The sequence below is a fragment of the Pelodiscus sinensis genome, chromosome 29 (genome assembly GCF_052426305.1).
Source record: "Pelodiscus sinensis isolate ZL-2025 chromosome 29, ASM5242630v1, whole genome shotgun sequence".
NCBI lineage: Eukaryota > Metazoa > Chordata > Testudines > Trionychidae > Pelodiscus > Pelodiscus sinensis.
Genome location: NC_143080.1, coordinates 5,369,784 through 5,440,337, shown reverse-complemented (window position 1 = coordinate 5,440,337; position 70,554 = coordinate 5,369,784). Strand labels below are relative to the sequence as shown.

Here is a 70,554-nt window from a genome sequence, read left to right as displayed (position 1 = left end):
GGGTACCTAGGAAACCAACCCACAAATAAACCAAAACCCGAAATAAATTTGTCTTACTCTGTGCAAAAGTTATACACAGAGAAAGCTTATAAGGATGTCCGCCTCCTTGATCAAAGAAAGAGAGATACGCACAGTGGTTGCCCCTCCCCCATCCCCCCGGCTTCTGAGATCGTAATTATTTACACTGGGCTTGATAATAAACAAAAGTGTTTTTATTAAGAACAAAAAGTTGAATTTAAATGGTTGCATGTGAAAACAGATCAAAGTTACTAAATTAAAATGAATAAAAAACTCTTAGCTAGTTCTAATCTACTAAGAAACTTGTTACATGCAAGTTTTTACCCAAAATAGCTATTCTTATCTCAGGTAACGAGCAAGTCAGACTTGATTTTTGCTCTGCCTGGGTCTACAGCTTCTTCAAAGTTCTTTGTATCCCCTTAGAGTGGGCCAGGAAGTTTCAAAAGCCAGCTGAAGACAAAGGCTGATTGCTTCTGGGGTTCCTTTGTTTGACACCTCCCCAAACCCATGAAAAAAGCCAGGTTCAAGATGGATTCCAGGAGCAGGTGGCATGGTCACATGTCTTTCTAGGAACAACCACAGTTTGGGCTTACAGGACAAACACGACCACTCACAACTCATTGGTTTGAGTACTGAGTCGTTAAGAGCTAGAGCATCAGTAATGGCCTTTATTAGCACATTCAGAACAATACACAGATCTACATTTCAAATGTCTAACTTCACATACAAGACTGATACATGCACGAAAATAGGACATAGAGATACAGCAGATTGTAACTGTAAAATTCATATGTTACGTGACCAGTTTTGCATAAAGCATCTTTGAGTTGTGCATATTCATAAGCCAATTCTCATAAAGCATGGGGGGTGACAAAGCCTATACTGAGGAGACTTTAAGTTGCAGTTGCAGCCACTTATTTTCATGGCTTGTATTCCAGCTCCTTCTCTCGGAAGGATTCCCGCGATCCAGCCTCACAATCTTCCCGGAGCCACCGCTGTTCATGGGATCAGAAGGGCTGTTCTGTACGTCACAATTTACGATGCTTCTAGGGCATGGGTTCCCAAACTGGGGGGGGGGTGAAGAAATTCCAGGGCGGGCACGAGGCAACCCAGCCACATACACCCCTATCAATCCCACTCCAAGTTTTGCTGCTATTTTTTTTGTCGGGGGAGGGCGTGAGGGTTTCTTAAAAATCAAAAAGGGGGCGTGATGCCAAAAAGTTTGGGAACCACTGTTCTAGGGGGAAGGGGAGCTTTTGCTGCCAACTGCGCCCTCCCACCTGCATGGCACTTGGCTCTGACAAGCCCTCTCGCTTGCGTGGAAGAAGTGCTCTTTCTCTGTGGCTTTCTGGGGAGGTGAAAATGAACAAAAACAACCACTACCGTTCCTCTCTACTCCACCTATGCTGGGGGCCACCTGGAAGGCCCTCTGCCCACATTTCACACCCTTCCACCCAGCCAAGCCCATCAAAAACAAACTATATTTCTGGGAAGTCTGTTTTCTAGACACGTTCCCCCCCCCCGCCCACCCCAAACCCCAGCGTGTTACTCTTTTGTTCTCCAAGTGCCGGCTCCACCCTAACAGCAGGCAAGCCTAGAATAACAATGTACGCGAGATGGGGTGAGGGAGGAGGGCAGCTTCCCTTGGCAGCATGCATGTTACACGGAGCAGCTTCAACCTCCTGTGGCCCACCTCCCGGCCAATCTGGGGGTGAGGCAGGGACCACACATGGAGGGCCTGAGGGGTCACATGCCCCCTGATGCTGTGGGTGGGAGGGGCGAGCCAGCAGCTGGCAGGGGAACGCTGGGGGGGGGGGGAGTTTGGTGCCTGCAGCAAGGGCCCCCACCACCACCACCACACTCCGGGAGCAGCAGAGGGAAACGGAGGAGGGGGGCCAGAACCCACACTCCGCAGTAGGAAGCGGAGCGACGCAGCAGCCATGGGAGCAAAGCAGCAAAGGCTGCCTTGCACCGCATCCCCGCCCCAGCCAGCAGGGGGGCCACATCCTTGCTGCTGGCGCCAGCCCCGCTAATCTCCCAGGCCGCCTCAGTTGGGGGAAGAGGAGGGGCATAGCAAGGGTGGGGGCGGAGCCAGGGTGGGTGGGCGTGGTCCAGGCCCATCCCTAAGCTTGGAGAGAGTGTCACATGACCGATGGCCCTCTGGGTTCTCCCCCACAGGGGAAAAGATGATGGCTTTAGACACTAACCGCATGCTGACTCAGCATGGCCTCACGATTCCATAGTACGCCCCCGCCCCCCCCCCCCCCCCCCCGCCCGTCTATCTGTTGTCTCTTGTGTTACACTCAGAAGGCTGCGTCTAGACTGGCAAGTTTTTCCGCAAAAGCAGCTGCTTTTGCGGCAAAACTTGCCAGCTGTCTACACTGGCTGCTTGAATTTGTGCAAGAACACTGACGATCTCATGTAAGATTGTCAGTGTTCTTGCGGAAATACTGTGCTGCTCCCATTCGGGCAAAAGCCCTCTTGCTTTTGCGCAAGAGGGCCGGTGTAGACAACGCGCTATTGTTTTGCGCAAAAAAGCCCCTGATTGTGAAAATGGCAATCGAGGCTTTCTTGCGCAAAACCGCGTCTAGATTGGCACGGACGCTTTTCCACAAAAAGTGCTTTTGCAGAAAAGCGTCCGTGCCAATCTAGACGCTTTTTTTCTGCAAATGCTTTTAACGGAAAAACTTTTCCGTTAAAAGCATTTGCGGAAAATCATGCCTGTCTAGACGTAGCCAGAGTGTGAGCTCTTTTGCTCCGTGTTCGTACAGCACCTGGCATGCCAAGGGCCAGGCCTGAGAACGGAGCGCCTAGAGACACAAAATTAACAAACGTCCCACCTGACAGTTAAGCTATGGCTTCACATGGGCATCACTCACCGAACCATGACCCAAGTGAGTGGGAAGAAAGACGGTTTCTACTTTGACTGTCTCTCCATTGTGTGATTCAATCTAACCTCATGACAACGAGGCTGTGGGAAGTTGTGAGCACGGGGGAGGAGGCAGACAGATCAAGTCTTGCTCCCCCTGGGTTCAGATATCTTACCACAATCTTCTTCGTCAGAACTGTAGGAGAGCAAAGAGCAGCTCACACCTGGCAGAGAGACAGAACGCCAAACCCTAAAGACAAAGTAGGACTAGTCTTTGGTTCCAATCGACCAGTCCCTCTACTCAGGCAGCCCAAGAGTCCATGTTTTCCTCCCCATAGCAAAAGAACTGGGGTTTGGCTGGGCAAGCGAATGGGAATGGAGAAGACAAAAGAACTTCCACACGGACAATAAACATGGTTGGAAGGGCACAATGGTTGCGCTCAAAACTTTCTGTTCATGGCAGGACTCAGTCTCTCTGGGAGACCTCACTTTTACAAAAGGAAACAGAACAATTTGGCTGCCAACTGGGAGGCACAACCCACTGGGGAAATCCTGGGATATTCACAAGCACCTGCTAGGCCACGCAGAGAGCGCACTACTGTGACACACTGACAAACTCCACAGCTTGTGTCACACTCTGAGGCTGTAGGAGAGGATAGCTCAAGGCGAGACTTACTACCACTTTGCCCAGTAGCTGACAGCTCAGAGTTAAAAGTTGGTGCATTCACACTTGTGTGCCTTGAGTTATCTACAGAGGGTAGGGGCAGTGGATGGTTAAGAGAAAACAGCTGCTTCCCTGTTAAAGTTAGTGACTTTAAATACAAACCACATTCCTTTGCAAACTATTCCTTTATTTAACTTTAAAAAGCTCCCTCCCCAGTGAAGGCAAATGGAACGATTCACTGACAGCATGCCAAACACCAAGGCTGTGTCTAGACTGCATCCCTTTTACGGAAAAGGGATGCAAATTAGACACATCGCAATTGCAAATGAAGCGGGGATTTAAACCCCCCCCCCCCCCCCGCTTCATTTGCATAAACATGGCTGCTGCTTTTTTCCGGCTCGGAGTTTTGCCTGAAAAAAGCGCCAGTCTAGACGTGGATGTTTCAGAAAATAAAGCCTTTTCCGAAAGATCCCTTATTCCTCTTAAAAAAGAATTTAAAAAAGGATTTAAAAAAATTTAAAAAAAGGAATAAGGGATCTTTCGGAAAAGGCTTTATTTTCCAAAAGATCCCCATCTAGACTGGCGCTTTTTTCTGGCAAAGCCCCGAGCCGGAAAAAAGTGGCAGCCATGTTTATGCAAATGAAGGGGGGCAGATTTAAATCCCCGCTTCATTTGCAATTGCGATGTGTCTAATTTGCATCCCTTTTACGGAAAAGGGATACAGTCTAGACACAGCCCAAGTTTAACCCCCAGGATTATTTCTGTGGTGCAAACCCAATGAATGAGATAATGCTTTTGTTCTGTGCAATATTCGTTTTTGTTTTAAATGTTGCCACTGTATTGCAAGAATCCAAACTATAGGGATGTTTGCACTGGGTGTGGGGGGGGGGGTTGAGTGAGGGGCAGGTTTCTAGCTAAAAAGAATGAAAGTGTTATTCCTTCTCTCCAAGAGACAAAATCATGCAGGTTCCCCTACTAGCTAGCTCAATAAAAACCTGAAAGCTATTTTCTGGTGCATTCACTTTCTCATACCTAGCGGGGTACCCACAGCTTATCTCCAGAAGCAAGCAGACATAACAAACTTCCGAAATGGGAGGAGCTGCCTCTTCAAAGCTGGCTGATAAGGTATAAATTATATAACCCTGTTTTCATACTCCCTCCCTCCCCGTGAGCGACTTGGCAAGGCTGCAATCACCACTCATGCGGTAAGGGCACGATTAAAACAAAGATAAACCTCCCCCCCCCCCCCCCCGGATGAAAGAAATGAGCAGGAACATTGTTGGTGGCTATCCCATGAACTGTGCTGGATTCAGTGTGGTCTTTCCATGTAGAGTTGCCAGGTGTCCGGATGCGTCTTCTGTCCAGTAAAAAAAAAAGAAAAGGTGCAGCAATCTTTTTGTTTTTTTCCCACCTCCTCCCGTCACGTTTAGGATTTTTTGTGAAGGTATCTGGCAACCCTATTTCCATGCAACAGGGAGCAGGGCAGGGACAGCAAGGTCTGGTTTCTTTCCAGTGCAGAGATGTCAAAATGAAAGAAAACGCTCACGTGCTGTACTAGTCTGCCAGTTCCCCACATGTTCGGCTTCTCTCCTTCCCCCTTCCCCACCCAAAGCCAAGTCCATTGCTCAGGAGCGACCCAGCAATAAGCCAGAACGTGCATGCAGCAGATTTCAGTCCATGTGCGGCAGGTGAGCGGGGACAGATCACAGCACCTCGGTATAGTGCAGCTGTGGGAGCTGAACCCCTGCACTGGAACCTGGCACGGGACGTAGCTGCTGCCTGCAAGCCCCACGCCCCATGCCTTGCACAGAGGAGCAGCGAGACCGCAGGGCCGGGTGCCGGCTGTTCCACTGAGGCCTACGAGGCCCATACGATAGCGGAGGTTCCATTGCCTCGGAACCACACAGATAACCTAGGAAGAGACAGCGCCTGCCTCCAAGACCTTGCAGTCCGAAGGGGCAAGATCCGGTCAGGGCAAAGAAAGGTCCCGTCTCCCAAGTTACAGACACGGAGCTGAGGCACAAAGGGAAGACGGGCCCAGACTGGGTGGAGCCCGGGGCAGCCTGAGGTGGGCTGCCGGCAGCTGGCGCCCCCGCCTACGCAGCCCTCAATGGCGTGATGTCATCATTGAGCACCCCGTTTAACGCAGCACCCTAGGCAACAGCCTAGTCGGCCTATACACACAGGCCGCCCCTGGGGGGAGCCTTGTGGTCCCTTGTAGCCCTATGGCTCTAGGATTCTCAGACCAGTCTGTGGCAGAGCTGGGAATAGATCTCCGGAGGCCCGGCCCAGTAACTGACCTACAAGAGCATTTGTTAGCATCCTGGTCTGGACTCCTCAGACTCCTGGGATGGCCTCGCTTAGCGCCCCTGCAGGCCCCAGGCCCTGTGTGCAAACCGAGATGGAAGGAACCAGGCTGGGCAGGTGAGGGGAGGGGGCACATCTGCTGTAAAACACTGCAGGACAAAGACAACCAGACTCCACACCCCCAAAGTCTGCCACAAAACAGACACCCCCCCCCCCCCCGGAAGCCACATGCACATGCCCCGGGGAATGACCCGCGCCTGCCAACAGCAGAACGGGGGCTAGGACTGTCCCTACGGAGGAGGCCCTGGCCAAGGGGTGGCTGGGGTAGGGCCCGTGGGAGCAGGCTCTCCATGACCTGGGAAGAGTTTATTTTTTAAAATTAAATTGTCAGCTTAATGGGGGGAGAACAGGTGCAAACTACCCCCCCCCCCCCACTCCTGTCTGGGCCCTATCGCAGGACCTCAGGGTCTGGAAGAGCAACAGCAGCAGCAGCAGTCTTCCCTCCCCCCTTCCAAACCCCCCCCCCCCCCCACTCAGAGCTCCCAGCAGCTCTCTAACCCCAGGGGCTACCTGCTAACCAGCCCTCAAGGATCCAGTGCACTCCGCCCACCCAGAGCCAGCCTTTAAGGAACCACTGCATCCCCCCTCCCGAGTCAGGACCTTCAGTGCTCCAGAGCCAAACCCCCGGACACCACTGCAGCACTCCCCCGGGGAGTCACCGCCACCCCCCGAGCCAGCAGGGAACCACGGAACACCCCCCCTCCTCCGGGAGTCACCCCCAAAAGATTCATCCACTGCAAACTCGCCCTCCCCCGGGGAGTCACCCCCAAGGATCCCTCCACTGCAAACCTCTGCCCAAAAAGTCACCCCCAGGGATCCAGCCACTGCAAGCCCCACCCAAAGAGTCACCCCCAGGGATCCCTCCACTGCAAACCCCCCCTCCCCCAGGGAGTCACCCCCAGGGATCCCTCCACTGTAAACCCCCCCCCCCTCAGGGAGTCAGCCCCAGGGATCCAGCCACTGCAACACTGCAAGGACCCCCCGGATCCATCCCCTTTGTCTCCATCTCGTTCCCGACCCGACCCCACGTAGGCTCAGCAGGACTCTGCCCCGCTCGCGGACGCCCGGCCAGACACACAGCTGGAGGGGGCGGGGCCACAACACAACCGCGTGGCCGGGCAGACGGGAGCTCCCCGCCCCCCCGGAGGGCGGGAGGCTTTAAAGGGGGCGGGGCCGAGCTCGGGGCGGGCTGGCTGGAGCAAGGGGGCGTGTCGGGCTGGTGCTCATGGGCAGGCAAGGGGGGCATGGCCCAGCCCTGTGCGGGGGGGCTTATGGCACCAGCTGGTGCTGCAGTGGGAAGCCCCAAGGTACCGGCAGAGCCTGGAGAAGGGATGGGGCGGGGCAGGGCAGCAGCAGCAGCGGGGGGCTTCGCTGGTGCTTCCCCCTTTTGCCTTGCACGTGAGCCTGGGTTGATGTCTGTAGGCAGCCGGAGGGCCTGCCTAGTACTAGTGATTTATGGAGGGTTGCACTCCCGAAGATGCTGCAGCTGCATAAACAGCAGCCCGGCCAAAGGGGCTTGTTTGAGACAAGCTAGCTAGGGGGCATTGGGGTGGAAGTCAGAGCACCTGCCAACTGCCCAGGGTGAGGGCCGTAACCCCTTCCAAATGGAGGTGGGAGAAATGCAGCCTGTGAGAACTAGAGGATCTCCGCCATGTAGCCCGAGACCACAGTGTCCTATTTGTCATGCCAATCTGCACCTCTGACTACAGGGACCAACCCTGCATTTGCTGGACAAGATGTAACCTTTTTATGTCTGTTTCCTACCAAAAAATATTATAGCCCAGACTATACCTGAATACCGAGAAAAGGGAAACAAAGGATGGTTTTGGCCTGAGGCTTGGGTGCTGGGAGAAATGGTGATTGATTATTTGTATTTAAGGAGCAACTGCAATGTGCTAGGTGCTGTCCATGCATCGCATGTATCCCAAAGATCTTAGAAGCAGGAGGAGTTCCACCTGGCAGGAACCAGGCCCCTAGTCCCAGACATTGCAAATAGCCCTGAATGAAAATCAGAAGATAAATTAACAGCAGGGAGATTTAAGAAGAACCTGAATTAATCAATTACAGATGTGTTCCCAGCCATGCAACTCCCTGCTGCTCAAGAAATCCAGCTTGGCAGAAGTGGTTTGTTAGTGGTTTGCACCTTGAAGCAGCCATAGCATGGGGGAATGTAATGTTAAGCCCTTCATGACACTACCAGCTGCAAAAGGGCAGCAGGTGAGGCAAAATGAAGAGGGGGTCTATCTGGTGGGGGGATGGTATTGCTTCTCCCTTATAAAGAAATGAGGCAGCATCATAGCAAAGAGGGGCAGGGATTTCCCTACACCCCCATGGGGTGTATACCCCCCTGAATTTCCCCAACACTCCCCCAGTTTTGTGAATTATGGTGCCATACAGCCCACCTTCACTCTCACGATGTCACCTCTTATCGGCCCTGACCCCCCCCCCTTTGTAAATTCAAACACACACCCCAATTTCAATTCCTGGGGAGGCTACTGAAGAGGGGGTAGGAATGTGCATATGTGAAGAGAGGGCTGAGTTGGGCCTTGTGAAGCAGATCATTAGCATCTCAAGGAGTAATGAATCCAATTGCCACAATGTGTGTACCTGCTTTCTAAGCTACTTGCCACTAGGGGGCAGCATTAGACCAGACTTCTTATACCTCGCACCTACAACCTTCCTCCTAGTAATGAAATGGCAATACATACAAATGAGGAAACCAACCCAGCATTGCAGTGTATATCTGTGCAGGGGGAGAGCCCAGTGGAGAGATGAGAGAACTGGAGCATACACTGTAGATCAGCTTGAATTAAGCCCTCTCGCACATTTTGTTTGCTTTCCAGTTTTGTTTCCCACAAACTTGGTAGTTCCTTCTCCGGAGTGGTGTGTCATTTTCTTCTGGCTTCAGTGAAACAGCAGGAAACTTTCTTCTTTTCTTAACCTCCCGGGAGCCCAGATCTCACTTTGAACACTGCCTGGAAGCTCGGTTTGATGCTTAAACACCCTCAGCTTCATGCCAGAGATTTTATTAACCCCCTTTTTGTTGCTGCCACAGTTGGGGGGAAAAACTTAAAAAACAACGAATGGTCTGGTAGATGGTATCATGAGCTTTTGTGGGCACAGCCCACTTCTTCAGATGACGGGCGTGTTGGAAGTCCAGAACCAAGACTAAATAAGGGAAGGAGGGAGGGGGAATGAAAAAAATTGGAGGGGGAGGAGAGGACATTGGATCGATAAGTTTCAAAGGGATAGCCCAGCCAGTCTGGAACAGGAAAAACTTAAAAAACAGCAAATATTCTATCAGCATCTTAAAGACTAAATAGTTAAAAGAGGCTGATAAGAACCATTAGTTTGCACTAGGAAAGGAAGAGTACTAACACCAGATTCTACACAGTTAGATAATCTCAGAGAAATCCAGAAAGATTCCAGGCTAAAAGCTACCTGGAGCCATGTGAGCTGTGGCAGAGTTCCACCAATGGCAGTGGAAAGTTGTCGATCCATGCTTAGTCACTTTCCATTACTGTGAACAATATAAACAATGTTTAGTGAAAATGGGCCTGTTCATTTCTATTGTAACTTTCCTCTGAGGATCTCAAAGCCCTTCACGCTCATAGTGAAGTCATAAGGACGTGGGTGTTCATAAGGACCAGCGGTGTTCCCTGTAAGCTGAGCACTTGGGCAGCCACCCAGGAAAGATTCAAATGCCTACCCAGCTGATTAGCAGAGTGCCCACAGCCAGCAGCATGTGTTTCTACAGGTGGTGCACATAACAAAATGTATTCCACACATGGGAGAAAATGGTCACCCTCATCATCCTATGTTACAGATAGTCGAACTAAGGGACAGAGAAAGTATTTGCACGGGGGTAGGAGCTAGAAAAGAACCCAGATGTCCTAGCTCCAAGGTTTCTGCCACTAAAACTTGTGAGCTAATGACAGCAGTGAGACTAGAAGCCTAGAGAACTGACCCCGAGCCTCTGTTCTATTCACTAGGCAACACAGTCTGGCAGTCAATGAAGAGCAATGTAAAGTTCAGATGTTAGTACTTTGTTTTGATGGTCTCTATGGTGCTGAAAACAACATGCAGCTCTGCAGCATTTTATTATATCTGGCTTCTAATACCAGGCCTATCACCGCAGAGTTTGCTCATGTTCCAACGGTTCAATAAACAATGTGTCTATTATTTGTCACGTGTGGGCTTTTTCCCCCCTTTCTCACTCCCCAGAGGGGAAAATAGAGTATGTGTGATATCTGTGAAGTGTTTATATCTGCAAAAACAGCAAGGAGTCCCGGGGCATCTTACAGACGAACAGATTTATTTGGGCGTAAGCTTTTGTGGAACAAAACCACTTTGCCAGATGCATGGAGTGGAAATCAGAGGCAGTGAGACATGCCCACAGTAGCATACCGCAAGAAGGGAGTTACTTATCAAGGGTGGGACCAGTGTGAACAAGGCCAGGTCAGGCAGGGAAATCAGCAGCATCAAGTAGAATAACGGCCTTGCACATGCCGTGGAAAATGGTGAGGTTTGAGATGGTGTTTAAATCCCATGGCAGCTGGTCTCACAGTTGTAGGCTGGCCCAGAGGCCTTGAATTACTGCGTGCCGTTCTGGTAATACCGTCTTAAAAAACAGAAAGGCACCAAAACTGCTTACAGATATGGAACAGCTTCCAGATGATATAAAAGAGCAGGACTGTTAAGAACCTAAGAATGACTACACTGGTCAGACCAAAGGTCCATCTAGCCTTCCGACAGTGGCCAAAGCCAGATGCCCCGGAGGAAATGATAGAATAGGAAATCATCAAATCTATCCCCTGTTACCCATTCCCTGCCCCTGACAAATAGAGGCTAGGAACACCATTACTATGAGGTTGGCTAATAGACACTGATGGCCCTATGTTCCATGAATTTATCTAGTTCTTTTTTGAACCCTGTTAAAGTCCTGGCCTTCACAACCTCCTGTGGCGAGGAGTTCCACAGGTTGACTGTGCCTCGTGTGAAGAAATATGTCCTTTTTTTGTTTTAAATCTGCTATCTACTAATTTCATTTGGTGAGCCCTAGTTCTTGTATTAGGGGAGCAAGTAAATAACTTTTCCGTATTTACTTTCTCCATACCGGTCATGATTTTATAGACCTCTATCCTATCCCCCTTCAGTCCCCTCCATTCTAAGCTCAAAAGTCCCAGCCATATTAATCTCTCCCCATATGGCAGCAGTTACAAACATATAATCATTTTAGTTGCCCTTTTCTGAACTTTTTCCAATGCCAAGTTATTTTTTGAGGTGACGCACCCATGTCTGCACACAGAATTCAAGATGTGGGCGTACCATTAATTTATATAGAGGCAATACGATATTCTCTGTCTTCTCTATCTTTTTTTAAAGTAATTTCTAACATTCTGTTTGGGTTTTTTTGACTGCCACTGCACACTGAGTGGATGTTTTCAGAGAACTGTCCACAATGACTCCACGATCTCTTTAAGTAGGAACAGCTAATTTAGTCCCCAACATTTTATCCCTATACTTGGGATTATGTTTTCCAATGTGCATCTCTTTGCATTAATCAACACTAAAATTCATTTGTCATTTTCTTGCCTGAGTTGTGTGAGACCCTTTTGAAGCTTTTCACAGTTTACTTTGGTTAAAACTATCTTGAGTAGTTTTGTATCATCTGCAAATTTTACCACTTCACGGTTTACTCCTTTCTCCAGACCATTTATGAATATGTCGAATAGGACTGGTCCCAGTATGGACCCCTGCAGGACACCACTAGTTACCTCTTTCCATTTATTCCTACTCTTTGTTTCCTGTCTTTTAACCAGTTAATCCATTAAAGGACCTTCCCTCTTATCTCATAACTTACTTTACTTAAGAGATTTTCGTGATGGCCCTTGTCAATGGCTTTCTGGAAATCTAAGGACACTATATCCACTGGATTCCCCCCTTTTCCACATGCTTATTGATGCCCTCAAAGAATTCTAGATTAGTGAGGCATGATTTCCCCTTACAGAAACCATGTTGACTTTTCCCCCAACAAATTATGTTTTATTTGCAAAAGGGACAACTAAGGAGGGCTATGATAGCGGTCTATAAAATCATTGCTGGTGTGAAGAAAGTGAGTAGGGAAGTGTTATTTACCCCTTCACGTAACACAAGAGTCAGGGGCCACCCAATGAAATGAATAGCAGCAGGCTTAAAACAAACATAAGGACATATTTTTCACACAGTGCTGTCAGCCTGTGGAACTCCTCGCTAGAGGATGTTGTGAAGGCCAAAAGTGTAACTGAGGTCAAAAAAGAATTAGAAAGTTCTTGGAGAATAGGTCCATCGATGGCTATTTGCCAAGGATGGAGCCCCATGCTCTGTATATTCCTGAGCCTCTGACCGGAGAAGCTGCGAGTGGATTGCCTGTTCTCTTCACTCTCTCGGAAGGACTTGGCATGGGCCGCTGTCGGAAGACAGGATACCGGGTTAGATGGTCTATTGGTCTGACCCAGTCTGGCTGTTCTTATGGGACAAAAGAGTAAGCGGGTCAGAGAGAGAGTTCCCAAGCGACTTCGCTACGAGGGAAACAAACAAAACCAGAAGTCCGCTCATCTTGTCCTCATAAACGCTAAGCACCTTCTCTTTCCCATGCCACGTTTGGTCGATGTCATGAGAAAAAGGCCTGGACATTCCTTCTGGCGGGATGACAACTTAAAAGGCCATCGTGTCAAGTTTGACACACGGGCCGAGTCCACCCTTGGCTGCCAAGATCCCTTTCTGACGGGTCGTCTCTGCGGAAAAGAGGCATAAGGTGCCCACTTTAGGAAAGGCTTTGGCAGACTCTGCATGCTGAAGGGGCAGAGGGTTTGGGTGCCCAGCGGCTCTCCTGCCAGACTTTCTGGAGGGGCTGTGCCGTTTCAGTCCGCTGGGGTTGCACATCTCGCTCTGTTGTAATTTGCTGACCCTGGAGCCATGGCCCCAGGGAAGGGCTGAGGAAGTGCAAGTGCCGAGCTGTTCTTTCTCTTGCCAAGGCAGGATCACTGCCAGCTCCCGTTTTGCGCATTTAGGGTGACTGAAAGGTGCTGGCTTGGCAACAGGAGGGCTGAGGGCTCTGTTTATCCACAGAGCAGAATATGGCAGAGGGGCCGCCAAGTTCATCTGTAACTTTAAGAATGACACGTGGTCCTGTGGCACCTTTGAGACTAATTAAAATAGATAGAATCACGCACTTTCGTGGGTAAAACCCACTTCCTCAGATGAACTGGAGTGGACATAACAGAAACCAAGAGATACAGACCAGCAGAAGTACCTGTCAATTGTAGGACCCATGTTAATGAGGCTACTGAAGTGGGCGGATGTGTCCTGTTCATAGCTTTTGATGTGGAAATGCAGCTATTAAAGGCAGGAGAAATTGGCTTTGTAATGTGCCAACCAGTTAATGTCTTTGTTCAAGCCCAGGGTAGCAGTGTCAAATCTGTAGATGAATTCCAGCTCTGCAGACTCTCTCTGTGATTGGGTGGTGAAATTCCTTTGTAGAAGACTGGCTACTTTTACATCCATGACTGAGTGCCCCGGCAGGTGAAAATGTTCCCCTATAGGTTTATGTGTGTTACCATTTCTGATGTCCAATATGTGTCCATTTATCCTTTGTAGTAGAGACTGTCCAGTGTGGCCAAGAGAACAGCTAGAACAGTCATGTCCAACACACTAGCCACTACTCAGCTGTGGCTATTTGGCTGGTTGAGTGTGGCTAGTTCACCATAGCAGCCACAGAACTGGTTGGATACCACGGAGTTAGAATATGGACAGCAGCCAGACAAGCTTCCCATATGCACCAGCCTCCCCCCAATTCTACTTCAACCCTGCTCCTGGAGAGACCCCGCCTCAGGCATAAGGGGAGCTTGTTCACAATGCACAGTCAACCTGGGGAACTCCTCGCCACAGGATGTCATGAAGCCAAGACTATAACACGATTCAAAATAGAGTTAGATAAATTCACAGAAGATAGGTCCAACAATGTCTATTAGGTAGGAATGGTGTCCCTCGCTTTCATTTGTCAGAAGCTAGGCTCACGATATGGCCAAAGTGTCAAATGCCTGTTTTGTTTCTCTTTTCACTGAGAAGGTGAGCAGTGATCTGATGGGGTAGGAGCCAGGGCTACAATAGGGAAAGAGCAAGTTAAGAATTACTTGTCTTCAAGTCAGCAGGGCCTGATGAAATACATCCTAGAACATTTAAGCAACCAGCTGAAGAGATTTCTGAGGCACTAGGAATGATGGTTGAGAACTTGGAGGAGAAGAGAGATGCCAGAGGACTGGAAAAGAGCAAATATATTATCTAGGGTACGGCTACACTGCACAGTTTTCCAGAGGTATCCCTGAAGAACTGTTTTGCATCCAGGGAACACACTTGCTCTTCTGCTTTTTTTGTGGAAAAGCAAATGCGCTCTTCTTGTTCCACGAGGAATAAGGGGGCTTTCGGAAAGAGGTTTTTTTTCCGTCGTTTGGTCCAGTCTAGATGGGCCAAATGTCAGAAAAGCCTCTTCCAACAAAAAAATCGAAATAAAAAAAAGTGGCAGTGTAGCTGCACCCGTAGCTATAGAAAAGGGGATAAGGACAACCTGGGGAAATTTTAACTTCAGTACCTGGAAGGCTAATGGAGCAAATAATCCAGCAATCAGTTTGTAAGCGCCTAGAACACAATAAGTTGATAAGATCAGATAAGTGACAGTCAACATGGATTTGTCAAGAGCAAATAAGGTCAAATCAACCTAATGTTCTTCTTTGACAGATAACAAACCTTGTGGAGAGAGGGGGTAGAAGTGATATAGCTCTACTGTAGCAAAGTCTTTGGTACAGTCTCAGGTGATCTTCTCAAAAGCAACTAGGGAAATACAGCCTAGACAAGCTACAATAAGGTGAGTGCACACCTGGTTGGAAAGCCATCCTCAGGGAATAGCAATCAATGGATATTGAGTCATACCACGAGAGGTCCTGCAGGGATCTGTTTGTCGGTCTGGTTGTATTTAACATTTTTGTAAATGATTTGGATAATGGCAGAGAGAGGACACTTACAAAAGCTGCAGACAGTTCCAACCTGGAGGGGTTGCAAGCACTTGGGCAGACAGGGTTAGAACTCCGAATGATCTGAACGAACTGTAGAAATGGTTTGAAATAAATAGGATAAAATTCAATAAGGACAAATGCAAAGCACAACACTGAGGAAGGAATAATTGTTTGCACAACTGCAAAATGGGAAATGACTGTCTAGGGAGGAATACTGCAGAATAGGATCCGGCGTTGTGATTGGTCACAAGGGGTACATCTACACAGCTGAGCTAAAGTGGAATCGAGCTAGGCGACGTCAGCTACGTCAGTTGCATGGCTGAAGTCAAAATAGCTTAACTCGGCTTTTGGCGCTGTCTACACAGCAGGAAGTTGAAGGAAGAATACTCTTCCTCCAACTTCCCTTACTCTTCATGAAACGAGGGTTACCATGAGTCAGAGTAAGAAGTCCTCCAGCTCGACATTATTTTGAAACAAAGGCTTGCAGTGTAGACATGCTCTTTGTTATTTCAGAATAACATCAGTTCTTCCAAAATAACGCTGCTGTGTAGACATACCCAAGGTAAATGAGTTAACAAAGTAATACCGTTGGGGGGCGGGGATGAGTGAGCATCATTCTGGGATGTATTAGCAGGAATGATGTAAGCAAGACATGAGAAGTAATTTCACTCTACTCTGCACAGATTGGGCCTCAGCTGGAGTATTGTGTCCAGTTCTGGGCACCGCGTTTCAGGAAAGATGAGAAACTGGAGAAGGTCCAAGGCAGAGCAGCAAAAATGATTAAAGGTCCAGGAAACATGACCTCTAAGGAAAGTGTGAAAAAAAAATGGTTTGTTTCGGTTGGAGAAGAGATGACTGCGGAGGGACACAATAAGTCTTTAAGCTCTTAAAAGGTTATTGTAAAGAGAAAGGTGATAAATTGTTCTCTGTAACCTCCCATGCCAAAACAAGAAGCCAGGGGCTTACATAGCAGCCAGGGAGAGTCAGCTTGTGGGGGAGTTAAACACGATAACAAATGACCTTGGGAGATTGTGAAATCTCATCACTGGAGGTTTTTAACGACAGGCTGGGCAAACACCTGCCGGGGTGGTCTAGACCAGTGTTTCTCAACCTATTTTTATAAAGTACCCCTTTTCAAAAAAAAAAAAAAAAGCACCCCCAATACCTACAGTTTTTAGACACACCATTTTTTTTTCTACCATTGCAACACATTTGTTTAAACAACTTAATTGTAGCCGGGCAGGCAATGACATTTTTGCGTGTAAAAAGTACAAAAATAATACAGTGCTGTTAAAACTTAAAACAACAATTCAGTTTTCCCCAAATTTCAGTTGTGTGGACGTACCCCCCAGATGTCTCTCGAGTACTCCTAAGGGTGGTCGTACCACTGGTTGAGAAACACTGGTCTAGACAACACCAATCATGCCTCAGAGCAGGGGCGTGGGCTAGCTGACCTATCAAGTCCCACAATTCTATGTATTTAGGATCTCACCTGCCTCTTTCTTCTTGATCCTCTGCCTCCTCACCCATCCATCACCTCCCAGCACCTTATGAGCCTGCCTCTCCCCTTCCACCTCCAGCTCCCCCTCCTTCCCTGCTTCTCCTTATCACCAGTGCCAACGGTAATTAACACACTTGGCTGTGGCCTGGAATGCCTCCCACCATCCGGCCGTTTTGCTGAGCAAACTTGGGCGCAGCTTCCCCTCCAGAGTTACTTCCCGCTCAGCAGTGCTGGGACCTGGCAACCAGTGCAGGCTGCAAGGACAGGAGAGGAAAAGTGCATGCAGAAGTGGATTATTCCTGTTCCGCCCTCACCAGAAAAACACCTGGTTCCCGGAACAACCGCCTGGCCTTTTACCGTTCCGGGCCGCCATGTCCCAAGGTCCACATGGACCGTTGTGCTCATGTCCACGCCCCCAGTGTAGATGCCTGGATGTCTGCAGCTGGAGAACTTCACCCACAAGGATTCCTAGCACCGAGCTTTCAGAACAAGCATCCCATTCAGATCTAAAAACTGCCAGTCCCGGAGACGCCACCAAGACCCTTGGTGAATTGTCCCGCTGGCTAATTACCCTCCCTGTTAAAACCGTTAAGTGTTATTTCCAGTCTGAGAGGCAATGGGAGAGCCATTCCTGGCTGGGGGAGCCATTCCTAGGGACTTCAGAGGGGGCTGGCTTAGGCTGATAGTGAAGATGCCTCCAAAGGATGGATGGTCCAATGGTTAGAGCAGTAGCTGCGTTCTCTAGAGACCCACCTTTCTGTCTCTGCTACAAGCTAGAGTGGGGTCATGGACTGAGCCCCAGACTTGTAATGCTGTTCAGACCTTGTGACCGTGGCCCCTACGTGTCTAAATCCCGTCTGAAAACGACATGGACGCTCCTCGGTCAGGTTGGCTTTGTGGTGCCCAAATACCGGTAAAAATCGGCATTTCAGTCTCTCTCCCGGATCCTTCCCTGTGAGATGGGGACGCCGCCCTGCCTGGCCGGGTCAATGCGTTCCCACGTCTGGAGGTGCTCAGAAACTCCAGTGATGGCGTGTGTGGGTGTGTCGGGGGGGGCACTATGCAAGATGGATGGAAGGGACCAAGGCCCAGAGCATCCAGTGGGCCTATCCCAGTCCAGGGCAGCTGTAAGACCTTTGTTATTGGGTCGCAGCTTCTTCCTGCTGCCCCTTTCCTGTTATTGCAGCATTCGGGGTCCGTCTGGGCAGCTGCTCCATGCGCTGTGCGAATGCTCGTTGTAACGCCCCCGGTGGAGACGTGTCTTCTGCAGCGTTGCCTTCACGTTTTCCGCCAGGCCGGCTGGACCGGGAGGCCTGGCAGGGCTCTCCCAGCAGGAAGCAGCTCCGATCAGCACTGCAGCTCAGAGCCAGAGCACAGTTTGCCTGGTGGGAGCTCCTGTCCATGACCCACCACCCCCCTCTGTCTCCTCTTGGGATGCCTCCAGGAATGCAGAGCTGCTTCTGCCTCAGGGGAGTTCAGAGAAATAAGGCCAAATTCTACCTTTCCTCCCCGTTCTCCACTCCGGCGGGAATTAAACAGCCTGGCTCCACCCTCTGCGTTCCATTGGACACCTCCATGCAAGAGATTCGACTGATTATGCAAATTTAGTAAGGCTATGTCTACACGCGGCAGAGAGTATGCTAATGAAGCACTCATTAGCAACTTCTCATGCTTCATTTGTATAATTTCTGCCTGAGGCTTTTTGCGCAAGAGGGTTTTGCACAAAAACTAGCAGTGTAGATGGATCCGTTTTGCGCAAAAAAAACCCTTTGGCGGAAGATCCTCATGCCTCAAAAAAGGAGGCATACAGATCTTGCGCAAAAGGGGGATTTTTGCGCAAAACGGATCCATCTACGCTGCTAGTTTTTGTGCAAAAACCTCTTGAGCAAAAAAGCCTCGGGCAGAGATTATGCAAATGAAGCATGAGAAGTTGCTAATGAGCGCTTCATTAGCATACTCTCTGCTGGCAAAAACTGGCAGTGTAGACATGGCCTTAGAGTATGCAAAATGTCCCTAAAGATTCTAAAAGGGGTCTAAAGATCCAACCGGTGTTTTTCCGTCCTCCTGCAACACCCTCCCCCAAGTCCTTCACATACCTCTTAACAATTCCAATTTTACTAAAACCACCATTTACAAAACGATTTCCATTTACGGCCTTCCCATACGTCTGGGCCTGCACACCAGGTGTGCACATTGCAGATGCCGCCTGTACACACACACACACACACACACACGTGTGCTGCACACGCCTGTCGCAGGCATGTGCTCAGGCCATTTGGCTGCACTGAAACTTTGGGGGGACTCCCACGTTCTTTGAGCCGTCAGTGGCGTCATACCAAAGTACCTGCCAGGGTTGATCATCCCACATGCATCTGGGAGAGTCCTGAATTAGTGACGTCTTGTTCTCCTCGTCGGCAGCTTTATTAACCATTCCTCTGCTCTCCGGTTCCGTGGCTCACTGGGGGAGTATGCGAGGAATGTGCTTGTCTGACGGTAGAGCGGCGTGCCCCCAAGCCCCGCATGAGGCCCTAGATTCTGTTGGTACTTGAGAAAGCAATGATTCAGGCCCGGGCATAAATAATGACTGGTTTACCTTGGAAGTGCTGAATCCACCCTGCAATCAGTCATGTGCCTGCCAGCGCCAGCCCCGAATGCGTTGCTTTCAAACTGAAATGCTGCTTTTCCCAATGCTGGGCTTAAAGGAGCGGATGGGAAGGTGAAAGGAACCCTTGCTTTTGTCCCTCCCTTTGCTCTGGAGGGGCTCTTTTCCTGTAAGGACGGGCACGATATTGAGAAGGCTTTTCATCCTGAAAGATTATGACGGGTACAGAGAAAGTGAATAAGGAAAAGTTATTGACTTGTTCCCATAATATAAGAACTAAGGGTCACCAAATGAAACTACTAGGTGGCAGGTTTAAAACAAACAGAAGGAAGTCTTTCTTCATGCCACTCACAGTCAACCCGTGGAACTCCTTGCCAGAGGATGTTGTGAAGACCAGAACTTTAATAAGGTTAAAAAAAGAACTAGATAAATGAATGGAGGTTAGGTCCATCAATACTTATTAGCCAGGATCGTTAGGAATAGTGTCCCTAGCCTCTATCATGGGGGCAGAGGACTGGACTCGATGACTTCTCGAGGTCCCTTCCAGTCCTAGTATTCTATGATTCTATGACGGGGAGGGATCACTTGATTCCCTGTTCTGTTCACTCCCTCTGGGGCACCTGACATTGGCCACTGTGGGCAGACAGGACACTGGGCTAGATGGACATTTGGTCTGACCCAGTCTGGTCATTTTTATGTTCTGTTCCTATGACCCCAGGGTGTTTTACTAACTCTGCAGGGAACGTTTCACTTCCCACTGCAGTGCAGCCACCTCGGGGGTGGGATGACGGGGCCTGAGGTTCTGCACCAACCTCCCAGTGAAGTGAATGGTGAAACTCGGCGATTTCACAGGGGCTGGGTATACCTGGGTCTGTGGGGACAGTGTCCAAGTTTCTGGGATCCGACTCTGCAGTGGGACCCTGAGCTTCCCCGCCGGGCTGGTGCATCCGTCCTGCCGTACTCAGATCCGGCTCAGAGAGACTTGCCAAGAGGCCATGCCAGGAAACGAGGAGCAATACTGGCTCCATTTTGAATGGAAGGAAGCAAAGTCCCTGCCGGAGTGAGAATTTGGCCTGGTGTTTATGTCCCTCCCCTGGTGAAAGTGCTGTGGGATTGCTGAATAAGGAAAAGTTATTTACTTAGTCCCACAATGTAAGAACTAAATAAAATTAGTAGGCAGCAGGTTTAAAACAAACAAAAGGAAGTTTTTCTTCACTCAGCGCACAGTCAACTTGGGGAACTCCTCGCCAGAGGATGTGGTGAAGTCTAGGACTTTAACAGGGTTCAAAAAAGAGCTAGATAGATTCATGGAGGTTAGGTCTATCAGTGGCTATTAGCCAGGATGGGTAGGAATGGTATCCCTAGCCTCTGTTTGTCTGGAAATGGGTGACAGGGGAGGGATCACGTGAAAATTACAGTTGGGTTCCCTCCCTCTGGGGCATCTGGCATTGGCCACAGTCGGTGGACAGGATACTGGGCTAGATGGACTTTTGGTCTGACCCAATATGGCCATTCTTATGTTCGTATGTTCTTATTGTTACTGGCTAGCAGAAGTCTGGGTTGTCCTACGCCTTCTCTGAGAATCAGCATCTTGGTGCCTGCATTGACCCCACTGCCCGCGTCACCCAGGTGTTCTTTGGAGGTCTCCCATGGGCTAGCCCGGCTTGGCTTGGCGCTCAGCTCCCCAGCGTCCCCTCACCCCGAGGGTGCTCAGCTCCTTGATGTATCCTTGCTCACCCGCAGGATTCCCAGTCTGGGCTGTTCCGGATTGTGCCAGCCAGCGGGGGATGCAGAGAGCTGGAACGAGCAAGCACCCGGGTCTGGGAACTGACCCACCTCCGGAGAGCACCCGGCCGCACTGCTCCAGCAGTGACAGCCGTTCACCACCAACAGGCGGCTGCCGGGTTCACCGCACCGTGTGGAGACAGGCCTGGCAACCCGGCTCGTGACCCGCTCCGCACGGTAACGGCCTCCGGGTGTCGGATGGCGATGGGCATTCTGTGGCATCCTGACCCTGGCCAGACAGCCTGAACAACAGGCGCCGCTTGAACAGCCTAGGAGAACCACCGACTCGGTCCAGAGCAAAGGCACCTGGTCCGTTCGCAAAGCTCGGCCCCGTCCTGGCGCCCTGTCTCCGTGGCTGCTGGGGCTCTGACACGTGTGCCTGTTGCAATGGACCGGCTCCATGACGGGGGGACTTCCCAAAGACACTCCCTCTGAGAGCCGTCTTTACACCCAGATACATCATTCCCGACGCACCTAGGAGCCATTGGGGGTGGGTGAGCCCATGGCATGGGGAGACAACCCCCCACCTCGCCCTTCCACGCCCACCCACCCCCCTGCGCTGTAGCTTCTGCTGGTCCCTGCCCAGTCCATCCCCCCATATGGCTGCTGGTCCTCGCCCCCTTCCTGCCCCAAAATAGCTCCCCCATCCTCCGCTGACCCCAGAGAGCTGGCAGGCCACACAGCTCCGGGGAGCCAGCCAGCAGGCATGGCACAGGGAGACTGGGGTCACGCTGCCCTCTGCCCCTGACCGGCAAGTTTCCCCCATTCCCTCCTGCAGCCGAGCCACCAGCCCCAGCACTGGACAGCCAGAGCGGTCCCAGCACCAGGAGGACAGGCCCCGAGTCTGCCCGTCCCCATCTCCAGCATCACAACAGCAGGCTGGGGGAGGGGACCTGGGGGACCCCTGTGGAGCACGGGCAGAGCCGAGTGAGGCAGGTTGGGAAGGCAGCGCCTTCCCTTGCCTATAGCACCCAACCGTCGCCCATGCTAGGAGCCACCCGTTACGCTGTATGTGCTGCTTGGCTCAAAACATCTGTATCCATCCCGCCGCCCTCCAGGCCTCATCTAGGGTGGGTCAGGGCGTTCCTGTGAGCCCTGGGGAGTGGGCTGGTGCCCAGGGGTTCGGGTACCGCCCTTGTGTCTGTGCCTGTGATGCCTGGCAGGTCCTGTGACCAGGGCTTGCCTCTGGCTCACAAGTCACTTTGCTTTATGCTCCCTACGTTAGCTCAGCCTCGGGCGTCTGATACAGGGGCGTCTGGTACAGGGGTGTCTGGTACGGGGCGTCTGATACAGGGGCGTCTGGTACGGGGCGTCTGGTACGGGGCGTCTGATACAGGGGCGTCTGGTACAGGGGCGTCTGATACAGGGGCGTCTGATACAGGGGCGTCTGGTACAGGGGCGTCTGGTACAGGGTGTCTGGTACAGGGGTGTCTGGTACAGGGGCGTCTGGTACAGGGGTGTCTGGTACGGGGCGTCTGATACAGGGGCGTCTGGTACAGGGGTGTCTGGTACAGGGGTGTCTGGTACAGGGGTGTCTGGTACGGGGCGTCTGATACAGGGGTGTCTGATACAGGGGCGTCTGGTACAGGGGTGTCTGGTACGGGGCGTCTGATACAGGGGCGTCTGGTACAGGGGCGTCTGATACAGGGGCGTCTGGTACAGGGGTGTCTGGTACGGGGCGTCTGATACAGGGGCGTCTGGTACAGGGGTGTCTGGTACGGGGCGTCTGGTACAGGGGCGTCTGGTACAGGGGCGTCTGTCTCGGGCCCCCGTGCCTCCTACGCAGACCCGCCTGTCCCCGTGTGGCAGCCCCGGCAGCCTGAGCTCAGACCGTGTGTGCTGGGCGGGGGCGGAGGCTCCCGAGACCGTCCCTCAGCAGGCTCCTTGCGGCCTGTCTGAGCCGGGGCCAGGGGCCGTTCCCTGGAAGCGGATGCGAGCGGCCTGCCGCTTGCCACAGGCTTCTTGTCTCCGTCCGCGCGCAGGGCGCACACAAAGGCCTCTGTTCAGCGGCGGGCGCCTGATTCACGGCGCCTGGGGGGAAGTCACGGCTCTGAGTAAACATGCTCGGCAGCCGGGTTCCAAGAAGAGGTGACTCACCTGAGGGACGCTCACGTGGGGCAGCTTTGGAGAACCCGCAGGGTGGGGAGAGCCCGTGCCTCAGGAGCCAGGGACGCGCTGCCTTTCACTCCCGCGTGGTTCTAGCATGAGGCTACCAACCGAACACGCCCCTGGGGCAACCCCATTGTCTCCACAGGCCTGTCTCAAACTGGGTGGCCTCCGGGTCTGCCCTTCTGTACTCCCGTGGCCTATGAACCGGAGGAGCAGGCCCCCGTCAGCCCATTCAAATCTAGCTCAACGAAAACCAGAAGCTGCTGGGGGAGGGAGGGTTCTGCCTAGGACCAGTGTCTCCTGTAAGCTGAGCACCTGGGTGGCCACCCCGGAGACACTGAAATGCTGCCCAGTGGGTTAGCAAAGCGCCCACAGCCGGCAGCCTGTGTTTCTACTGGTGGTGCACATCCACACATGCTTTCGTGCACCACACAAAATTTATTCCGTACATGGATGGAAAAATTAGAGGGGACATTGCTTAGGAGCCGTGAGAACCGCAATGTTTGCAGAGTCCGCGGTGGGTGGAACGGCAGGGTTGACGGAGCAGGATGAAGGTGCAGCAGCAGGCTGCAATCCAGACCCCAAGACTGGAAGGGCTGGGAGCTGCAAGCCAGGGCTGCAGGGGCTCCCAGCGGGGTGGGGATCCCAGGGCTGGAGGAATAGTGGAGTAAGGGAGTTGCAGACCAGGACCGGAGTGCATGGGCAGAGGTGGAAGGACACTGCATGGCCAGCCTCAAGAGCATGTCTGTAAGTTCTAACTTTCATGACCGACAAATTCAAGCAGTTTCATTTAAAGCGGGGGTGGGGAACTTACAGCCCAGGGGCCAGATCCAGCCCCTGGCTTGCCTAATCTGGCCCTCAGGGCTCCCTACCCCGCATCAGGGAGCCGGGGTGTTGCTCCAGCCCTGAGGCCTCCCTCCCACCCAGACCCTGCACCCCTATACTGCTCTTGCACCTTCCCTCCCACCCAGACCCCGAACCCCAAGGCTGTTTCACAGTAGCCCCCTTCCACACATTGAACCCCTCATTTTGGCCCCACCCCAGAGTACAGAGAGCCCCACAAAATCTACTGGCCAGCTCCGCCCCCCCCTTCCCCAGCTCTGGTGTGTCAGGACAATGTGGGGAGCGTCTTTCTGCTTCTCAGTTGGGGTTGTTTTTCCTTCTCACTTGTGTGCGGCCCCTGCTGTGGGTCAGCAGCCCCTGAGCCCCAAAGGTTCCCCGCGGCGAAAAGGATCAACATCCCAGCACCCCGGAGGGCCGTGTGCCTTTCTCAGCGCTTCACCCGGCGTCCCAGGTGACGGGCCAGACTCCGGATGGGCTCATAACCAGTCACCGAGCGCACACCGGGCTTCCCCATTTCCAGAGACTCGGGCAGACCTCGGGCCCACAGAGCCGTGCTCTCTGTGCAAGAAAACAGGCCAGGGCTGGAGTAAGCCCCCAGCGCTGTATCAGCATCTTGAGGAGTCCAGCAAAGGCCTCCAGCAACACTGGGGCAATGAGTTCTGAGGAAAAGGTGCAGGCAGGCCAAAGTCCTTCAGTCTGGGCTGTAAACTAGCAGGCTGCAGGAACCAGCCATGCCAGGAGCACCCAGGGTCAGAGGAGAGTTAGCAACACGCAGAACTTCTGCTGCAGCCGGGGGGCCAGGGCCTTTTGGGCTGGGAGGCCGTGACGCTCTGAGGGGCTGTAGCTGGTGGTACAGGAATAACTCTGCAGGTTTCCCCTACAGTTGGGCTTCCTTTGGGACGCCTCCCCCTTTTGTCTGAAATAAAAGGGGGTTGCAGAATTGTTCATCCCGCTTTGCTGGGCTCGTAACAAAGTGCCTGGATTCCCTCTTGACTCAGCTGACCTGGATGCCTGGGTTTGGGGTGTGTCCACTCAAAGGCAGATCACCGAGAAGTCTGCAGACCAGTGACAGTCCTGCTAACAAGGGCCAGTGGCACAAGCAGGTCTGAGGAGAAACATGCAGAGTCCAGTGAGCTGTGCAGTGTTCCCTCTAACCTTTTCCATCCATGTGTGGAATAAAATTGTATATGCACTGAGGCATCTGCAGATGTGCACCACCCAATAGAAACAAACCTAGCTGGGGGTGCTCTGCTAGTCTGATGGGCAGTGCTGGAGTCTCTCCTGAGCAGCCCCCCAAGCGCCCAGCATATAGGAAACACTGGCCAGGTACCCCACAGATGCCATCCTGTTTGTTATGGGGCTGGCGTCTTGGTGGGTCATTAGGCCAGGAGCTGACCCTAGCAGTCAAGGAGGCCATGACTCTGCACTCTGATGCCATCTGAGTTGGGGCGGTCGGGGGGAGCTGCGATATTTTGGGGTCCCCGGGAGCTTTTTGCAACTCATCAGAATTTCAGGTCCATGGGTCTAGTGCTTCAGTGTTTTGTCGGATATCTGAGCCTGTACCAAAGGCCGTTGCTGTTAATGGGAATCTTTCCAACCCTGCTTAGCATGTCGCAGTAGCAGTGAAAGTCTCCACCCACAAGCAGGGCACCATCGGCTGGGTGCTACATGCACACAAAGGACAGTCCCTGCCCCAAAGAGCCTGCAGTTGACACAGACCAGACAGTCAAGGAGCACACGGGGGAGTGGATTCCCATGCAGGGCAGCTCCGGAACAGAACCCCGGTTTCCTGCCCTACTCCTTACAGCAGGGCCCGGTTAGTACAGCGTCAGGAGTTTATAGGAAACAGGCTTTCACACCAGCCTACGCAGCCTTTCTCCTCCTGGGAGAGGCCGGTCCTGCTGCTCAGCAGACTGCCCTTTGGGTGGGTTTCAGAGGGGAGTTTTTCTTTCTGATGTATTGCGATCCCACACAGCTTTCGTTTGTTTCCAGCTCCGCTTAGCTGCCTCGTCGAACTTCCTGTGAGTCACTTTGATGTTTGGGCCGGCTGCCACTTTGCTGTTTCTTATTTTACTGGGGCTTGGCGAGGATTGCTACAGCCCGCGGCCGGGAGCTAGGGGGGTGGGGGTGGAGACTGAGCTATGTCACGACGCACAGGGCTTAAGCGGTTTTCACCATCCCAGGTCTTTCAGCTCCGTGAAGCATGCTGAGCTCTCTTATGTCTCCCGCTTGCCAGATTCAGACTTTGCTTTTATAAAGTGACCCCCCTACCCGCCCGGTCAGTACTGTGTGAGACAAGTTCGGTTTGGATCGGGGCAGCGGAACTTGAGACACAGAGACGGGAGGGAGAGACAGAAAGGCCCTGTCTTATGCAGAGTCTGCGGAGTTGAGTGCAGGAGAGTTTTCCGAGAGTGAGGAAGGAAAGAACAGATTCTGCCCACTGCCCTAACCCTTACTACGTGCCCCAGTATTTCTACTTCTGGGGCTGCCCATCTCCCAAGGACCTGCAATAAGAACATAAGAACGGCCGTACTGGGTCAGACCAAAGGTCCATCTAGCCCAGTAGCCTGTCTGCCGACAGCGGCCAACACCAACTACCCCGGGGAGGATAGACCAAAGACAATGATCAAGCGATTTGTCTCCTGCCATCCTTTTCCAGCCTCTGACAAACAGAGGCCAGGGACACCATTCCTACCCCCTGGCTAATAGCCTTTTATGGACCTAACCTCCATGACATTATCTAGCTTCTCTTTAAACTCTGTTCTAGTCCTAGCCTTCACAGCCTCCTCTGGCGAGGAGTTCCACAGGTTGACTACACGCTGTGTGAAGAACTTTCTTTTATTAGTTTTAAACCTACTACCCATTAATTTCATTTGGTGTCCTCTAGTTCTTCTGGGAATTAATAAATAACTTTTCTTTATCCGCCCTCTCCACACCACTCATGATTTTATAGACCTCTATCATATCCCTCCTCAGTCTCCTCTTTTCTAAATTGAAAAGTCCCCATCGCTTTAACCTCTCCTCGTATGGGACCCGTTCCAAACCCCTAATCATTTTAGTTGCCTTTTTCTGAACCCTCTCCAAGGCCAAAATATCTTTTTTGAGGTGAGGAGACCACATCTGTACATGGTATTCAAGATGTGGGCGTACCATAGTTTTATACAGGGACAGTAAGATATTCTGTGTCTTATTTTCTATCCCTTCTTTGCCCCCCATGCCTCTGGGCTGGGCCTCCTCCTCGGGGCACAGGGTGCCCAAAAGACACCTTTGCCGGCTTCCCATTGTTAATATACGTGACTGTTCCATAGGAGAATTAACCACGTGTGTTTGTGGTGGTTTAAAAGATCCCTCTGTGGTTGGCCAGGCTCATATTGTTACCTGTGCATTAATGGTCTTAGATTCCAGAACCAGGAACCGGATATTTATAACATCGTCCTCGTCCTGGTCTGGCATTTTCCCCACTTTCTTCCTCCAGGCCACTCACCCTGGGGCTAACCTGCCCTTTCCCAAACAACCAAGGCATTGCACCGTTGCTCCTTTGCTGGCCTCCAGCGCCTCAGCTTGCCACCCAATAAAGCCACGGAGGAATCGGGGGGGACCACTGTTCCCTGTAAGCTGGGTGCTTGGACGGCTGCCTGGGAGAGATTCAGGTGCTGCCCAGTTGATTAGCAGAGCACCCACGGACCTCCCACTGCCGGCAGCATGTGTTTCTATTGGTGGTGCACATCCGCACTTGTCTTGGCGCATTTAACAAAATATATTCCGTACTTGGACAGAATTAGAGAGCACTTTGGTAGGGATCCTACTTCTATTGTCTGGAAAGTGGTTTTTCAGAGGGATCTTATCATACCTGCCTTTTGTTGAGGTCAGAATCATGGAGACGTTTAAAAGGTGCCACACACAGCCCTCTGTCTAATGCAGCGGGGCCCTCCAGGCCATCTCTGAATGCCGTGCAGGATGGGAACGGCATGAGCAATCACTCCGTCGGGAACGTCTGCTCTGCAGATCGAGGGCAACATCCAACAAGCAACGGGATCTCAATTCGGGTGTAAAAGTGACAAGAGCAGTAGCCGGCCAGTACCCTACTGACAACTGCTTGCATCACTCTAGATCAGCGTTGCTCAAACTATTTTTTATAAAGTTCCCCTTTTTCAAACAAAAAAATATAAGTACCCCAGTACCTACAGTTTTCAGACACACACTTTTTTTTTCCCTACTCTTGCAACACGTTTGTTTAAACAACTTAATCGTAGCCGGGCGGGCAATGACATTTTTGGGTGTAAAACATACAAAAATAATAAAACGCTGTAAAACTTAAAACACAAATTCAGTTTTCTCCACATTTCAGTTGTGTGGACGTACCCCCCAGACATCTCTCAAGTACCCCTAAGGCTACTCATACCACTGGTTGAGAAACACTGATAGAGAGCACGGACCCCTCCCAAGGCTGTTCCAGATGAATAAGACACAGCAGAAGGCCCCCCACTTGCTTGTGCACCGAGTTTTGGTTGTTTGTCAGGTGAATTTACCGTGGGCTGAGGTGAGAGAGGCCGCAGCCCTGCACTTCTGCCCGGGTGAATGGCCAAAAGCCGCTCCTCCCTGGTAATATTCATTATTCCTGCACCTGGAAGGACACCTGTTCGGGACAAGTGGGGCGTTCAGGGTCCGTTTCGAGCCTGGACTCTTTGCAGAGCCTGGAGCATATTGGTACATGCATTCCAACCCACGAGGGACTGGACTGAGGAGCACAGCTCAAAGCAGATTTGGCAGCAGTGAGCCATCAGCTGGCCAGTGCTTTGAGGTCACAAACGGGCTACGTCTGCCATGGTAGCCTAGAGGCTACAGGCTTCGTATCCTATCATCAAGCCATCCAAGTCTTCCCTCCTCTCTCTCTGCTAGTCCCAGGGCTTTTTACTCCTGCACATCTCACAGATATGGCGCCTCCCTGTTGGCTGCAAAGCCAAATATCTTCAAGGAAGGCCAGCCTTATGACTGGGCATCTGGGGGGTCAGCTCCCAGCTCCGCCACAGACTACCACTTTGACCCTGGGCAAGTCACTTCACCTTCTGTGTCTCTGTGCTCCCTCTGTAAAAGGGGGGGGGGTGGAAACACTTTCTTTGTAAGTATCAGAGGGGTAGCCGTGTTAGTCTGAATCTGCATAAACAATGAGAAGTCCTGTGGCACCTTATAGACTAACAGATTTATTGGAGCATAAGCTTTCGAAGGGAAAGACCCACTTCGTCAGATGCATGTAGTGGAAATTTCAGAGGCAGGTGTAAATATACAGGCATTTATCAAAAGAGTACCAGTCAAGAGTAAGGTTAGGGATCACAAGGTCAATTCAGTCAGGGAGGATGTGGCCCACTTCTAGCAGCTGATGTGGAGGTGTGAACACCAAGGCTGTGTCTACATTGGCAAGATTTTGCACAAAAGCATGTGCTTTTGCGCAAAAACTTGCCGCCTGTCTACACTGGCCACGAGTTCTTGAGCAAGAACACTGATGTTCTAATGTAAGAAATCAGGGTTTCTTGCGCAAGAACTATGATGCTCCAGCTCAAGAATAAGCCCTCTTGCGCAAGTATTCTTGCACAAGAGGCCAGTGTAGACAGGCAACATGAATTTCTTGCACAAAAAAGCCTGATGGCTAAAATGGCCATCAGTGCTTTCTTGCACAAAAGAGCGTCTACACTGGCACGGATGCTTTTGTGCAAAAGCACATCTCTTGCGCAAAAGCACGAGGCAGTATAGACGCTTTCTTGCGCAAATATTTTAACGCAAAAACTCTTGCGTTAAAAGTATTTGCACAAAATCTTGCCAATGTAGATGTAGCCCAAGAGAGGAAAAACTGCTTTTGCCTGGCTAGCCATTCAGTCTTTGTTTAATCCTAAACTAATAACGTCAAATTTTCAGATGAACTGTACCTCTGCAAAAGCGATAAGGAGTCCTGTAGCACCTTATAGACTAACAGATGTATTGGAGCATAAACTTTCGTGGGCAAAGACCCGCTTCGTCAGCTGCATGTGGGTCACGTGCATCTGACAAAGCGGGTCTTTGCCCACGAAAGCTTATGCTCCAATACATCTGTTAGTCTATAAGGTGCCACAGGACTCCTCGTCGCTTTTGCAGATCCAGACTAACACGGCTACCCCTCTGATACTTGTATCTCTGCAGTTTCTCTTTGAAATTAACTCACTTCCCCAATTATCACCTCTAATATCATTAGCTCACAGACATTTACCTCCCCCCCCACACATCCTCCTTCTGTTCTGAAATGTGATTTGTCCTTTTCATACGTGTTCATTTTTTTGATGGTATCCTTTGGTATATATGGTTGTACCAATTTTCTTCCACTATTTGATCTGAGGAAGTGGGTCTGGCCCACGAAAGCTCATCACCTAATAAACCATCTTGTTACTCTTTAAAGTGCTACATAGTCCTGTATTTTGTTTCAGCTACACCAGACTAACACGGCTGCATTTCTATCACTATTCTTTGAAGTCTGTTTTTGAAGTTTTTTTGTTGCAGGATGGCTACTTTCTTTATAAGCTTCTTGGGGCAGGGAGCGTCTCTTGCTTTGTGCATGTCCAGCATGGTCAGATGTTGGGAACCACACGCTGCACCTGGAAAGAACAATAATAAATATCCCGCCTCTAGTTATACATCCTGGCTTTTGAGCAGCACAGCAATGCTTTTGATGGATTTTGTCCTGAAAGGAAAATACAATTTGGCAAGTGATTCCTTTCTAATACACTCTTTCCCCATTTTGGGGAGGAAAATGGCTGTGCAGAAAATTACCACCCAGTGAAGGCCCTGAGAAAACACTCTTTACCAGGAACGTTAAGGGAGGGGGAAAACAATGAAGCGTGGTCAACGGAACACTAGGAAGATTGTAAAGCGAGATCAAGGGGCAATAAGGAAGGAAGTTTATATTGTGAGCAAATGAATATCCTGTTAGTCGGAGATTTCAAAGAGTTTGCAAACAATGCAAGAAGGCCAGGTAAATCAAAGGGTTGCACACAGTGATATCTTTTCCTGAATGGATTTATTCTTTCAAAGAGCATTCCTGGTCCCGCTGAAATTGGTGGCAAAACTCCCATGGCCCCAAATTGATAGCTATCCAAAAACACATAAGATAGAGAAAGCTACTGCCGATCTCCTCCACTCTACTGCATGGTGGCAGCACACTCCGAGGGAATTGTGCATGAAGAAGGATTGCAGAAACGGATTTTGGTCCGTTAAGAGCACCTCAGGACAGCCACGCGTTAAAAATCGGAAGCCTCGCTGGCCAAATCTGTTCTATAAAGTTTACAAAGGAGCCAGGCACAAGGTGGTTGAGGGGTATGCCACATGGGAGACTCCCCGATGCTACAAAGATGTGTGCCGATAAATGAGGAGGGACGGCTCGAGGGATAAATGATAAAACAGTAATTGTAATAAACTCTGTCTCTCCTTAGTCATACCTGGGTCACAGATGCCTCCTTTCATCTCAAGAGCAGCAGCGGCGGATATAGGGCAGGGCAGGCGGGGCAGCTGCCCCGGGCCCCACACTTCAATAGGCCCCGCGCCAGTGCCGGTGTGAATACGCAACAGGCACCAGTACACATCGGTGCGCATGCACAAAATTGTGCTGCCCTGGGCCCCGCAAAACTCTTATCCGCCGCTGAAAAGCAGAATTACAGTTCAGTTATTTGTTTAGATGGAGATTTCCCAACGCACACACGATCCATTGTCAACACATTGACACTGTGGTAGGGCCTGAATATAATGACCAGAAAGGGCCCCCTTGTGCTAGGTCGGCCCCCAGCTGTCCTTTGCACATCTCTCCCCGAAGGTATAAATTGTGTAACTGTCTACAGGCCCAGCTACACAGCAGCATTAATTCGGAATCACGGACGTTATTCCGAAATAACTATGCGAGTGTCTACACAGCTAACCCGTTATTTCGAAATCATTTCAAAATAACAGGCAGCTTATTTCGGCATTTGTAAACCTCATGCCATGAGGAGTAACACCGCTTCCGAAATAGCTATTTCACAATAGCAATCGTGTGGATGCTCCACTGCTGCTATTTCCACAAAGCTCCTCCCCCAGGCCATTCACAGTAATTACTCTCCAGGGTTTTCAGGGCTCTACTTCAAGGTAGCACGTCCACATCAGGAGATCCTGGCTCGGACTAAATTCCAGGCTTTCCTGTAGCATAGAGGTGCTATTTTGAAATAAGCTATTTCAGAATATTTCTTCTGCAATAGCTTATTCCGAAATAATCATGCAAGGTAGAGGTAGCCTCACAGTCCTAGAACAGCCTGGCGAAACAGCGGGAGAACGGAATTACGAGGCTCATGCTAGGGAGTACTGTGATGGTTACTCTCCCCCCCCCCTTCCAGTGCTTTATGAAATTGACTTAAGGACACAAGTACGCATAACTCGAAGGTGCTTTGGACAAAATGCCTCGTTAACCTGTCAGTCGTAATGCCTTGTGTAACCTGTCAATCGTAACGGATCTGTATATCTTACTTTGGTGTGTGTATCATTCTTGGGCATAAAGTTATATATACGGCAGGGCTACTCAACTTTGGCAGCCCCGGGGGCCACAATGATACTCACAGCACATGCCGAGGGCCGCAACTTAAGTGTGGTTGCAAATACATGCAAATATATATGCAAATATATGCAAATAGCTTCTTTCACACTGAGGGGCATGAATACAAAGATGAAGGCAAGACTACACAACACACAGGCTCCATTGAAGTCAGTTCTGCTGATATTAATAAAATGCAAGATTTACCCGATTTCAGGGCGGTGTGTTGAGTATCCCTGATGAACAGAGTGTGGAATGCTTTAGGGTTTTAAATGTGCAACTGAAAGCCATCAAGGGGGTTTCCCTCAATGTCTGGGCATAAACAGCCTCTTTTGATCATTAAGTCTTAGCAGGGTTGGTCTTAAGGAGTCATGTGACCTCCCTAATTGGTAGGGACTGATCTGGTAATTTTCCATGAAAGAGGAGAATTTAAAATAGAGAATTCCCACCTGAAAGGGAGGCTATTTCAGAGGCAAAGTGGTCCAGTCTTTGTCTCTGGCTGGCGTGGCACTCCCAAGAGAATGAACCCAGGACCCCAGGGAACTTCCCTGGTTTAGTTGGAATAAGAACCGTTTTAGGGTGAGTTTGTAATAAGCTTGAGTGTGGGTTAGAATGAGCGATGTGTTTTTTGTTGTTTTCAATTTGGATTTTCCCTTTGCTCTGGCTGTTTTCACTTGCAGCCATTTAAAGCGCTTGTACTTAATAAAATCACTTTTATTTTCTATCAAGCCCAGTGGAAATAATTGTCACCTGTGGGAGCAACCAGTGTGTCCTTCCCCCCCTGCTCCTCCCCCCCAGTTCATTGCTAAAGGGGGCTTACCTACATAATGCACTTGGGGTTCAGATCCCATTTGGGGGGTGGTATCCCTGGAAGCTGAGCCCAAAACTGCATTTTCCTTGGACCAGACAAGTTTCAATGTTTGCATTGCTCTTCCGAGGGGATGGGGGGACAGCGATCTCAGCTTAGTGCCTGGCTGGGGGAGACCAGGTGAGCTGGACAACCTGAACCGGGTGGTGAGAAGTCCCAGAGAGCAAGGAGGCAAATGTCAGTGGCTTGGTCGGCACTTCGGGAAGCACCCCCAAGGGGTCTTCTGTGACCGCCCCCCCCCCAGTCACAAGTACAAATAGGTGTGTCCCTTTACCACCCATGTCCATTCTCCACACGTGCAATGGGAGGTCACCATATCCTGGTGCTGCTGGCCTTCCTACGGCAGGGAGATATGGTGCGATGCTAGAGCCCAGGTTTACGGCAGCGAATGCGTCAGATCCTCGGGCGATTTCCACGGAGCTGTGTCAGTTTGCTCCAGCAGAGGCATTTTTATCACCATCTTGCAATGGGAGCAGAATCGGGCCTGTGACAAGGCGCTTGCCCTGCACTGGCCCTTTGGGGGTAGACCCCAGCCTGGAGCAGGGCCTGGGAGGTTAGCCCCAGCTGAAGCCGCAGGGCCCAGCTGGGAGCTATATAAGAGGATGGGCTGCTGCTCCCGGAGAAGAGCAGGGAGAGTCTGGCTGCTGGGGGAGTAGGAGGCTCCCTGGAGCTAGGGCAGGGCTGGGGAGGCAAGGCAAGGCAGGGCTAGGGGAGCTCTGGCCAAGCAAACCCACAGACTGCAGGCCCTGAAGCATGGCCCGCTGAAGAAACAACAACCCCTGGAAGGGGGCTCAGAGACTGACGTGGGCACTGCCGGAGGGCAGTATCCTGAAGAGGACACCATGGCCCGGAGGGAAGAGGGGAGACAGCACCCAAGGGAAGGCACCCAGCCGGCCAGAAGGAGCTAATTCCTAGGACAGATGGCAGGGGGTGCTGTGGTGGAGAGTGAACCCCGTCACAGGGCCTTATGACCTTTCCCACAGATGGTATCCCACCGCAGCCTGCAGCGGTCACAGCAACACTCCTTGCGCAGCCATGTCTCCCAGCCTGGTACGCCTGTATCCAGCTGCCACTGAGGCGCTTGAAGGGGAGAAATTCGCATTACATGTTTGAAGGTGGATAGAATCTGAACTGACATCTGTGTGTCATAGGTCCTGTCCTGCTAACCTCTAATGGCGATTCCCCCTGAACTCAGGTATTTGGGGTTTGGGATTTTGGAGCAGGCAGGTGAATTTTTTCCTCACTGTCACCAGGGCGTTCTCAGCTGCTGTGGGGTGCAATGTGGAAAGCGAGGTAACATCCCAGCTGGTTGCTGGCTTGATTACAGTATTATTCCCCGGGGGTTTGCATCGTTGGCCTCTTACGGTTGATTACAATAGTGATTTATAGTTTGCCCAGCTACAGGTTTTCTCTTCTGAGGATCTCGCAGTGCTTTACCACCCCTGGAGAAGGCTTTTCATTAGTGGGTATGCCTCTGTCCCTGGGTCGGGGGAAGGGGGGGCGAGCATGCAGCCATACCCTGGCATGGCCTTGGTGCTGCACATGCCCAGCTCTGGCTGCTCAGCCCTGCAGCTGTCCCTACGCAGCTACCTACTGGTTGCTGTGGAGAGAGGCTGGCCCTTGGCCAGCTGTACTTGGCTCCTCCTTGATCTCTCTGGGCTTTCCCTCTTGCAGCTCACCTGGGCTGGGAGGAGAATACACCTGGCAGTGTGGCGCACGGGGGAAGGCAGGTGTGGCCGGCCTGACCCAGCGTAGGCGAGCCGATGTTAAAAGGGAGGCACCAGCAGGGCTGAGACCTTGCATACACCCCGCCTCGCCCTGGTTCACAGAGCACAGAGTGGCCAAAGGAGGCATCCCAGCAGGGAAGACGCAAGGAACTGCAGCTCAGGTACCTGCTTCCGTGGCTGACAGTGCCGCCTTCCTCGCTTGCTCCGTCTTTCTAAAGCCTCTTTCCAACACAGCTTCCCATTTCATGTTGCTTCCCGTTGCATCGGCTCTTCTTGCCCTTTCCTCTCGTGCTCCTGCGCCTGCTGCTTCGGGGTTAGCTGCTGATTTCTTTCCTGCCTCGACTGTTTTTTTGGTCCCCCTGAGAGCAAATATCCGGTAGAGATGTCAAACGAGCCAGGACACAGGGGTTCGTGTGTGAACAGCGCAGCGGACTGGCACAGACACCAGTCGGATTTACGCGGGGCTGGGGCGTTGGAAGGGGTGCTAGACATCACAGCGCTTTTTCTTTATCCGAAGCCCAGGGAGAATATTTGTGTCTTACTGTTCTCAGGTTTTGTTTTATTCTATTCTTGACAATGATTTTCCTTCCCTGGTCAGGGTGTGGGCATATGTCACCACTGAGGGATGCAGGCATGTCACACCGGGGGCATCACTCCTGGGTCCACTGACACCTGCTTAGCCTACAGAAATAGCACAGCCTGGGACACCCCCCCCCCCCCAAGCTGCAGGCAATAAAGCCCCCCCACACACACACTCATCCCTGGTAGTGAGAAGTTTGCCTTGCTAGGTCTCTGGGCCCGGGAGCCAAAGGAACGGTCCATTACTCAAAGGCAGGTAAGACTGCAGCCTGGGAAAGGCAGAGGGAATGAGACATTCTGCAGGCTCAGGAGGGGCTAAGGGGTGGCGAGCCAGCCTGGAGAGAGGCTATTGACCAAAGCATAGGCCCCTTGTTTTGTTTTCTGAGCAGGGCATTAGGCTGTATGATTTCTAGTGTGGTGGCGATTAGCGGTGCCAGCTGACCTCACTGGGCTGAGCCCTGTCTGGGCACAAGAGACGGGCCCAGCCCCGAAGAGTTTCCAGTCGAAATTGACAAGCCCTGCCCAGGGCTGGATGGGAAGCAAGGTCTCAGCTTGGCCCCGTGCTCTGGCCACTGCCACCGTTGGGGGTTGTACTGTTTAAAAAAGGAGCGTGGCCAGCGCACGAGGGGCGGAGGGACCCACGCTTTGCAGTTCACGGTGCAGGGGGACAACTTCCTGGTAAGGGATTTTCTAGGATATGAACCCACAGAAAACCAAGCACTTCTGGGTTAGACTCCCCCAAGGCAAAAGGATGGAGGGCCAGTGCAAGGAAAGGCTGTGCCCTGTCATCTCAATGCACAGGAACCTGCCCCCAGCTTTTCCAGAGGTCAGACAGCCCTCTTTCTCCCCACCGCCCATGTCCTGGCCCTTCCCTTCCTATGAAATACTCTCTCGTAGCTGCTGCTCGCTGGGCGTGGCTACCGTCTAACCCAACAACATGCTCAGGGAAATAAGACTCCGTTCTCTTAGAGACTTTTCACTCAGGACACTTTACCAAGGAAGGCCAGCACCATTTCCTCGTTTTACAGATGTGGAAACTGAGGCACAAGCAAGGGGACGTGATAGAAAATCTAGGCTGTGGTGCATGATGTTACCTCTGGAGTGGAAAAGACTCCAGTCTAAGTCTCACATCCCAGATGTTCCCTGATTAGCTAGAATTGGGCAGATTCGTTTATTTCACTTTATCTGGACAGAAATCTGCTTTTTTTTTTTTTTTTTTTTTGCTTTCCTGAGTGTTCAGCTGCCGTTCTCCCCACTGTCAAACTAGGGAAGTGCCTGCAAACTTTTGGAAGGTTCCCCCTTATTTTCTCCACTCATCTGAGGAAGTGGGTTGTGCCCATGAAAGCTCATGATCCTATATATTTGTTTTGTTAGTCTCTATGGGGCTACAGGTCAGCCCCCTACCATTTGTCTGGCAGCCACGGAGACAGCTGCAGAGTCTAGGTAGGGCAGCTGTGCGGAGGATTGTTCTGGTCAGAGTCTCTTTTCACTGGGGCGGAGGTGAGGTATGGGAGGGCTGGGTCGCGAGCAACGTAGCAATTTGAATATTGCCAGCTTTGAATGTTCCAAACTCCAGAGTCCAGCTCCAAAAGTCCTGGGGTTGGCTTCACGGTTCTGAAATGTTACCAATCAAAATACAAATGTGGGGGGTTGGGTTTCTTGTCATCTCTTTTTTTTTTTTAATGTAGGGATCATGTGTATAAACTTTTCTCTGCAAGTGGGGTGGGTGGGGAGAGGGCTAAAAACTTTTTCCAAATGTTCTGCGATCATCCTGTGATTCCATGAGGTGGCGCTTTAAGGGAACAACCAAACTGTCAGACTCTCGATTAAAACGTGAAAGTTGCTGACACCACGCCGGGTTCCTAGAAGGCTCCTTGGGACTACTGACTATACAGCGTCATCCCTGTCCTCAGCATCCCTGCCACCTGAACACTCAACCTCCACTTCTACACGCAACCGTCATGCTGTCGACTTCTGGACCCGCCCGCTCCGATGTGCTAACACCCTGATAGCCACGGGCATATTCATATTTGCTATGTGATATGGCTGCTCAGCTCAGCAATCAAAACACAGCCATGGAGACTGTTTTCCTCGGCTCCGCTGACACGCCCTGTTAATCCGGGCAAGTCCTAGAACAGGCCTCCGATGACTAAGGAGGGTGTAGTTTTCCCTGCTCACGTCTCCTTCCTTTTGCTGTTGAACGAGCCTGTCACTGAAGGTGCTCCAGGGAGTGCATTTTAGGGAAAAATCGTCATCCGTCTGCCATTTGCGAACCTCCTCTTAACTCCCAGTGGGCTGGCAAATAAACTCTTCCTCCAGCAGAGCTGGTCTGAATATGCAAGAGTGTGGGGTGTCCTGGGTGGAAAGTATCAAAGAGAAAACATCCGATCAGTGTGCAGCAGCGGTCAAAAAACCAGATCGAATGTGGGCATCTTTTAAAAAAAGGGATAGAGAATAAGACATTTATTGCCTCTGAATAAAACCCTGGCATGCCCACATCTGGAATCCTGTCTACAGATGCGGCTGCCCCATCTCAAAGAAGCTCTCTTGGCACTGGAAAAGGTTCAGAAAAGGGCAACCAAAATGTTTAGGGGTTTGGAACAGGGATGTGAAATATCGGTTAATTGAATAGTCGAGTACCCTCATCAATTCTTATCGGTTATTCGGCTAGTCTATAGTCCCCGGGCATGGGGCCAACAGCTAGTGTGCTCCAGCCCTGCTCCTGGGGGGCCTCTGCAACCCTGTGCTGCTGCCTCTGTATCAGAGGCAGCAACCTGGGTTGCCAGAAGAGAGCTGGTTCGTGAGGGGAGCCAGTCTAAAACAGAGGCTTGAGCTGCTGCCTCTGATACAGAGGGGTGGGAGGGTCTGAGCTCTCAGACCCACCATGAGCCAGAACTGAGCCGAGCTGCCTGCCCGCAGGGCTCCTAATACACTTTAAATGCAGCACTGCAGTGCAGGTAGGTCCTGTACCCGGTACAAGCTGGGACTGAGCCATGCTACTGGCCAGCCTGCTAAAAAATTTACTTGGCGGGGAGGGAGTGTAGTCTATAGCATTAACCTATAAGCTTATGGTTAATCGACTCCACTATTACATCCCTAGTTTGGAACGGCTGCCTTATACATTAAAAAGATGGGGACATTTCAGATTAGAAAAGAGGAGACTAAGTGGGGATATGATAGAAGTCTATAAAATCATGACAGGTGTGGAGAAAGTGAATAAGGAAAAGTTATTTACTTGTTCCCATAACGTAAGAACTAAAGGGTCAGCAAATGAAATTAATAGGTAGCAGGTTTAAAACAAACAAAAAGAAAGGACTACTTCATGCAACATACAACTTGTGGAACTCCTTGCCAAAGGATGTGGTAAAGGCCAGGACTTTAACAGGGTTCAAAAAAGAACTAGATACATTCATGGAGGATAGGAATGCTTATAAGCCAGGATGGGCAGGAATGGTGTCTTTAGCCTGTTTGTCAGAGGCTGGGAATGGGTGACCTGGAAGGGATTCACTTAATTACTTGTTCTGTTCACTCCCTGTGGAGGCACCTGGAATTTGCCACTGTTGGCAGACAGGATACTGGGCTAGATGGACCTTTGGTCTGAACCAGTACGGCCGTTCTTGTGTTCGCGGCTGGAGCGTTTTTCTGCCCTGCTGGTGTCTAACCCATGGTGGTGTGAGATGCTGCTGGAAGGTTCTGTGTACAGTCAAATTCTCTCCCCGAGACAGGGCAGGAGGTAGCAGCAGGGGATTTGAGGCCACGACGAGTGTGTGGCAGCATTGGAATGGAGGTCGGGTTAATCACCGAACGGTGACAGAATGAAAGCCAGGCCAGCGTGTGAGAGTCTGAGCGAGAGAGAAGGCAGCAGGAGCCTCTGAGTGAGGCTGACAGGGAATGGGACACGGCCAATAGCAAACACCTCTGCAGACCAGTGTCACGGCGTTTGCCCCCATGTGTCTTTGTCGTCCTTGTGTGTCAGTGGAAGGTTTGGGACTTGCCACTGGCTGTGGACTGTTTCTTAGCTCCACCGTAGAGGCCCATGTTTGATTGTGTGACCCTCAGGCCATGCACGCTGAGAAATTAGATAAAAGCATAAAATACTCTTGCAGGAAGGTTGCAACGTAACACATCTGGGTGCCTTGGCACACGAGGCAAAACAGCGAGAGAGAAAACAGGCTGCTCCCTAAGGCAGCAAGGTATGATGCACGCAACCTCGTTCTAACCCGGATCTTTGCAGACACTCTGATGAAAGACCCAGGCATAAAAGACCTGCCTCCTTGCAGGGTGTGGAGAAGAGGGTCAGACTTCCAAATAATCTGGACAAACTGGAGAAATGGAGGTAAATAGGATGAAGAAATGATCTGGACAAACTGGAGGTAAACAAGATGAAGTTTAATAAGGACAAAGGCAAAGTGCTCCACTTAGGGAGGAACGATCAGTTTCACACGAACAAAATGGGAAGTGACTATCTAGGAGCACAGCAGAAAGAGATCTCGGAGACATAGTGGACCACAAGCTAAATAAGAGTCAACAGTGTGATACCGTTGCCAAAAAAAAAAATTCGCTTACTTGCCGGGATGTATTAGCAGAAGTATTGTAAACAAGAAACGAGAAGTAATTCTTCCGCCTGAATACACGCTGATTATGCTGATTGTGTCTAGTTGTGGGTGTCACATTAAGATGTGGACAAACTAGAAAAAAAATCCAGAGAAGAGCACCAAAACACAACTAAAGGTCTAGAAAACATGACCTATGAGGGAAGATTGAAAGAACTGGGTTTGTTTAACCTGGAAAAGAGAAGGCTGAGAAGGGGACATGACAGCAGCTTCCAAGTGCCTAAAAGGTGTTACAAGGAGGAGGGAGAAAAATTGTTCTCCTTGATCTCTGATGATAGGACGAGAAGCAATGGGCTTAAACTGCAGCAAGGGAGGCTTAGGTTGGACATTAGGAAAAACTTCCTTACTGTGGTTAAACACTAGAATAAATTGCCTAGGGAGGTTGTGGAGTCTCCATCACAGGAGGCTAGGCAATCCCTTGTCAGGGGTGACCTAGACGGTGCTTGGTCCTGCGGTGAGGGCAGGGGACTGGACTTGATGACCTCTCGAGGTCCCTTCCAGTCCTACTATTCCATGATTCTACAATGCAATGGATTTCCAGAGGCATAATAGCCACGGTCCCTTTGAGGAATTCTATGTACGCAGCATATGTGTTGTTGGAGGATTAAACATTACTCTTGAACCCTTCACTACTGGTCTTCCTGCCTGCTGGGTTCACATTACAGCTTATTTACACCACTTTAGACTACAGGCCGGCCACCCTGGTTGCAAAGGAGCTAAGTGAGCTTGAAACATCCATTTCTCCTTCAGTCAAAGGCGCCTCTCCTGTCTCTTGCTGAGATACAATGAACATGACTCACGAGGCGGGTGCCACATACAGACATGAGCAGAGGGGCTTATTCACGAGCACCGTTCCTCTTTCCTGTTCCCACGTGTCTCCCTCTGAAACAGTGAGTCCTACAGGCGTGTGTTGGGTTGAGGTTATATAAGTCATAGAGGGTAACACGCCGGCTCGTTTCAAGGAATGTCAGTCATCCCTCTAGCGGCTCTCCCCAGCCTGCAGGGCCGTTTACTCACTGCTTGCCAGACATGACGCGCTGGGCTCCTCCGCCCAAGCCCCGGGTTGCAAACTCGGGGCTATGAGCAATGGGATGGTTTCTTCATCCCTTACCTCAGTCGTTAATGAAATCACAACAAGGTGAATTCATGTAAAGTCCTGTGGTCACAGAAGATGCCCGGAGAGACCGTCTTGTATTACATCGACACATGTAATCCACTGCTCCGGGTCTATGCCCCATCCTGATGCACACAGGATATGAATGTTAGACCTCCCAGCTCCAATGTATAGCAAGGGAGTGTCTATACTGTGCCGGTAGCTAGAAAGAAGCTATGCAAATGGCATCACTTATTTCGAGTCAATTTCAAAACAGCGTATTTCGAAATTTGGCGCTGTCTGCAAGGCACTTATTTTGAAACAAACCGCTATTCCGAAAAGTCCCTGACTCCTCGTGGAATGAGGTTTACAGGGACGTCGGAATAGCGAGCCCGTTATATTTCAGAATGACAGGCGTGCTCAAAAGACACGGAATAGCTATTTCAGGATACCGCCGGCGTATCCGAAATAGCTCCGCGGTGTAGACACAGCCCTCCGCACCTTGGGCTTTTAACGCTGCAGGTCCCAGGATCCCCGTTACGATCCAGAGGGCAGTTATACAGCCATCTATAATGATTACGAAGTTTAAAACTGGATCTAAATTTTCCCAAAGCCCTGGACCTGGTAGGAGGTGGGGGGGGGGGGCGGATTTCAGATCTGGCACTTTGGTTCTGGCCCCTCTCCAATAAAAACCCTTCACTAAGGATGCAGCGAATTCACTCCTTTGTTGTTCTGCTGGATGCCAAATGTTAGCTCTTGTGGGGCGTTGACTATAAACATGCGGGACGAGGCCAAACTTAGTTTGTAGCGGGTTGTGAAGTGGGGTTTTAGAGGGTAACGTCTATTGGTAGGTTCAGTGCACAGGCTGTATTTCACGCCAGCTGAGTCTGAGGAAGAATGCAAAGGAATATATAAGCTCTTTGGAATGTAATCTGTCCCCATCCGCCCCCCCCGGCATAAGACATGCAGCAGGGGGTCTGATTTCTGTTCCTAACAACCTCACAAGATTCCTTGTTTTTATTAATAAGTAGCAGAAACATCCATGGTAGCCAGGCTGATTGGGAAAACTGGGGGAGTAGCCTGGGGCAGGTAGCTGGCTTTGGAACACAAACCAAACACAGGCCGGGGCGAGCCAGAGCGTCACTTTCACCAGGTTCCCAGAGCGACACTTCAGACTTCACCAGTGAACCGGTGGGACGACGCACGTCCGATCCAAACGGGAAACCAGCCCAGCCCTTCCACCCGTGTTGGGGTTAGTTGCCGATCACGGCCCCCTTTAAGAGGGCCCCAGCTTTCTCAGGAGCCCTGCAAAGTGCTAGGTGGTGAAGGACCCAGGGTGCGGGACAGTTCGGGTTTAGAACATAACAACGTAAGAACGGCCGTACTGAGTCAGACCAAAGGTCCTTCTAGCCCAGTATCCTGTCTGCTGACAGTGGCCAGCACCAAGTGCCCCAGAGAGGTTGGACTGAAGACAACGATCAAGCAATTTGTCTCCTGCCATCTCTCTCCAGCCTCTGACAAACAGAGGCCAGGAACACCATTTTATCCCCTGGCTAATAGCCTTTTATGGACCTAACCTCCATGAAATTATCTAGCTTCTCTTTAAACTCTATTATAGTCCTAGCCTTCACAGCCTCCTCTGGCAAGGAGTTCCACAGGTTGGCTACATGCTGTGTGAAGAAGAACTTTCTTTTATTAGTTTTAAACCTGCTACCCATTAGCAGGTTTGGAAGGCTTTGCTGGAAAAGAACGGTTTTAGGGTGAGTTTGTAACGAGTTTGGGTCCTGAGGTCTCAGGATTGGAGCTAGCAAAGCATTTTCTGTTGTTCTGAGTCTGTGAGCTCCTTCGCTTTGGCTGTTCTCACCTATTAGCCCATAAATCCTACTGCTTGTACTTAGTCAAATCACTTTTATTTTCCATCAAGCCCAGCGTGAATAATTGTCACGGGGGGAGGGGGGGGAGTGGATCCATATGCACATTCCCCCTCTCATTGCTAAAGGGGGCTTATCTAACTAATTCATTGGGGTTCTGATCCCATTTAGGGAGTAGTATCCTGGGAAGTTTTGCCCAAAACTGCATTTTCCTTGGACCTGAAGAGATTCAGTGTCTATACTGCTTCACGGTGGGGAGGGGGAGTGATTCCCAGCTTGGGGCCTTGGCTGGGGGGAGGCCAGGGAGCTGGCCCAGCAGCACCGAGCATTGAGAAGCCCCAGAGAGGAAATAGGAGGGTGGCAGTGGCCGTGTCAGCACCCCAGAAATCACCCCCCAGGGGTCGCCTGTGACCTCACCCCATCACAGTGTCATTCTCAGCCTAGGCCAAGGTAGGGTGCAAATGGGGAGGGGGACATTCAGCTGTCCGGAGCATTTGGGGCAGGGTCTGTTGGCCACCGAGAAGCTGTCCGGGCGGGGGTGGGGTTTGCAGCTTGCCGGAATGCCCCCAAGCACTCGGACCATGCATTGCTGGGAAGGGAAATGTGAAAAGTGGCTTTCTTTTCTTTTTTTTCTTTTTTTTTTATGTGCAGGTAGAATTCTAGGGGTGAGATTCAGCCGCTGAAAGACGTTCCTGCTCCCAGAGAGCCCAGTGTCTAACGGTTTGCTCTTTGCATTCTTTAGATTCCCTTGCCGGGCCACCAGCAGGCTAGCGGAAAGGTTCGTCGTGGCCTTTGGTGGAGGCAGGCCCGTGGAGAACTCCCTCCGCGGCTGGGCGGGGCGGCGCTCCCAGACTGACCGTTGAGGCCGGCAGCCGAAGCAATGTCGCAGGTCATCCCCAACCACGTGCTGCGGGTGGGCCAGACGATCTGCGTGGCCTCGGCGGAGGAGAGCAGAAGCTTGCACCCCACCGGGGGCCCCGGCTGCTCCATCTTGCCTACAAAGTGTTCGTATTTTTCGCCCGAGGGGTGGGTCAGCCAGCCCATGATGGCGCCAAGCAAAGCACATCAGCTGCCCAGTGGGGAACCGCGGGGATCTAACTCCGGGAGAGAACATCTGGGCGCCTCTTTGGAAAGGGCCGCTCCTGCCCATCAGCCAAAGGGCGAGTCTGAGCCCCAGGCGACTCCGGATGCCAGTCCAGTGTCTCCGACTCTAGACGTGTCGATAGAAAGTTTGAACCAACTCATCCTTGAAATCGACCCGACCTTTCAGCCCCTCTCGCCCAGACCAGACAGCAGCAAGAAGCACCCTGCCCAACACATGTATCCTGGTGACGCAGCTGCGGCCAAGAAACCCGACCCCGACTCAGTAGGTGAGGTAAAGGCAGCTGAACCGGTGCAGGGCGAGCTCAGCCCTAGCGAAGTTGCGTGAACATCCCAAAGCATTTCCGTGCATTGCACGGGCCCCGTGCAAGCCCAGAGAATTCCCCCTGGTGCGGGGGGAGGGAGGGACGACACAAGGCAGACGTGCTGTCCAAGTCCTCCCACAGGGCACTGGTGAAACATGTTACCTGCAGCATGACCAGGGTTGGGATGTGATTTTTCTTCCCTATCACATCAGGGCAGGCAAACCAATTTTGTGGTTGGACTGGCAAGTTTTCTAACTTCTGTGGAGCCCCCCCCCCCCCCCCCCGCCCATTACCCTAGAATCTGTGGCCCCTCTTCCTCTGTTATCCTCAGGACCCCTCTGTGCTGCTGGGCAGAGCTAGCCTCCCCATTTCACAGCAGGGAAACTGAGGCACGGATTGGCGAGATGACTTCCAGGCATTCGTGGAGGAGCTAATGGCTTTTGAGCAGCCGGCTGGGGTTAAAGCCAGGGCAGGTGTGCAGCGCAGTGAGGGGCTCCCGGGGAAGGCAGGCGCTCAGAAGTGAAGTGCAGGGTGTGAGTGCATTAGCATAGAGGTCAGGGCAGCTGGAGCCTGCACGCGTGGGCCTCAGAAGAGGCGCGTCTGAGTGTTTTGTCCTGCTGTTTCTCACCTTGGGGCAGGCTGGTTGAGGGGCTGAGGGCTCGGAGTTCCGTTTGCAGCCTGGCTGCAGAATTCTTGGGGGACCTGGGGCCACTCTGCTAGGCTGGCGTTTCCAGTGCACCTCCGCTCTCATTTAGGGCCCCAAAGGAGGGGGTGGACACCCAGCAGCGCCCCTTGCGTCAGGCGCACAGCCAGCAAAGCTTAGCCACCAGGCCTGGTTCCCGGGCACGCTGGTGGATGCAACACCCACCATCACCCCCACGGCTGCCACCTGCTGCAGAGCCGGCCTTCTCCATAGGCAGAATACGCACCTGCATAGGGCACCCCTGGTCTTAACGCCCATCCACCCACCTCGTCCTATCCCAGTTCCGTGGCTCGGCTTCCTCCTGAGAGCATCTAGTTAGCTTAACAGCGGCGATTAGCAGAACCTGCAAAAGAGCCAGTTGAGTGGGAACTCAGCCGTTTAACAGTCAACAGGGCCTTAGTTTAAAATGTGCTTTAAAAATAGTTCATTCATGTGGTACTGAAGATTGTAAAAATCTCTCCCCCCCCCCACCATGAACATGGGTCAGACCAATGATCCATCTAGCCCAGTCTCCTGTCCGCCGACAGTGGCCAAAGCTAGATGCCCCAGAGGGAGGGATCACAACACGGAATCATCACGTCATCCCTCTCCTGTCATCCATTCCCAGACAAACAGAGGCTAGGGACACCATCCTGGCTAATAGCCATTGATGGACCTAACCTCCATAAATCTATCTGGCTCTTTTTTGAACCCTGTTAAAATCCTAGTCTTCACCACATCCTCTAGCAGGGAGTTCCACAGGTTGACTGTGCGCTGAGTGAAGAAAAACTTCCTTTTGTATGTTTTAAACCTGCTACCTATTATTCCCACAATATAAGAACAAGGGGTCACCAAAGGAGATTAAGAAAATAACTTTTCCTTCTTTACTTTTTCCACACCTGTCATGATTTTATAGACCTTGATCCTATCCCCCTTTAGTCGCCTCTTTTCTAAGCTGAAAAGTCCAAGTCTTTTTAATCTCTCTTCATATGGGTCCTGTTCCAAACCCCGAATCATTTTTGTTGCCCTTTTCTGAACCTTTTTCAATGCCAAGTGATCTTATTTGAGATGGGGCACAGGGACCCAGTTGAAGAGCACTGGCCCCATAAATCCTCAGGATGGCCCTGGCCACAGCCATGCGTTCGTTCCTAAAAAAACCTTTTAGTGTGTGCTTGTCTTCTGTGCTTTACCTTGTCAGGGGGCAGCACTCGCTCTCCCAGCAAAGGCAATCGTGTCAGGGGCAGCTGACGGCGCCGGAGCGCCAGCCTGTGCACAAGGAACCACGGGGAGTGTTTCCTTTGCAACATGTTGGTTGCAAATCCGCCATCTGTCTGCGAATTCCTTTGCAAGGAAGAGAGTCCAGGGAGGGATTGAGGCTTGCCCAAGGTAGCACGCTGAGCCAAGACTCTCCAGGCCGCGGGAGCCCCCGAGAAATTATTCCCGCAGAGGCTCTGGAGACGTGTCAGAGTTTTGTCTTGTCACTCTTGTTGGGTGACAATTGTGGGGGGGCGGATTAACCTTTGGCTCGGGGAGAGTTTGCGTGAGCCACGCTGTGTTCGTGTTCCAGAGTTTCAGAGGGGGTGAGTCTGTAACAGGAAAAACTTTAAAAAAAACAACACCGCTGGGTGCGTGTGAGCATCAGCGCCGCAGCAAAGGGTCTGTGGTATGGCACAGCTAGGAACCCATTCGGCTCCACTAACCCCAGGCTGTTGGTTTGAAGTCACACCCTGCTGCTGCTTGGGGCCAAAACATTAGCCAAGAATGTGGCTAGTCTTCACCACATCCTCTGGCAAGGAGTTCCCCAGGTTGACTGTGTGCTGAGTGAAGAAAAACTTCCTTCTTTTTTTTTAAACCTGCTGCCTATTAATTTCCTTTGGTGACCCTTTGTTCTTATATTGTGGGAATAAGTAAACAACTTTTCTTTCTTCACTTTTTCCACACCTGTCATGATTTTATAGACCCCGATCATATCCCCCCTTAGTCTCCTCTTTTCTAAGCTGAAAAGTCCAAGTCTTTTTAATCTCTCTGCCTATCGGTCCTGTTCCAAACCCCAAATCATTTTTGTTGCCCTTTTCTGAAACTTTTTCAATGCTGAGAAATCTTATTTGAGATGGGGCACAGGGACCCAGTTTAAGAGCACTTGGCCCCATAAATCCACAGGATGGCCCTGGCTTGGATTTAAGCATGAAACCTGTCCCAGAGGAAAGAACTGTAAGGCAGGCAGCAGCCAGCTGGGTTCAAGCGATGGCCCCACAACAGCCAAGTACACACAGTGTGTCCAGGCGGGAGCTAGTCGCAAGGGCTCGGAACACTAATGAACTGCCCCTGGGAGAAGCTGGTGTCAGAGCCCTGGATGGGTATCTACGGTAGGGTGACAGCTGCTCTTTAGCAATAGTGTGGAGGGGAGAGATTGGGGCATGGGATAGAAGTGCTGGGTTTTTATTTGTAGTCGGGGTGTCTCTTAAACAGTGTTTCTTAAACTTTTTAAGAGCGAGGAACACCAAACGATAATTTTTTTTCTGAGGAACACCAAGGATTTTTTGTTGGGGGGGGGGGGAGAGGCTGGGGAAACGTTATTGAGCCCCCCCCCCCAAAAAAGGGGTCACCTGCCCCTTTAAGGGCAGCCATTTTGAACGCTGTTGTTCTCCGCAGCACACCGGTGTGCTGCGGAACACAGTTTAAGAAGCACTGCTCTAAAGGACTTGACCAGCTTCCAGCGGATCCTGCAACCCTGTCACTCTAGGAGGATGCACCACCTTGAACATTCCCCGGCTGATGTGGCTCACGCCCTCGGCTGCATGCTCGGACAGATCTGAGTTGCAGCGGCAGCTCAGCCCAGCCCAGTTCTGGCCCGTGGGGCTGCAGGGCTGGTGTTATCTGCTGCAGGAGTTGTGCTCTCTGTACGCTGGGCCTTCGAGCATCCACTCAGGAGAGATCCCAAAGCAGCCCAGCTGATTAGCAGAGCGCCCGCAGCTAGGTTTTATATTTCTACTGGTGGTGCACATGATTCAGTGCGCATACAATTTTATTCCGCACGCGGATGGAAAAGATTAGCGGAAGCATTGCCCAGCGTTGCTGTGTCAGCCTTTTAGCCAGGAGGGCTGCGGGTGCTGATGTGCTGCAGATCCAGCTCCCTTTTGCATGTTATCTAAACACAGCCCGATTTGCTTTAACATTGGTTCCTCAACGCTAGACAGATTCACAAGCCCAGTAAACTGTCTGCCTGTGCTTGCCTAGGGGCCTGGCACCAAGGAGGCAGCCAAAGAGTAACGTTTGTGCCGACTTGCCCTGGAACCTGATGCCTTCGAGGCACAGTTGTTCCTTGCAATAAACAGTGACTGTAGTCTTTGGCAGTGACCCATCCTCCCACAGCCATCTCTTCTCCCTCACCACACACGACAGGGCAGCAGCCAGGCATGTGACATTACCGACAAGGAAACTCAAGACTTTTAAGAGCATTTTTTATTACAGCAGCAAAAAAACAAAAGAAACCGGAACAAACAAACAAAATTCCATCCTCTTGATGCCTTTAAAATTAACACGAAGAATCGGCCTGGCTTCAAAGGCATGGCCAGAGCCAGCGGCTGGAGCCTGACACTAGCCACAGTCAGGTTAGAAACGGGGTGCCCGGTTTTAACAGGGCAGGTGATTTCTGAGTGGCACTGCTTACCCAGGGGGATGGCGGATTTGCCATCATCTGAAGTCTTGAGAGCTGGCTGCAGTGCCTCTTTCTAAAAGCGGCGGTAGTTCTGCCAGAAGCTGTGAGATTACAGCGGGGGGAAGTCTGGCCTGTGCTAGGCACAAGTCAGATATCATAGCCGTTCCCCCTGGGTGTCAAACCTAGGAATCTATTCGTACTTGGGGGGAGGGCTCAGAATCCTGGCTCGTGCAGTTCCCTAGGGAGGGGGTGGAATCTCCATCCCTAGAGGTGTTTAAGTCCCGGCTTGACCAAGCCCTGGCTGGCATGATTGAGTTAGGGTTGGTCCTGCTGTTAGCAGGGGATTGGACTCGTGACCTCCAGAGGTCTCTTCCAACCCTCGGAGTCTATGATGATGTGCTAGAAGTCACATGAAGCAGCATAGAACCCAGGAGTCCTGTCTCCTGGCCCTTCCCTCCCCCCATCTCGGCTCTAACCACTAGACCCTCCCCTCCTGGAGGCAGGAATAGAGCATCTTCGCTTCCAGAGCAAGAAGGCCATATAGTGTGAGTGCACAGGGCTGCAGAAATCTATGTTTTAATGTCAGGCTTTTCTGCAGGTGGCTGAGAAACAAACGTTTCCCCTTCACAAGGGGGCGGACAGACGCAGCAATACACTAATGCATGTGTGTCCTCTTGGGGTGCCCCATGAGCCCTGAAAGAGCAGGAAGCGGGGCAGAGATGTTCTGGGATAGAGGCTGGGGGGCACCTGCACAAGAGACCATGCATGGCCTTCAGAGCTATTTCTGTAATCAAAGGTCTTTGGCCCAAATTGGGGCGATGGAATCAGACAATTTCCTCTCTTGCAGTCCCAGGTCTGGCTGCTTTTGCTGCTGGAATGCTCCGGCTGCGATCGGACCAGCTAGAAATGTGCAGGGGCCTCCTAACAACCTGCTTTGCCCCGCACACAGGTCGCGCCCTGCCCTGTACAGTTCCCAGTGCCCTAGACATCCAGCCACGCCTGAGAGAGGGGTGAAATACGCCCTGTGCACATGGCCCAGGGCAACAATGGAGCTCCTCGGTGGTAGGCCAGGGCCAGAAAGCCCCTCCTGCCTCACACACCCTTTGCCCAGGCCTTGGATACAGGCGCTCCCTGGGGAGTAGCCAGATGTTTTTTTCTTTAGTCAGCTCCAGACAGCACTGCTGCTGCAGGAAGGCAAATAGAACCACCCACCCTCCGCGACAGGTATCAACAGGCACTTTGGAATCATCACGAAGAGGGCGCTGTGCACGCCGAGACGATTGTGTGTCTCCCGGCCTGGCGTGGCGCTGCTGCCATTAGGCCGGGGCGCTCCGCCTGTAATTAGGAGCAAGGCCTCAGCACTTCAGGGAGGCGAGCCAGGAATTGGCACCTGCATGGCACCTGGCCTGGTGATGTAGGGGTCATCAAAACTCTGGCAGGCTCTGTAGCCTTCCCTGTTTCTCCACACAAAGCCTTCAGCCCCAGAAGGGAATTAGCCACAGCCCACATGAAGTGTTGGCCTGCCTATGTTCCCTCTAATCTTTTCCATCCAAGTGCGGATTTATGCCATCAGCGTGCAGAATAATTTTTTCTCCGTGCACTGAGGCATGTGTGAATGTGCACCACCCAGTAGAAACAAACACTTAGCTGTGGGCGCCCTGCTAATCCACTGGGTGGCATTTGAATCTCTCCTGAATGGCTGTACTAGGGCCCAGCTTACAGGGAACACTGCACACTAGGGCAGAAAGAGCTCTGGTGTGGGGTTGTATGTGGCACCGGGAATTGTTGGAAATTCCCACCAAACACACATGCCCTTTGCACTTGCAGGGGCTGGGTGCACTCACTCATGCAGAAAGTGCGCCTGCACAGGGTCCGGGTGCCGTTCGGTGGGAGCGCAGGGCCTGATCCTGACCCAGCTGCTCAGTGCTGTCAGAATATGAGGCGAAGGATCCAAAAGCTACCTAAGGGATTTGGGGGCCCGTCCGATCCCTTCTTGTTAATTGCTGCTCTTTTGTTCCTCCAGAGATCAAGTACATTGAAATGACTCCCGCCCGAGCCAGGAGCCACGAATCAATGCAGGGCTCGGCCAGCCCTTGCGTCACGCCGCTCTCCATGTCTCCCCAAAGCGGCTGCTTCCTGGTCCCAAGAGGGGTGCCACCCCGGGACAACTGCACCCCAAATGGCAGTGTGGTCTTCTCCGGGCCGGAGAGCACCCGGGCAGTTCCTCAAAGTGGGAGCTCCCCCCAGCCCTGCTACCGAGTGTCAGAAAGCGTATCCATCCCGCAGCGTGGTCAGAAGGACTGCATCTCCTACGGGCCAAACGCTTTCCTAGCCACCTCTCCGGGCCTGGAGAACTTACGGAAGGCTTTGTACCTTGCGCGAGCTTCTCAGCAAACCAGCAGGGTCTCCGTGCTCTCCACCAGCCCGGGATCAGACACCAGTTACGTGCTTGGCAGGTAAATCCCCCTTTGTTGTGTCTGCGCACTCAGCGTTGGTAGGGGACGTCCGCCAAGCACGGGCCAGGCTGGCGCGTTCCACCACCTGCCGTAGTTTTATGGAGCTGGCACCCTTCAAAGCCAGGGGGGGGGAGTGGGAGCAATACCCCCCTTCTTCGGCTTGTTGCACAGCGCGCAGGCTGGAAGACAAGCCCTGCAGTCTCCCTGTACTTTCTACTTTTCTTCCGCAGCAGCACCCAGTCGCTTCTCAACGACGACTCAGACTCTTACCCAAGTGCCCACAGACCGGCGGAGAGCCCGGTCGCTGTCGGCTTCTTCAGCAGCCCTAATCTCCCCTCCCCGAGCACCAGGGCTTTCAGTCCAGGTTCCGAGCCCAACCCAGCGAACGCCTCTTCCTCCCCGCCACTCCAGAAAGGCCATGCCAGCAGCTGCCCGCCCTCTCTCGTTACCTCCATGGCCGAGATCCCCATCCTGCTGGTCAACGGGTGTGTGGAATCTGGCGAGACGTCTTCCAGGGTGGCCAACGGTGTCCCAGGTTCCACCAAGCAGACGATCCCACCCCAGCCCAGCCCATCCTCCGGGACCAGCCGCGGGAACAAGACCTCTTCAGACACGTCTTTCTTCTCCTCGCATAGTAAGTTGGGCTTGTTTGGGTGGAGCTCTCTGGCGGTGAGTGAGAGTCTCCGGCAGGGAGAGTCCCTTTAGGTTGTGGTAGAAAGACAGGATAAAACGGGAGGTTGCGTTTCCACGTCCAATCAAGCTTTCGTTTATAAATTGTTAATATGTGAGGAGCTGCGTCCTTGAGGGTGAAAATGCCATCAGTCAGAGGCTATGTCGACAGAGGGATGCAAATCAAGCACTTTGAAAGTGCAAATGAAGCCGGGATTTAAATATCCCTTGCTTCATTTGCATAAACATGGCCGCTGCTTTTTTTTTTTTCGAAATGGAGCTTTTTCGAATAAAACCCAGCAGTCTAGACGCAATCTTTTGAAAATACAACCCTTTTTCAAAAGATCCTGTAAACCTCAAGGATCTTTCGGAAAAGGGTTGTATTTTCAAAAGATCGTGTCTAGATTGCCAGGTTGTTTTGTTTTTGTTTTTCGAAGAAGCTCCGTTTTGAAAAAAAGCGGTGGCCGTGTTTATGCTAATGAGGAATGGGATATTTAAATCCAAGCTTCATTAGCAGTTTGAATGTGCCTAAACCACATCTCTCTGTCAACAGAGGTGTAGTCTAGACACACCCAGAGTGTTATAGATGGTTATAAGTCACATATCTACTGGCGGTGGTTCACTGTCCCATGGAGTGGCACTTAGATTACTTAGAGTACCTCTAGACCAGGGGTGGCCAACCCACGGCTCACGAGTCGCATGCGGCTCCTCTCCCCCAAAAATGCAGCTTGTGAAGCCGCCCCTGCTTCCCTCCAAACAGCCCGCAGCTCCAGCGGCAATTTAAAATGGCGTCCGCAAGATGGTGGTGGCCAGTGGCAGCCTGCTGTGGCCAAAAAGCCTAAGCCAGTGTTTTTATAAAGGGGTAGTGTCCTTTTTTTTTTCTCTCTCTCTCTCTCTCAACAATTCTTTGCATTTTTTCCACCGCTGCCTCAGCTCTTTTGGTTTAATGGGTTGGCCACCCCTTGTCTAGACCAGAGTTTCTCAACCTTTTTTTGCTCATGGCCCCCTTCTGAGCCTCGTTTACCTCTGCGGCCCCCCTCATATCTGCTATTAGTTGGAAAAAAAGGTCCATAATTTACCTAATGTTCTGTTTTTTCCATGTGGCCCCCTAGAGGTAGGGCGTGGCCCCTGGGGAGCCATATGGCCCACAATTGAGAACCACCGGTCTAGAAGGTGGGGCTATTTCGGGATACCATAGGTATCCCGAAATAGCTACCCTACGTCTTTTAAATGCGCCCGTTATTTTGAAATATTTTTCAAAATAACGGGTGTGCTATTTTGGCATCCCTGTAACCCTCATTCCATGAGGGTAAGGGATGTGTAGAAATAGCGCATTATTTCAGAATTTGGTGCTGAATTTCAAAATCAGCTATTTTGAAATACAGTGGAAATAAGATACACAAATTGAGTAGCTTATTTCGAGTTTCGGGTGCTGTGTAGACGCAACCTTAGAGAGAATGAGTTTGCTCAGAGCCAGCTGGCTTTATAGCTCAAGTTGTCGAGGCTTCTACACTAAGCTCCCAGGTTTGGTTTGTTACACTCGTAAGCAACCTGTTGGACTCTCCGAAGATCTAGGATGATGGATGAATCATTTGTTGAAACAGCTGCTCATTTTAACCCTTATAAACTGGAACCCCAATATAAATTGTGACCATGAAAGCGTATGCATGAAGACTCTCTCCAGCCTCCAGAAATGTCCGAGTATCATTCTCCGAAAAAGGAGCAGGGTGGGTAAAAACTTCTAGTAACAATGAGGTTCCATAAAATTAGTGCACCCCCTTCTCAGCTAGCATGCACAAGGTCATTCCACTATAGCAGACGGAGCTTTGCTTATTTACACTGGCTGAGAATGTGACCCGTCATTTTTAATTTCATCCTTATTTCATTGCTAAGACTGTTCCTCCCTCCCTCCCCCAAATTTGTTTTTGGAGGACATCTAAAGCTATCAAAAGTTTGGGAAATACACGATTCCTAGTTCAAGAGTAAACAACTGGGCCATTGTTCTCTGGAATAGTTTACGGGGGCAGCTCCCGACAGAGATTTTTCATCTAGATTCTCATGGGAAAGGAAAGAGGGATGTCTCTCAACATAGCGCTCTCGACTTCAGTGGAGCTGGGCCGAAGCGCACAGCTGAGGAGCGGAGCCTATTATCTTTCTGATCTTGACTGGGGTTTGCCAAGAAGATAATGAAGTGGAGAGTGAGTTATGCTGGGAACCAGAAGGGAAGTTCTAAGTGAAAGGCTTGAGCAAACATTTAAACCCCAGCTCGGTTAAAAGAGAAACCGTCTTTGTTCGGGTTCCTGTCCCGTTAAAGTTGCCGGGGAAAAGGATCCCTGGCATCTAAGTACTTATAAACACGCCTATGCCCTTCTATAAAGAAAAGTGAGGTGTCATAGAATCATAGAATATTAGAACTGGAAGGGACCACAAGAGGTCATCAAGTCCAGCCCCCTGCTCTCATGGCGGGACCAAGCACCATCTAGATCAGGGATACTCAACATGCGGCCCACGGCCCGTTTGTTTGCGGCCTGCGGTGCAGTTTGGATTTACGCAGGACTCAACATGCGGCCCACGGGTGGGAGCCAAAACAAAAAAGTAGTCAATATCATGGTCTTCTGTTGATCTGTGTTTTAGTAGTTAAATTCCTGGACTGCCATTGCTCATGAAAAGTGCTGTCATATGGGTGGAAATCGGGTAACGATTGCGTGTTGTTAGTATCAGCTGAACTGACTTAAATGGGGCCTGTGTGTTGTGTAGTCTTGCCTTCATCTTTGTATTCATGCCCCTCAGTGTGAAAGAAGCTATTTGCATATATTTGCATATATATATGCCTGTATATGCAACCACACTTAAATTGAGGCCCTCAGCATGTGCTGTGAGTATCACTGTGGCCCCCAGGGCTTCCAAAGTTGAGTAGCTTGATCTAGATCATCCCTGATAGATGCCTATCCAACCTTCTCTTCAATATCTCCAGTGCTGGAGATTCCACAACCTCCTTAGGCATCCATGTGCCGTGCGTGAGGAAATGCTGCTGTCTGTTGCAGGTCCCTCCCAAGATGGTCAACCAACCATGAAGTTTGTGATGGACACGTCAAAATACTGGTTCAAGCCAAGCATAACGAGAGACCAAGGTAAAAGGAGAGAAGGTCTGGGGGCTAGCCCTAGCCCATTACCAAATCTACCCACCTGCATAGCTCTTGGAGAGCTGCTTGTCTCACGGGGCCACAAAGGGCTGGCAAAGTCTTGGGCATTCCAGAGGTCCCAGAGTGACCTATTTCCTAATTGCATCAGAACCCACCAAAACCTGACGTTAGAAACGTGGAAGAGCCTCTTGCCAGCCCAGAGATGGGGCTCCATCCAGATCAGGCCCTCGCTCTGGGCTTCAAGAGAAATTGAGTCAACCTGAGGTTGGAAAGGGTGGAGTTATCTTTCAGTTCCCAGGCTCCGGATCCTGGCTGAGGTCAAAATGCCTCTTGAATCACCACTGTCTGGTGACACCCTTCTGGACAGGCCTTCTGCAAGGACAGAGCCTGCACCTCTGAGTTTAAGGGCATGAGGCTCTAATGCCTGAGTCAACTGATAAACACCCCTAAAGCCAGGCCCACAACAGACCTGGAAGGTCGGGATAAAGTACACAACTCCAGTAACGTAAAATACATAGCTGGAGTCAGCTTACCTTACACCAAGCTTGGCGCTGTCTTCACAGAGAGAAGCCGCTCCCATCAGCTTCCCTTACTCCTTGCAACTGCAAGGAGTACCGGCGCCAACTGGAGCCACTCTCAGTATTTGATTTAGAGGGTCTTAACTAGACCCACTAAATTGAATGCCACAAGATCGATCTTCGGCGCCACAAGTGGAGACTTCTCCTTACTCCTCTCAAAGAGTAGGAGTGCTGGTTATTAAACCCGCTAAATCAAATGCTAGAAGTTCGATCTTTGGCACCACTAATGGAGAGTTGGCCTTACACCTCATGAGGAGTAGGAGTGCCTGTTACTAGATCCGAAGATCGATGAAGATCAAATGCCAGAAGATCGATCCGCGGTTCAGTATAGACGTGGCCAAAGCACTAAACAGTTAGCGTAGGTTGCCCATGCATGAAGGATGGATCCTGAAACCCACCCTGCTGCTTTCCACTGCCACCTGGGCTGGTTACGGGGCAAATGCCGAGTTTGCGATTAAATGGGTAACCTTCTCCCATGTGCCTTGGCAGCAATCCAGCTCCTGAGGGAGGCAGAGCCAGGCGCTTTTCTCATGCGGGACAGCACATCGTACCGTGGGTCGTTCGGGCTGGCAATGAAGGTTCTCAGCTCGCCCACCAGCTGCAAGACAGGTACAGAGAGGACAGAGTTCAACGCACCAGAGATCTCCTCTAAGCCAAGGGCAGCCGTTTGTAATGGAGCCAATAAACAACGAGGGTTTTGCTCAGTTAAGGCCCCCAGAGTTTGGATCTAGCTGTGAAATTTACCCCTGTGGGCCAAGCTTTACTTGAAACCTCAAAACAGGGCTTCAGAGGGAAGCATTGTTATAGCCTGGGGCCGACTGGCTAAGTAGCAGTTCTGCAGAAAAGGACCTGGGGATTCCAGTGGATGAGAAGCTGGAGATGAGTCAACAGGGCGCCCTTGTAGCCAAGAAGGCTAATGGCATATTAGGTTGCATTAAGAAGAGCATTGCCAGCAGATCCAGAGAAGTGATTAGTCCCCTTTATTCAGCACTGGTGAGGCCACACCTGGAGTATTGGGTCCAGTTCTGGACCCCCCACTATAGAAAGGATGTGGACACATTGGAGAGGGTTCAGAGGAGGGTGACCAAAATGATTGGGGGGCTGGAGTGCATGACCTATGAGGAGAGGCCGAGGGATTTGGGTTTTAGTCTGCAGAAGAGAAGAGCGAGGGGGGATTTGAGAGCAGCCTTCAACTTCCTGAAGGGAGGTTCCAAAGAGGCTGGAGAGAGGCTGTTCCCAGTAGTGACAGATGGCAGAACACGGAGCAATGGTCTCAAGTTACAGTGGGAGAGGTCCAGGTTGAATATTAGGAAAAACTATTTTCCTAGGAGGGTGGGGAAGCACTGGAATGGGTTCCCTAGGGAGGGGGTGGAATCTCCATCCCTAGAAGTTTTTAAGTCTCGGCTTGACAAAGCCCTGGCTGGGTTGATTTAGTTGGGATTGGTCCAGGGCAGGGGGCTGGACTTGATGACTCCTGAGGTCTCTTCCAGCTCTATGATTTATGGGTCCAAGGGATGTATGGGGTGGTGCCCAATTGTCTAGGGGTCGTATAGGAGAGCCAGGCTACTGAAATGGCATTTGGAAAATCCCGGCTGAAGTAGAGGGGGCCGTGAAGGTGTCACCCACACACCTAGTGTGGGACGCTGTCCCATGGATTGGCACTGAGGCCACATACAGCAAGAGACAAGAACATGGAAACTCCCCAGCCGAAGCTAAGTGCTCAAGCTGTAGAGACTCCTGCACTGAGGTCCCTAGTTCAAATCCCACCCAGTGATGGTTACACAGGGACACCCCCTTGGCTGGGAAAGAGACGGGTCAAAACCAGAGTGTGCAGGAAGCCCGGAGGTTGTGGTAGATCCTCTCTTGTGTTCTGCTTAAAGGTGATGAGAGCGGCGACCTGGTCCGACACTTCCTCATTGAGTCGTCTGCCAAAGGAGTGCACCTCAAAGGGGCTAGCGACGAGCCCTATTTTGGTGAGGCTCTTACCGTCCTGGAGAGGAGGGTGACGGGAGGAGCATTACGTATATTACGGTAGCACCGGGGGGAGGGGAAGGGATGCATTGTGCATGGTGCTGTACAAAGAAGCAGCAAGAGGCAGCTGAAATGCCTGTGGCGGACGCTTCTCCGTGTCTGTCGCTTGACCCATCTGTGCTGTAAAGCGCCGGGAACCACATGCTGCTGGTGTGGATAACAGCCCACGGGTCAAACTTCCGCTGGGGGGCAGTGGGAACCCGGGGACAGGACGTGTGTGCCGGGGGGGGTTGCTTGTCCGTGACGACCCTCTCGCTGTCTCCCTTGCAGGGAGCCTGTCGGCCTTCGTCTACCAGCACGCCATCACGCCGCTCGCCTTGCCCTGCCGGCTGGCCATCCCCACACGAGGTACGGGCCCAAGCGGGATCAGGCCAGCGGGAAGACATGCTGGGACAAAGCCAGGGCGGGGCAGGAGGCTAGGCAGGTCTGGCAGCCCCGTCAGGGTGCCCCAGCTACAGAATCGCTCTTCCCCTGGGCCACCAAAATCGGCTACCCCCCACGCCGAAGTGGCCGAGGCCACCCCCCACCACAGGCCCTGCCTCTGCTCCATCCCATCCCTGCCCCCTGTCCACCTCGCTCCACCCCTTTCCCCAAGCTCCGCCCCCCACTGTGCCCCTTCCTGCCCCTGCTCCCCGGAGCCATAGATGACCAGGGGCTAAGAGGCAGCACAGTTCCCCTCTCCGTACTCCCACGGTTCTGCTTGCTGCTGCTACGGTGGGCCTCTCCGGCTCCTGCCACCACAGAGAGTGCGGGAGTGACCCCTGCAGCCGCCCCGGCCCTGTAATTGCCTGGGTCCCTCCCAAAACTCTGGCAGGGGGGACCATCCATAGGAAGGGGGGCTGCACTGGTAGGAGGGCTTGGGAGTCAGCCCCCCTTCCTATGGATGGTCCCCCCTGCCAGAGTTTTGGGGGGCCTACGGTGGCAGCCGCAACCATCCTATGGATGGGAGGGACAAGAGCCCCTGGCAGCTGCAAGAGCCGCTGTGATGAGGGGTGAGGAGGTAAACTGGCCGGTAACTCCCCAGCTGTGGGCAGAGCCCTAAGGAGAAGACTTAATCCTCCAGGCAACACCCGCCCAATGGCTGCAGTAGCTAAACCTGGGGGAGAGAGAGGTGCCGAGAGACCTTGGCTCTAATCAAGGGGCTGAGCCTGCTCATGGCCGTTAGAGAGATCCACGGGCTGGGACCCGAAAACTAGCCGGTTCCTGGGCCTAGTGTCTCCTCTGATCAGTTTCCCTGCTGGCCACGCGCTGATTTCAGAGCCGCTTGCTCGGGGCGGCTCATCCGAGCCTCGCCGGTCTGCATGGACGGCGTGTGGAAGAGGCAGGGGAAGGTGTTGCCAGGCGTGGCCCCACCCACACTCCACCCCCTACGTTAGCCACCCTGAGGCAGGGGCCACGTACCGCCCGCCCCGTGCTCCAGAGCTGGGGGGGGTTGGGAGGGTGGGCAGGAGCCCTGCCCCTGTGGCGGTGGTGGATTTGGCTCCTGAAGGGGGCGGGGCCTCAGCTGGAAGAGGCGGGCGTGGGAGGTTGCCCCCCCACCCTACGTTCACCCTCCGCCCATGCCGTTCTGTTTCATCCTTGCCCAGATTTTGCTGGCGGCCATAACGGCGCGGAGACCCCGCTGGAATCTGCGCTTGCTGCAGCAAAGAAAACTGCCGGTGAGCAAAGGGAAACACAATCCGATTTTTCCCGGGCATTGCTTGCTGGAGGGGACAGCCTGTCGCCACCCTCAAGGCCTTTGGACTTCACCCCGTGCACAGTGATTGAGTCCTTAGCACGCCGGCCCCTGAGCTGTTTTCTTCACGTTTGTGATCAATCCCAACACGAGCCGCGGAAGCCACTGACGTGACCAGGATCCATGCCGGGAGGCAGAGCCTACCTTTGGGGAAAGGGCATTGCTGGCTCCCATGGGTCTATCGCACGTCCTGGGGTACCTGGTGTTTTTCCTATGGCCCCAATAGCAGGTGTCAGGGGCCGGCCAGCAAATCTCGGCGGGTGTTAAAACATACAGAAGTGGGTAGTTGTCATGACTGAGAAAAGTTTGAAAAGGTGACTCCTTTGGCTCAGGCTTCAGAAAGCAAAGGGAAAGATCCCGACATTTATCACTGAATAAAATTGCCTGATTTTTTTAAGCCAATCTTAATAATAAATAATTAATTAATAAGCAATATTAATAATCAATACATAAGCCAATCAATAATTTTCAGGGCCAGACGATTGCTTTCTGAACACCTGGAATTTGGCCCTCCTGGGGGAGTGTCCTTTGTGGCTGGGATAAGATTGGGGGGCCGGATGGGGGAAAGGAAGATCCAAGATTTAGCAGGATATAAAATTCATTCTGAGTCCCCCCACTCCCCGATCTTTAACCCTCCTGTCCCGAGTGTGTGGTGGGTGAAAGCGAAGGATCAGAGAGCGACATGTATAATTATTAATTATTGATATTCCTGAGGTTTGCTAGGTGCTGTGCAAACGCAGAGCAAAGAGATGGCCCCCAATGGAGCCCTCACTGGCTCTTTGAAGTGGGACGGGGGGGTGCAGACCCAGCATGGGGTGCTGACCGTGGGTTTGTGCTGTTCTCTTGCAGCCTGCAACGTCTTGTACCTCAACTCGGTGAGCGTGGAGTCGCTGACCGGCGCCTCGGCGGTCCAGAGAGCTGTCTCCTCCACCTTCGAACTGGAGACGCTGCCCATGCCCACCATCGTCCACTTCAAAGTGACTGAGCAAGGAATAACCCTGACCGACGTCCAGAGAAAGTAAGGACGGTCGTGCCGACCCGCTGCAGCTGAGAGGCTGGCCTTAGACTTCCTGGGGGGGCGGTGCTTATGACAGCGCTGCTGCGGATTGGTCAAGGCTGGCCGAGTGACTCGATTCCGGCATGAATGAGGGAAGGGCTCTCTAGGACCTCATTCTCTTAACCCTGAGCTTCCCCTCTAACATGGGGCCAAAGTCTCTCCCCGGGTGGCAAGCCCAGCGTGAAGTCCAGGGGGAACTCTGGGCCAAATGAATCCCTGCCTCAGTGGGGGCACCCCGCGCCAGGCTGCATCCGACCCGCTACACTGAGCCGTGCTTTGAACGAAGCCCAGGTGCTTATGCCGTTGGCGCTTTGGTGACGGGAGCTAGAATCAGGCTCCACATTCACATCACTGGTCAGCTGAGGTCGATGGGCCCAGTGATGCCCTCCCATCAGCTCATTCCCTGCCCCAGGAGGAGCTCAAAAGTGGTATCCTCCCCATTGCGTTATCCAGGCGCTGCCTCTGTTAAAGCATGCTCTTCTTCCCCTCTGCAGGGTGTTTTTCCGGCGGCATTATCCCCTCGCTGCCCTCAGCTTCTGTAGCATGGACCCTGAGAACAGAAAGTAAGTTGCAACCAACTGCTCTGCAAGTTGGGGTAGTTAAGCTAACCAGGGAGCAGGGTGGGTGCTGTCGGGTTCATTTGACCCTGGACGGAAAATAACTACCATGTGTCAAAGATCTAAGATACTGACACGATCAATCATCCGGAGTTTGATTTAGTGGGTCTAGTAAAGACCCACTAAATCGAACTCAGAGCGTGCCCCTGTTGGCAGCCAGTACTCATGCTCCTGCAAGGAGTAACGGAAGCCAATGAGAGTGTTTGCTCCCTTCAGCCTCCCGTTGTGGGAGTGGCAGGGAAACTCGAATCAGAGAATGTCGATTCCAGCTAGGAGTTGCGTATCTTAATTTGGCCATCCCCTTTAGTGTAGACCTGGCCTAAAACCACATGAGCACAGGACTGGAGCAAGGATTAGCCCTGAGCTGAATGTCAGAACTGAAAGAACTGATCAAATTTCAGAAAAGACTAATTTGCAGTTCAGCTTCCCCCCCCCCCCCCCCCCCCCCCCCCCCCCCCCCCCCCCCCCCCCCCCCCCCCCCCCCCCCCCCCCCCCCCCCCCCCCCCCCCCCCCCCCCCCCCCCCCCCCCCCCCCCCCCCCCCCCCCCCCCCCCCCCCCCCCCCCCCCCCAGTAAACATAACCATTTTCTAGTTACCTATTAATCAGACGCGGCTAATCAGATTAAGGGTCTTGATTTCTCTTGGATGCTTATTCACCTCTTTTCTTTCAGGTGGCAAAAATACTGCAAGTCGTCACGGTAAGCCTCATCCAGAGACACCCCCTTAAAACACAGGAGGAAAGGGATTGTATTTCCTGGGTTCCGGTTACTTATACAGACACATTTCAAACAACAGTGGAAGAGAGAAGCAGGCTAAACCCGGAAATTAGAAACCCAACGATAAGAGGCGAAGTGAAACTTTGTGGGTGGCTTGAATAGATTTAGGAGAACTCATCTGTGCTTTGTAATGAAACCCTTGTGGGGTGGAAGGGTGGTACGACCCATATAGACCCACACGTGGTGAGATCTTTGCTCTAGCTGCAGCTAGAGGGATGAATTTCACCTCCCGTCAAATCCTTAGAATAATAGCTGAAACAAAATACAGGCAGTCCCCGACTTACGCGGATCCGACTTACGTCGGATCCGCACTTACGAATGGGGCTTTCTCGCCCCGGAGGTCGGGGCGAGAAAGCCCCATTCGTAAGCTGCTCCGGTGCTCTCTGCTGGAGACCGTCTCCAGCAGACCAGGGGCACGGGGCGGGTTCCCGCGCTTCTGAGGCTTTGCCAGAGCAAAGCCTCAGAGGCGCGGGGAACCGCCGCTGCTGCCGCTTCAGTCTGGGTGCCTGTGGTCTGCTGGGGACGGTCCCCAGCAGACCACAGGCACCCAGACTGAAGCCGCAGCCGCGGCGGGGTCCCCGCCTCTGAGGCTTTGCCAGAGCAAAGCCTCAGAGGCGCGGCACCCCGCTGCCGCTGTGGCTCTGCTCCCCGTGTCCCTGGTCTGCTGGGGGGGGGGGCGCAGCTAGTGTGCTCCCCCCCCCCCCAGCAGACTAGGCTTTTGTTTTGGACTCTGGGGCAGAGCAGCGGGGGCGCTGCCGATTGGTCCTGCAGCGCCCGCTCTGGGCACTACTGGACCAACCCGGCAGCACCCCAGCTGCTCTGCCCCAGGCGTCCCCAAGTCAGCTTCTGCTGAAACTGACCAGCGCTGACTACAGGAAGCCCCAGGCAGAGTTGCTCTGCCCCGGGCTTCCTGGAATCAGCTGCTGATCAGTTTCAGCAGCAGCTGACTTGGGGACGCCTGGGGTTCTTAAGTTGATTCTGTATGTAAGTCAGAACTGGCGGTCAGTTTCAGCAGTGTCTGAATCTGGACGCCAGTTCCGACTTACATACAGATTCAACTTAAGAACAAACCTACAGTCCCTATCTTGTACGTAACCCGGGGACTGCCTGTACAGGACTATGTAGCACTTTAGAATAATAGGAGATTAGGGTTGGAAGAGACCCCAGGAGTCATCGAGTCCAACCCCCTGCTCAAAGCAGGACCAATCCCAACTCAATCATCCCAGCCAGGGCTCTGTCAAGCCGAGCCTTAAAAACCTCCCATCCCATCCCAGTGCTTCCCCACCCTCCTAGTGAAATAGTTTTTCGTACTATCCAACCTAGACCTCCCCCACTGCAATTTGAGACCATTGCACCTTGTTCTGTCATCTGCCACCCCTGAGAACAGCCTCTCTCCAGACTCTTTGGAACCCCCCTTCAGGTGGCTGAAGGCTGCTTTCAAATCCCCCCTCACCCTTGTCTTCTGTAGACTAAACCAGTGTTTCTCAACCAGTGGTACGAGTACCCTTAGGGGTACTCGAGAGAAGTCTGGGGAGTACGTCCACACAATTGAAGTTTTGAGAAACCTGAATTTTTGCTTTAAGTTTTACAGCGTTTTATTATTTTTGTACTTTTTACACCCAAAAATTTCATCACCCGCCCGGCTACCATTAAGTTGTTTGAACAAATGGGTTGCAATGGTACAAAACAATGTTGCATGCCTGAAAACTGTAGGTAGTGGGGTACTTTTATTATTATTATTATTATTATTTTACTTTTTATTTTTATTGGAAAAAGTGTTACTTTATAAAAAAAAAAAAGTTGAGAAACACTGGACTAAACAAGCCCAAATCCCTCAGCCTCTCCTCGTAAGTCACAAGCTCCAGCCCTCTCTGCTGGATTTTCTCCAATTTGCCTCCATCCTTTCTGTAGTGGGGGGGCCCCAAACTGGACACAATACTCCAGACATGGCCTCAGCAGTGCTGAAAGAGGGGAATAATCCTTCGACTCCCTAATCTTCCCATGGCCCACTTATTTGTTTTCTCGGTGCTCAGGTAGTGAGTTCCTATAAGACTCCAAGAAACGTTTCATCGTCAGGAGGATCCCGGCCGGTTTTTCCTCGGGAATGTAACTGGGGAAGGGACCGCGTGGGTTTGCTGTTCTTGGACGTTCGCTCTGTGACTTGCTTGAGCTCATTCTCCTGCAGTTTGGAACGCAACCTAACCGGTCCTGTATTTGGTCTCTCTCTTTCTCAAAGGATCTTTGGCTTCGTCGCCAAGAGCCAAACGGACGCCGAGAATCTCTGCCACCTCTTTGCCGAGTACGACACGGTGCAGCCAGCTTCCCCGGTCATTGACTTGATCCGCAAACTCCTCCCGGAGCAGTAGAGGCAGCTGAACTGCTTCCGACCTTGTTGCGTTTTTGGCAACTGCGTGTATTTATAACTTTGGGGATGTACTTTGATGCCGAGACTTTCAGAGGAAGTTTTGACTCTCCCTGCTCAGTCCTGGGAACCTCCGCTGGGATGGGGTCTCTTTCGAGAGGAATCGCGTGGAAAGCTTGCCCCTGAGGAATGTCTTGGGCGTACCTAGTGCAGCTTGCAGGAAGCCAGACGGCGGAGGAGCCCAAGAGGGCTTGGATTTGCCTTGCCAAGTCCTTTGCTCATTTGACGGGGATTTGGTTCGTTAACAGGCTGGGGAAGTTTTGAGAGCAGTGTCTGTCTTCACATAACTGGCGGGTCGCATAGGCTGGGGGAGGCTGGGCCTCTCCAGACAGTCAGCTGTGGCCTTGCTCCTATCCTGCCCAAGCCACTCCACTTGTGAGGCTCTTCTCAGGCCCCCTGTACTCCAGCTGGGACAGGGGATGCTGGAGCCACCCACGGCCTGCCTTCCCATGCTCTGGGATGGTGGGATAGCTGGGGCTGCCTGCTTTCCTTGTGCTCCAGGCCTGGGTAGGGTGCAGCCTCGTGCCACCTGCTCTCCCCACGCTCCTTAGCTAGCCTCAGGTGGGGCCACACTGGGGAAGGGGGCTCTGGGCTCCAGTGGGGGATGGAAAGGGCAGGGCTTGAGATGGAAGGGGCAAGCCTGAGGACTAGTGCCCCCAGCCAGGGGTTCACCCACCGCCTATGCATCTTGAGATCCTTAAAGGGGTCCGGGCTCCCACCCTCCAAAAATCCCAGTTAGCACCACCCAGGTTACTCTGCAAGAGGTGAGACAAGCACCTGCGCTAGGCTGACCGGCCCGCTACATAGCCGGCAGGTGTGCATTTTGCCCACCAAGGCCCCCACGAAGATTTGCTTCTGACAAATCTTGGCTCCCTCTGATTTTGAGACAGAGCTGTCAGGCCAAGCAGGGGGTTTTTTTTAACTTTGCCAGGGCTGGTAAATTTGGGGGCCCTTTTTGGCTAGGCTGGTTGAGACCAGCTCCAAATCCCCGGCTCATCCTGAGCAGTGAAATAAACCCTGACATTTTCTGGACAGCACCGTGTTGGCTTTTGGGAGGAGACTTACCAGTATCGCAGCCAGACCCTCAGTGAGGCAAACTGACGGGGCTCTGGTGCTATTCTGGTTTACAGCCTGAGTCTGGGACAGCAGCGTTAAAGTCAGAAGGTAGAGCCGTGCTCAAAATATACCTTTGATCCTCCCTTTTTAAAACTCCCATGGTACTGTCGATGGTTTTTGTTTGAGGCTCTTTTATCCGGAGTATGAACAAGTCTGACGAGAAGGTATTTTCTGTCTTAATGGGGGATTGTTTCACTCACCACGAAAGCTAGTGTGGAGCTTTTAACAACCGAACTATGTTACTGTGTGCTGCAAGCGTGTGGATGTATGTGTAACTAAAGAAAACCCCTGTATCCTCCAACATGACTTTGAAAGACTTCCTTGGCGGCAGGAAAACACTGAGTGCATGTGGCGGGATTGCTCCATGCAAGACAAGCAACAGGCCCCAACAAGATAAAGCCTTTTGAGCATTTTCTATCACGCACAACAAGTTTTTTTCGGCCTCCGGTGTGGTTTAATTACAGCACACTCTGTGCGATTCGAGGTCTGACTGCACCACCAGGCCAAGCAGGTGCACGCCGTAGGGAAGTAAGACTCCAAAAATGCTTGGGGGAGCTCAAAGCACTCCTGGAATTTGCACCTTCCCAGAGGAGTCGACAGGCAGGCTTTGTCTGCACTGGCACATTTTGCTGCCCACAGCTGCCTTTTGGCGAAAAACCAGTGAGAGTGTTTACATTGTGATGCAACTTTTGTCAGGGAAAACACCCAGTTTTGGCAACAAAAAATTCCTCCCCCGTGAGAGACTTCTGCCTTTTTCCCCTCCCTTTATTGTCGACCGTGTGGACACTGTGGTTTGTTTTGCCAAGAGAACTGGCTTCCACCAGTATCCCACCATGCCTGCCCTGATGGCTGTGCTCAGTGTTTTGTGATCTCTGCTGCCCTGCAGGCATGCGCCCTTCCCCTTTCACAGCTCTGGGAAGTATCTGACAGGTGAGTGAGCTGAACAAACAAAAAGCAAATTATTGGACTGCTCCTGTTCTGCCCTGCCAGGAACACAGTGGCAGGCTGACTGTTGCTGCAGCGGGAGGGCTGGAGAGACAGCTGTGCTGCTTTGACGTTCCTCAGCACGGAGAGCTTGCAGAGCCTTAGACACGGGGTCACATGAAAGCAATGGAGAGACAGATTTGTCACAAGATTTGAGCCTTGAATGAGACTAGCTCACTTCAGCTCTGCTCTCATCCGGGGTGCTCCGCGTACATGCTGTCCCTTATTAAAGCAGGGGGCTCCAGTAAATAAGAGACCAAATTGCATCACGAGGTCATTGGATGGGGAGATCCAAGGTCTATTTCCCCCTTCACTCAACAGTCATAAGATGGTCTTGTCCCCCAGGAGCATGAGTAGGTGAGCCAGGAAACTGAGCAAGTGAGTCTGGGGAATCACATTGACATGTGTGCATGGGCTGCAGTCTTCACTGTCTATCCCACTAACGCCGTCTGCTTTACCGACTCGATCATTTGAAATCACGGGCAATTCATCTGTGTCTCTTCCTCCATGAATCGCTGCTGTGTCACAGCATTTCCCATGCAATTGACATAGGATTAAAAGGTTACGGAAGCACAAGGCTGCATAAATCTTGGGGCTTGTTCTTTGGCCTGGTGTAGTGGTTAGAGCACTTGACTGGGACCCCTGTAGCCTTGGGTTCTATTCCTGGCTTCCCATGACCTGGTGTGTGACCTTAAGTAAGTTCTGGCGTCTATGTACCTCAGTTTCCCCTCCTACTCTTTGCCCATCTTGTAGTAGCAAATATTTACATAATGGCAGTGCCCAAAAGATCCCAGTTGGACACTCGTACTTCATGCCGTGCAAAGATAGAGAGAGACCAGGTAAGACGGCACTCTCTTTGGGTCAGGGCTACCTCTCCCTTTGTACAGCACCCAGCACAAAGCGGCTGCAGGCCCAGGATGTTACATTATTGTCATAGTGACTGACAAGTTTTCCTCACATAGACAGACGAGTCATCTAAAATGAGGCCAGAGCATTAAAATGCCATGGGGTTGGCATTCTTGAACCAGCTCGCTCATTTCTATTTAAAAGCATGTAGCATTTTTCTCCTCTTAGACTTTCACTGACAATAGTTAAGAAACTGATTCTTTTCTAGCTGTTCTTTTGCAAGGACAGATTTCAAAGGGCTCTGCTCCAGACACATGATCCATGCCATAGGCCTCTCCGCTTGCTGAATGAGAGGCTTGGGAATGGATTCCCTCTACTTCTGATTCATTAAGAGCCACAAAACAGGGCATCAAACTGGGGTCTTCTGAGCCCTTGTTGAGTAGCCCTAACCACTAGGCCACCTTCAGCCTCACCTGGAGAAGGGGCTGACCTGGTACCTAGGTCTTCTGCCGTTTTACTGATCACCCTAGGTACTAGTAACGGGAGTGAACATAAGAACGGCCATACCAAAAGTCGAGGATACTGTCTTCTGACAGTGGTCAATGCTAGATGCCCCAGAGGGAGTGAACAGAATAGGGAATCATCCAGTGATCTCTCCTGTCATCCATTTCCACCAGCCTCTGACAAACAGAAGCTAGGGACACCATTCCTACCCATCCTGGCTAATAAATATTGATGGACCTATCCTCCATGGATTTATCTAGCACTTTTTTGAACCCTGTTAAAGTGCTGGTCTTCACATCCTCTGGCAAGGAGTTCCACAGGTTGACTGTTTGCCCCATGAAGAAAAACTTCCTTTTGTTTGTTTTAAACTTGCTCCCTATTAATTCCTTTGGTGACCCCCGGTTCTTACGTTATGGGATCAAGTAAATCACTTTTCCTTATTCACTTTCTCTGCACCAGTCATAATTTTATAGACCTCCGTCATATCCCCCCTTAGTCTCATCTTTTCCAAGCTGAAATGTCCTCATCTTTTTATAAGGCAGCCATTCCAAACCCCTCATCATTTTTGTTGCCCTTTTCTGAACCTTTTCCAATGCCAAGATATTTTTGGGAGGATGAGGCAGCCACATAGGCACACAGTACTCAAAGGGCGTACCATGGATTTATAGAGGCAATTAGATATTCTCTGTCTTGTTCTGTATCCCTTTTTAAATGATTCCTGACATCCGGTTTGTTTTTCTGTCTGCTGCTGCACACTGCGTGGATTCCAGCTTCCTACAAAAGCTCCCTCCTCCTCTGCTCCCCAAATGAGTCTTTTCTGGGGCAAGGCCATTAGCCATTGTGCACAAAGGTGCTTTCCCTAGGGAAATGGCACGTCCATCATGTGTAAGAACTATGCCTGTTGAGTGCCCGGCCTGTCCGCTGAAGGGACCCAGTTAGCACCAACTGATGGTTCCTCCGGCATCTCTCTTTTTTCCTGGTACATAAATAGGGGCACCATATGGTTTAACAAAAAATACCAAAACATCTCCCCCCCCACGCCCCCACCAAAAAAAAAACAGTAAAAAATTCTGTTGATCAAAAAAAAAGGGGGGGCGCTGCGCCTTTAAATGGCCCCACACTCTTCACTCTGCCACCCCTGCCAGATGCAGCAGGGGAAAATTGACCCTACCAGACTTCCATCCGAGGGAAACACGAAATACGGTATTTTCTGTTTTGTTTTCTTTTACTGGACAGGGGACCCGAATAACAGACAGTCCTGGTGAAAACCAGATACCTGGCAAGCCTATACACAAATAAAGAGCCACTCGCAGCTGGCATCGAGCGATGAGCATGTAGGACACCAGGGGGCTGCAGCGAGTCAGCTTTTCTCCCCAGCCCCATTTGCACATCCGCTGGGAGTTATAAATACATAGGAAAGTCGGTCTGGCAGCTTGGCTGGTTATTGTAATGCTGTTTTGATTAAACAAAATTTAATCACTTCTGTGACTTTCAGTCTCTGTGCCTGGCCTCTGGGACCGCGATTTCTATTATGCAATCTGTGAACAAGCACAGCTCTAAATTCATGGCCTTTCGGACAACGCTTTCCATGAAAACCTATTTATAATGGCGAAGGGAATATGGAGATCCAAGTGCTCTGGCTCGCCAGCTGATAGCATGAAGAGCAGTTGCTGCTTTTCTTTTTTCCTTTGAGAAAAGAAAATATGCAAAATCTTCCCCACGGAGCTCTGATTCCCACCCCACACCCTCCCCGTTTCAGTCCAAGCTGCAGAAAGTGAGTCCGGTTTTGCAGAGCTCCTCCAAAAAAACCCCTCTGCTTTGTTGTTGTTTGCGTTTCTGCTTCAAAGCCATTTTGGAGGAGGGAAAAGGGCCTGTGGTCAAGCCAAACCCTTGACATTTTTGCCTTCGGAATGTTTGTCAATGAAGCTCCCTTTGCTCATGAAACCCAGCTGAAGTTTCAGGTCAGACCCAGCCGAAAGCTCCAAGAGAAACTCAGCCCAAACCACCTGGATTGAGGAAGAAAGCAGCCAGCAATTCTCCAAGCATCTCCTGGCCTCCATCGCTTGGCCCCGGCTTCTTGGAAGCTCAGCGCTTGATTTCGGTTCCTCGCGTTGGTTCCAGCCATTTTGCAACAAATCCCAATCTTTTCCTTTCCTGGTTTGTGGTTTTCTCACCACAGCTTCCTGCAGCCGGCCTCGCAAATGCCTCATGTCATCGCTGCCGCTCTGCGTCGGCGACCAGCTCATTATTGATATGTTCAAGTGCAAATACCATGTTTCCCTCACGGCTTCTACACGTCTCAGCCCTGGGCCACACCACCAAAGGACCTCCCTTGGGGGGAGGAGCGGAGCCTGCTAGGGTTGCCAGATACTTTCACAAAAAATACCAAAAATGGCGGGGAGTAGGAATTGGTTGAGCAAAAAAAAAAGGGGGGCGGGGACCAGACTTGTTGAGCAAAAAAAAGGGGGGGGGACCAGACTTGTTGAGCAAAAAAAAGGGGGGGGCCTTTAAATTACCACACTCCCCGCCCCCGCACACCCCCGCCACATGGGGCAGGGGAAAAATTACTTTTTTTTTAACCGGAGAGAGGCTGCAAATTCCGGACGGTCTGGGCCAATACCGGACACCTGGCAACCCTAGAGTGACGTGAGTAGACCGATCCAACTCCGGTGGGGAGGGGGGGGATATAGAGGACAGCTGCCCTGGGGTCTGGCAATTTAAAAGGGCAATGGCCCCGG

At 51.7% G+C, this 70,554-nt stretch overlaps 1 protein-coding gene across 2 annotated transcripts; it reads left to right on the top strand.

Annotated features, from left to right (window-relative positions):
- Nucleotides 1–34,989: 34,989 nt before the first annotated feature.
- TNS4 (tensin 4) lies at nt 34,990–65,912 on the top strand. Of its 2 annotated transcripts, none has more exons than XM_075911298.2 (13): nt 34,990–35,142; nt 43,880–44,507; nt 50,907–51,339; nt 51,573–51,973; nt 55,053–55,139; nt 56,219–56,338; nt 57,610–57,702; nt 58,031–58,108; nt 59,347–59,418; nt 60,345–60,513; nt 61,047–61,115; nt 61,840–61,866; nt 64,181–65,912. In XM_075911298.2, the coding sequence occupies exons 2-13, from the start codon at nt 44,018–44,020 to the stop codon at nt 64,308–64,310; spliced, it is 2,169 nt and encodes a 722-aa protein (XP_075767413.2). In that variant the 5' UTR covers nt 34,990–35,142; nt 43,880–44,017; the 3' UTR covers nt 64,311–65,912. The 2 variants fall into 2 exon arrangements, with proteins under 2 accessions (XP_075767413.2, XP_075767412.2); XM_075911297.2 differs by having other exon boundaries at nt 51,570–51,973.
- Nucleotides 65,913–70,554: the final 4,642 nt, after the last annotated feature.

Coding starts and splice junctions, on each gene's coding strand:
- TNS4 (XM_075911297.2), top strand. CDS start 44,018: ATGTCGCAGGTCATCCCCAACCACGTGCTGCGGGTGGGCCAGACGATC. Junction 56,339..57,609: donor GCCCACCAGCTGCAAGACAG/GTACAGAGAGGA, acceptor TTCTGCTTAAAG/GTGATGAGAGCGGCGACCTG. Junction 60,514..61,046: donor CTGACCGACGTCCAGAGAAA/GTAAGGACGGTC, acceptor TCCCCTCTGCAG/GGTGTTTTTCCGGCGGCATT.